This window comes from Apteryx rowi, unplaced genomic scaffold (assembly GCF_003343035.1).
Source record: "Apteryx rowi isolate R43461 unplaced genomic scaffold, aptRow1 scaffold_746, whole genome shotgun sequence".
Taxonomy (NCBI): domain Eukaryota; kingdom Metazoa; phylum Chordata; class Aves; order Apterygiformes; family Apterygidae; genus Apteryx; species Apteryx rowi.
Window position 1 is genome coordinate 136869 of NW_020451034.1, and position 72089 is coordinate 208957.

Here is a 72089-nt window from a genome sequence, read left to right on the forward strand (position 1 = left end):
CTGAAAAACATGCAAAAACGAATAGTTTGTCCTATCCTGTAAATGCAGCTCTGCCGTCCAAATTGCAGAACAGGATGAAATTAAAATGTTAGGGCTGGATCAGGTGACAAGGAGATGATCATTGGATCTGTGAAACAGAAGAGAGTCACAGAATGTATAATACAGTGTCCAAAAGCTACTATTACCCTTCTGAGAAGGTCAGAAAGGATAGGAACCAAGAGTGTCAATGTTGCCTATCCTGTCGTCAGGCTGTAAAAGTATTTCTGAATTTCTGTATCTCTCTCTAGTTTTATGTTTTTATTTTTTTCTAGAAAAGTGAACGCCAGTTATCTGAGTGATGAGGAAGAGAGGAATCTAATCAGGATGTCTCAATGGCATTTGAAGGTAACTGAATGACTTCTGGATGAGTGAAACTGTGAGTTGTACCAACACCAAATCCCTTGGTATATTGTCAGTAAATTATAAGTTGCAGCATCTTTGCAGCTGTGACAAAGAACGTGTGGCAGTTTTAAAGTAAATATCAAAAATAATAAAAAAATCTTTGAACAAACTGAACTCTAAATAATTAAAACTATAAGAAGGTATGAGAATTGAAGCAGATATAATTGTTGGCACTAATATTTAACAGCTGTGAAATTCCTGAGGTTGTGCATGTGTCGTTTTTTGAGACACCAGATTTCATATGAAAGGAAGTTGTCATCCCCAAACTGACATTTTTTGAGGTGGTCAGTATCTAATCAGTTAGTGATAGTTCTTAACAATTACAAATCTTATTCCTGAAAATCAAATAAATATGAGCGCTCCTCCTGTTGCCAGTAATGTGACTGCCATTTGGCAGGTAGTTTGTACAAGGTAGGATGAACATGCAGAGCATGCAAAGGGTGCTGAGCGCTCTGCTGAGACACATGAGGAGACTGTGCGTTGTTGCTCGCTGCCCAGGGAGGCTCAGCAATTGCCTGGTTTACCCACTGTGATAAATTTTTGATTGTACCATGAGTGTGTTTATTGCTTTCAACCCAGCCAGCAAAAATGCTGAGTGCTGATATGGAGAGGTCATTTGGAATGTGCAGAAATCCAAAGTGTGAGTGGTATCTCGTATTTTAAGCTAGAGTCACAACAGCCATTTTCTTCTATAAATATTGCTACTAGTCTCCTGTTGCAACACTGCTTTATATTTATTTGTTCTTTGGAAGGCCCTAAAAATTTTGAAAATACTCCAAAAATTGGAGAAAGCATTGGGTTAAGGTGATGATGAAGCCAAGAGTGCATGTATTAGGGACTTGTGGAGAAATGAGGAACAGCAGCAGATCTCTGTGATAGGAGAAATAAAAGCACAAGGAGGGAACTTCAGTGCAGTTTATATCTACCCAGAAATAACTAAAATCAGTGGCTGCTGCCTGTGGAATAAAAAAGGCACAGAGTTGCACAGGGCACAGCTTTGGAAGAAAAGCTTGGGAAATTGTGTTGCATTTGTGAGGGAAGGAGAGGTGGGGAAACAGGAGATGAAGTTTCTGAGCGTAGAGATTCTTCTGTGATTTGTCTGATATGAGCTGGTCACTGATGAGGCAAAATGAATTCAGTAGCAGTTTATTCAAAAAAGAGAAAATGGAGCAAGGAGACATTTGAAAAAAAGAACAATGAAGAGCTAGTAATTTTCTGGGTTTCACTACTTGGTGATCAGCCATGTTCAGTGATTAACTTCCAGCTGGTCAGAGCAGAGAAATGTGAGCATGCACAGCATATCAGCAGCTCCAGAGGTTTGCAAAGTCGGGAGTCTTTGGTGCGGGGAAGAAAGAGGCCTGAGGGCACAGTCCCAGGAGCACCCAAAAGGGGCAACCATCCTGGACCACTGAGCTCCCTTTCTCCAATCTCCCACCATGCCCTGCCTCAATCCTTACTCCCACCCCTGTACCTCCTCTGTCTCTGGTCCACAAATTAATTCAATTCACTAACTCTTGAGGAAGTTGGAGGGGTTGTTTTTTGAGGTTTTTTTTTTTTCTTCTTGCTGGGTCATTTTCTGTCAAGTTAGTGAGTTTAATCAGCTAATTGCAGTAGGTGGCCTTACTGCTGCAGTGCGTGAGGCCCATTTGGTGGAAACGGGGTAATGGTTGGTGCCAGCAGAACGAGCCAATATGGGAGAAGATATCAAAAATGTTTGTGAGCTATAGGAAGGGGAACAGTAAGATGGGCCCTACTGGCATCCTGGTTCCCCGGCCATAGCTCCCACTCTGAACAAGCATGTTTGCACACTTCCCCTCTCCACCTGACGCTCTGTGCTCCCACCCGAAAGTAAAGAGAGAGCCAACAGAGAAATGGATRTGCAGTATTTACCATGATTTTGGTCACTGCTCTGATATCTGCCTGTTCGTGTTCTTGTTAATCCATGTACTCCAGCCTGTTGAGTTAAATATGTTTTTGTGACATTTGGAGAATAATGGGACATGCTGACCCAGAAGGAGCATCTGAATGGCTGTCTGATACGATATGCATAAATCAGAGCCTGTTCACTGTTCCATATGAACCCTTGCTTGCATTGGTGTGGCTTTGGTAGCAAAAAATAGAGATAAGGAGAAAAAGCTGTTCAAAGAGAAGACTCCTTGTACATGTTATGACATCTATTTCAGTCAGGAGGGGGATTAATCCTGGCAGTGGTTTCCTAGTATTTGTTAAAGTGGATGATACACAGTGACAGTGGCAGCTGCTTCTTTCCATGGCCCTGCTGAAAAAATGCTGCCTATAGTAGCAAAAGCCCTCACTGGGAAGGAACACGTTTGTGCTGTTCTCAGGGAGACTGTGGCACTCTTACAGGCTTTACATTTTTCCAGGAGAGGCTTGTGAAAAGTGTGCAGTAATAAGGCATTTTGCCTATATATGGTGCCACAGAAACATTCATTACCTGTAGGTTTAATCATACCTGTGAGTTAGAGATTACGAATTTCATGTCTCTGAATCCCTAAAGGAGAATGCTTAAGATTAGGGGCTCAGGCCAAGGGACAGAAGAAAAGGATTTAGGCCATCAGTGCCATATATTAGACTGCGTAACTGGTGGTGCTTCCTTCGTAGTGGAATCAAGAACCTGATGTTCAACAGTCAGTTTGGCCTGACACATAATATATAGGGAGGCTCAGGCCCTAGGAAGGGAATTTGGGCCACAAGTTTAAAAAAACAAACAAAAAAAGAAATGGCGCAGGGAGGACCATTCTGTCCATATGATGTTTACAGATCAGAACCCTTTCCTGAATTAAATGTCTAGGCCCTTTATACTTCTTTTTCAAAATCTGCAGAGAAAAGGTGAGGCTTTCCCCCTGCTTCCCTGAATTTATTGCTTGTATATTGCTTATCTAAGGTAAGAGAGAGTTCCCACCATTCAGAAGAGTACTCTAACCAGCAGGCTACGTAGCAAGAGCCATTTCTCAATCTCTTCTTCTGAATCTGCTATGTTTTACATAGAAGTATTAAACACGAGTGGAATTAGGGGGAGGGAATAAACACATTTGATTTCTCAAGACTTGCGATGAATGGTGGTGCTGATGGGAAGTCTTGGCTAATTGTACCTATGAAGAGAAGGTGAATGTTTCTTATCCAGTTATCCAGTAATTGAACAAGCTGGTAAAAGAGCCCTTGGATTAAATATTGAACAAAAGTGTCACAGCTAATGCACCAGAGAGTTGTGCTGTTTTTTGCTCRTGTGTTGTCTCACTACTTCTGGTGGTTAGGGAACACTTGAAAGATGTAGCTTTGATTCTCCTCCTTGGCAAACACTGCAGCCCCTGAGCAATGGGAGGAATGATGGAGAGGCTTTTCTGCCTGCAAATCAAGCCAGTAACCCTTTCTAGATTGTATAGATCCACTCTAGAAGTGAGCGAAGCTGTTTTGTTATCTCTGTAGAGTGGATACCCAGGGAATACGCAGTGGGAGTACAGTATTCACTAATTAAAAATCACTTACCATCAACAAAGAGGAACAAACAAGAGAGAAACAGAAATATAATTATGATGTAGTTTAAAAAAGCAGTCATGCTATGAAGGAAGAAGGCGTTAAAAATGTGCAAAATGTGTGAGCCGATGTAGAGGGAGCTGTAGTGATTCCATGCAGAATTCAGGTCCATAAACTGATAAGCAAAAAGGCAAGGTATTTTCTGTGGAAACCATGTAGAAGTTAAAAACAAAATGTAATCAGATTCAGCTGATGAAAACTGTACGCTAATAAATATTTTAACATCATTCACAAAACAACTAAAAGAAGGTGAATAACACTATCAGTTCCCCTCATTGACGTCAATGTCCAAGTGCTTTGCTGAAGCAAAACGTTAATAAGGAAGTTGGAAACTGGACCTTTAGAGGTTTAATATGTAATGAATTTTCCCCCCAATTTTATYAGAAGCAATCATATCCTCAGTGACTGCAGAATGTAAAGTGTCTGAGTGGTGCTAACCTAGCCGGAGGACAGTTGCAATGCTGCAGACACAGGCTGTGTTGCTTCAGCTATTGCCAGGAGAAGGTATTTGGCTTGTCAGAGCAGTTTGTATGTAAATTGAGTGAGGATATTTGTTTTTCAGTGTTACTTAAAAATTAAACAGCCCTTTTAAAAGGAATTTTTAGTAAAACCAACACATACATTCCACCCTTCCTCCCAGTGGGAAAGTAATTAGAAAAGCAAGGGAAGCATTCCCAAACAGCATTGTTTAACAGGCAGTTTTATAGTATTTGCTTTCTTTTATCTAGTAATAATATTGACTTGATGTCTCTTTTGTCTTAGGGTTTAACTCCCTAGTGGTTTGAGCATAGACGATCGTGTATGAATCTTGTTCTATTTTGCAACAGAGAGTGTTTTTATTATTGTTATTCTTTCCTCTTGTGTAGTGGGGAAAACATGCAGAACATAATGTGTTCACCTGTTTATATCTTACATATTCTAAAGAGCTCAATTTAAAAAAATCCAGAAATACAAGTCAGATTTTAAACATACTTACTTAACTAGAATTTTTCAAGCTAATTTTCTAATTGTTGATAGGCAGTCCAATCTGATTATACCTCCAAGGTGAAGAGTTGAGAAGGTGGTAGTTATAATATCAAAAATGTTGAATTTTGTTAGTTCAATCAGATCGTGTTCTGTATGGATACAGGAAAGACTGGGTGAAATTCTGTGGCTCATGTTATATATGAGGGCAGAAGAGCAGAGCTGTTCTTGAGATGATTTTGAGGTTCTGTCAATCAGACTTTRGGATATCGAGTCAGGCTCCCAGAGGATGAGAAACACACAAATAGTGGCCTTTTGTGGGTTTTTGTTTTGTTTTGTTTTTCTGAAATGTTTATTTTAGCATCACATAAGACCTCTGTGGCACAGCATGAATTGTAGTCTTCATGGCAGCTTACGATTGTCTTTCTGCAATTTCCTTTCCTGTTGATTATATAGCTTCCAGCCTCTGCTGCAGGTGAAACTGGGGTTTTATAGACAGCTCCCTTCCTCCTGACAAAATTCCCAGAACAGGACCATTGTAGCAATGAATGAGACAGATAATATTGGAAAAAACAGTATGTCATCATACAGTCAGAGACAATAGTAATGCATATGCAGAAGGTGTCTGAAAAAAGACTGTACAGACATCTGTAATTATGGTGTAGTCCAACTTTTGACAGCACAGCCTTGGTATGTTGTTTCACACAAGGTGTGAAATTTGCTGGGCCTTTGAAGAGCAAATTGAAAACCAGCTTACAGTGCTATTCATACAGAGCAGCAGCAGTGGTGGAACCAGCACATCAGGCACCTCCCTCCGTCCTCTGAGCTAATGCAATAAATGGCAGCACTAACTGGTTGTCAGCGCCGGTAATAAATGGGTGTCGAAACACTGATGCTGAGTTTTACAGACACTGCTGGCAGGAGGCAGTGTGGGTTTTGAGGTGCTCCTCCAGACCTGGGCGGGGTGTGGGCACCAAGCTCAGCTGGCTCATGGCTCTTCTGCTCATTGCACTCATGCATCGCCCCATGCCCTTGAAACCAGCTTTACTCCTGATTTTGTCTCTTTGTCTCCTCATCCTTGGTACTCTCAGCCCAGGTTTGCAAACCTTAGATTCTTTAGTCTAGTCTTAGCCTATCTCTCCAGCAAATCTCACTGCTCCAGATTTCGTGTCCCTCTCCATTTCCCTTTCCACATCTCTCCAAGTTTGGCACTTGCCGCTTGCTCTCATTACTCCATCCATGGTTGGTCCCTCTACTCCTTGCCCATTGAGCCAGTGGGCCCTCAGCTCTTCCTGCTCCAGCGCTTCCAGTCCAAATGCGCCCACATGGCTCCCGCCACCACATTTGTTGCTAATCGTGCTCCCCTGTGCGTATCCTGGCTCTTTTTCTACCATCCTCTTTCCTGCTGTTCAGTGACTGTTGGGAGGGGAACCAAATTGTCAGCCCTACAATTTGCCAGGTCGCCCTRTGTTCAAAAACTGCAAAAGCCCTACTTGACAGATAACCTTACAGACTAAAACAAAAGGAAAAGCCAAACTAGCATAGTGCTGTCATTTTGCCTGCCTTTCTTACAAACCTTTTCTTGCTCATTCTTTCCCCCAAGTCAGTGACTACATCATTCCTTTGTGCTCTGTCTTGTGCATGCTTCAGAATAATTCAGCCTATTAATTGTCTCAAAAATATAGTCATACCAGCTGTTACTTCAGTGTTTGAAATTCTTTTGCATTAGAGGTGAGCACTTTTAACTTTCAGTGGTTCTTATAAATGAAATTAACTTTTATCTGTGGTGTTTATTCCATCAAGATACTACTTGCTCAACAGAAGAAGACCTAAGAACTTACACTATATGTAAAAACAAACTGTAAGTCCAATTAGATTTTAAAAAATACTGTTTGTGCTGTTCTATGGTATGGGCTGGAAAATCGCTGAGTCAAATGAGTCGCACTGAAATTTTGGTTGAGATTTTCTGTCTATAAAAATCCTCATGTGTAGGAAACTTATCATGGAACTATCTACCATGGACATTACCCTGTCCATTATATAATCACTTTGCCATCCCCCCTTCTCTCCAGTTCCCCCCCAAAATGTCATTATGTAATTCCCTCTTCTGTTGTCACTAAATTGGTTAAGTCAATGCAGAATTCTGCAATATTGACTTTGAAATGTGTGCTTTTCAATCTAATGTCTTTTTCTTGTAGAGCCAGTCAACAGAATGGATTTCAACAAAGTCTACCTCAGTAAGTACCTTTGGCTTCGCTATTAGTAAGATGTTCTAACTTGAATAATTTCAGTTCAGTCCCTTTGTAAAAATAGATTTATTTTTCAGACCTTTTCCCCTTGAGACCACAACAATGTAAATGTGAACAGTGCTCTGCGTGTTTATGCATGTGCATGTCTCAGAGCCTACAGGCTGCATTTCCTATAAACATTTCTGAGTTTCAAACAAAAACAGGTTTTCACATTAAAAGCTCCTTTTTATGCTTGCAAGTAAGCAGAGCCTGAGCAGGACGTACTCAGGCAAGAGCGCTTCATTAGATAATTCTTCTCTCAGCTGTGTGCTTCTGAACGATTCCCATTTGACCTCGGTGAGGGATGTACATATGTGAAGTCARTGAGCTCTTGCAGTCCTAACAGTCATCCTTTTGGAAACTATAGTTACAATTACAATAACCAATATAATATTTTTAAAGCTTCTTCTTGAGGTTAACAGCTAAAAGCAGTTTGAGATCCTTGCTTCATTTTCCRTTATATCACACTTAAGTAGAGAGGTGTGGTATGTAGTCCCCACAGGGAGATATGTGCTAGCCATAATAACGCACAACTTGAGCTGGTTTTCAAGGAACTGAAAAGTCTAACTGAAAAGTACTGCTTAGGCATTCAGTATAGATAGGTTTGTTGTCATCAGAGGGGAACAGTAAACCAATAACAAAGCAACCCTTTCCTCCTCCTCTCTCCCACACCCCCCAGAAAAGAGCCCCCAACCCTTCTAGGTTACTGTGCTGCAAGCAGAGGCGCAGACATTATAGAGCTCACAAATAATGTAGCAGCAATAACTGCCAGTGCCGTGGCTCGAACGCTGCAAGAGCAGCCTGCCCATTTCAGGTTTATTCAATTGAGTAGGTTTGACTGGCTCAGTTAGCCTGCTTTATTTGGCTGTTTAAGAGAAACCTATAGCCAATTTCATTTACAAACAGTAGCTCAAATTCTGTATTCACTTAGCCTGCACAAAGTTTCCATTCTGTGCAGGATTTACATCTGCAGATATGGCCTCTGTCTATGACTTTATTTGCAGCGTAGCACTTGGAATTGCTATTGCAGTTATTGTTTCCTGGCTTCATGTCATTGGTTTTAAGCTTTCATTCTCCCTGGAATAAAAATGTTATTTTTTCTATTGGGAGCTATGTTTTAGGAGTAAATAATGAAAAGTGAAGAGATCCTGGATATGACTTTCACTGTTTTGTTCAGGCCACAAAAGAATTACACTGTTCAGCACACCAAAGACACTGGTAATTTTGTGAGCTTCCCTTCCACCCTGGAGTTTATGCGAGGTAGTCTAGGCTCTTGTTTATAGTAAATTAAAGTAACTTTCCAGAGTGAAGGAAAAAACTGCAGGTAGTTTGTGTGTAAAGATTGTTTTTCCAGTGCTGGTGGAAATAGTGTAGCTGCTGGATGGTGGCCAAGCAGTATCAGAGTGGGAGCTTTTGAATTTATATGCTGATGGCATCTTATACCAATTTACAATGCCAATGATTTGGCTTTTGTCTGTTTAAAAGATGGCTGAAGACTAATGAGCAGCCAACCCCACTGACCTTTTCAAACTGCAGGTATCTTCAGCCTGCTGAAAAACAGGTGCGCAGTTTTAATATCCAGAGCTATTTTCATCATGCAAAACAAAAAAAAGAGCATAAGAAGTCCAACCCCATATTCCTCATCTTATTATGCAGTACTTATTCTTGAACAAGTAAATGCCTACACTTTACTGCTTTGGTTGCCCCATATCTGACAACCTCTTTTGTTTATATATTATATTTGGTGTTACCATTCTTTGCTTTTTAATAATGATCTGCTCTTACTTACAAACAATTGGGCTTCAGTGGCCTGTTCAGTAGCACAGAAAGGCTGTGCTTTTTAAAGCTGAACTGTGTGAGTGCTTTTTAGAACCTTTTTTCTTAAAAACCTAATGTTCTTGAAAACTTTAGGTTGTGCGTTTGCTGTAATAAACTACATGCTGCTGCTGTATTTTTTTTAAATAGAATATTTTCCAAATAAATAGCAAAATTCCCCGTAGATACCAGGGTCTCAGAAGTAGTGCTAAACATCTGGCTTGTCTATGTAGACTGCACCACGTGACTACTGAAATATCTGGTTCAGTGCTGCACTTCTCTCCGAAATATATTCAAAACATCAGCTTTTGGAGAGCATTTAGTAAAAGCTTTCTTCATCGCTTTGAGCCAATTCCCCTGAGCCTATTACTTCTTCAGATTGATATGAAATTATTCAAATTATAGAAAAGGGAAGTTGTCAACATTTGTGTGCAGTACAAAATACTGCTTTGCGATTAGATGTGTAAGGCAAGAGGAAAATTTCAGTAGTGCATAATACGTTTTAAATCCAATCTTTTTTTCACATTTCTGTCTTCGATAGTGTATTCTCTGGACCAGAAGATCCATTTTTCTAAGAAACAGTATTTACATTGTTAAATTCAATAAGCAGTTGTTCATTACCTGTGCAGATAAATGCCTTTCATATGAGTACAAAATAAAACCAAACAAGCCAAGATCTTGATTGTTGTCTATATTTCACCAGCTTTATGCCAGCATGCTTTGGTGTAGAAAATAGGAGTGTACCAAATAAAAATCATGGTGCATGTAGTGTAAATAGCAGGCTGAACCAAAAAAATTAACTTTTTGTAGAAATGTATTTATTGCATAAAGTTATAATGAAGTATTTCTCAGTTAATCCTTCCTTATAAGAAAATATGTTCGAGCATATAAAATGTACACAGTAATTAGGAGGTCGATAGTGTATGTCCTGTTTAATGGCTAGAGTTTGCTTAAATTTTTATTTTTTAAATACTTATATCTTATGATTCTTTAACTATCCATCCCTTTTTTAGAATTTATTTTATTTAGGAAATATCAAAGTTAAAAGTCAGCTGAGCTCCTCTGGAAGATTTAAGGCTCCATTCCGTCTCATCTAACCAGATGGTCCTTGCTGGGGGTGACTCTCACTTTCTCACCTTCAAGGCTACAGATCTTCTAATTAGGTGTTTAAAGAACTGTGTAAGGAAAAAAATGTTTCTTTTTTCTTGCTAAGTTTGTTAATTTTGGTCTTATGTTCTAAGGTTAAAATGGTCCTGAGTACATTCCTAAGACAATTGCCTTCTGTTGATCATTTCAGTCTTTCTGGATATTTGTGCCCTTCTCCGGAGGTAGAGACCATTCTGTGATGACCAGGTATGTCATTTCTACATCTAATGGAATGCAGTCGGATGTGCTACTGGAGCTTGGAGGGTTTCTGAGATAAACCTTTAGATTGCACAAGTTCCTCTGTACCATGGGTACTTCTGTGTCATGCTGTGCCCTGTGTTCCAGTCTATATCATCATCAGCTGGGTAATGGTGACCCATCCAGTATCGTTAATCCATGATGCTTTTTTGCTGTATCAGATCAATTGCATGACAAGGCACATGTATTAAACTGCAGTTGATTCTGACACTGTTAACAGGTGCCAACGATGTCTTTTTTAATCTGCAGTTAGAGAGAAGCTCACTTGGCATTTTATAAATGACATGTATCCTTTCATTGTATACTTTATTGCTGTTTCATTTATAATTATCTGCGACAATGGGATCTTTCAAAGTCTTGTGAAAGAGACTCACTGAATTACAAACTCTTTGAAGCTGAATAGTCTTCTGATTCAATCACACAGAATAGTATGACCCATTGCTCTTACTTCTGTCAATTATTTTGCATTATACTTATGTCATGATTAGGATTTGTGATTGAAAAGGGAATTGTACTACCACAGTATGGCAGTGAAAAAACATACTTGTGAGATGTACCATGAACGTTATTATAGTGTAATAGCCATGATAATAGTCTTACTTTATATTTACATGTAAAAGCTATTTTAAGAGGCAATATCTTATGAAATAAAATTTAATTTTGACATTAGGATGCTGTTATAACTTCCATAACTAATAACTGTTTTAACTTGCTTCTCTGTTGTATACCTTGACTTAGAGACACAAATAGTAGGAACCTTAACTGGGGGGGGCATCGGTAGTCATTGCTTCTAGTGTTGGGATAACCCTTTGTACCTGGTGAATCAAWTTTTTCCATTTATAGGGTTTTTCACCTTTGTGTGTAATGGGGGTATTACTGCCCCTATAAATTGTGATAAGGTATATTCACCTAGATGTGTGAATAAAAGAGAGAAAAAAAAGACATATTAAGATAAAGCATCTGTCTCCTGGCAATATGGCCCAGGAGAAGGGACAGAACTGATGCAGATATTAACCCTGCATATTTACTTTAGAAAGGCACCCTTTTGCCCTTCCTTACACTCTCCTTTCTTCCAGGTTTCCTTTCACCCATTTTTTCTTAGACTCTTCCTTCCTTTCTTCCACACGTCCATCTGTCCATCCATCCAACGAATCCTCCTGAAACCTTTTACTGCTCTGATTCTGGTCGATATGGAAACAGAAGAACTTAAGAAAGATGAGTGATCTTTTGTGTGAAATTTCTTCCTAGGGAATAACTGCAAATTGCTGTAATTATTAATACTAGTAATCCAAGTCTAACCAGGGAAAAGTAAGAACAAACATTTACTTTATATCCTGCAATTTATATTAGGGCTAGAAAACAAGAATTCTTTTTCATATGTGGTTGACACTTATTTTTATTTTCTTGATTTTCTTGTTTGTTTTAAGGGAACGATGGAAAAAGGGAGATTCCCRTCTTGGGAAGGAGAAAAGTTGACATGTCACCTGGGATACGGAGACCCAAATATGAAGTCCAGGCTGAAAAATGGGCAGAGTAGGGGCTCCCATATCTGAGATGGGTGCCTCTACAACAGGATGTATGTAGGGTTGGCCTTTGCTTCTCTTGGATTTTAGTGAGGAATTTCCAGTTGTGGGTATAGCTTTACTCCTACTGCTGATGATTCTGGATGCTCAGTGTCACATTGGTCAGCAGTACTATGCTCAATCTGCAACATTAATGTGTGCCTTCTGTTTGTTTGGATCTTGCGTTATGCCAGTAGATGAGAAAAGTAGGAGAAAGTGAATATATAGATGTACAGTTTTCCATCTTTCATATCCAAAATATTTTGGGGCAGATGTGTTGAATGCTTTCATTTAACGGCCAATTACACATTGCAGATGAGAAAAAAATTGGTGAAAGAACAATTTCTAATAAGTTTCTCCTTAATCTGGAACACAAATGAAACACATACTGTTATTCATGTTGAATGTTACCTTACTATGTCAGCACCTTACTACACCATAAGATGTTATTTAAGGTGACAGCATCGTGCTCTGGTCCGGTACTGATTGACATGTTTTGTTTGAAAATAATATGGAGAAAACCAACATGTTGATCATATCATGAAACAGTTAATTACCTTGTAATAGTCAATATATTCCCTCTGTTTCTTTCAGTAGAGTAGATGTATTTTTAAACAGCATTCATCTGTAGCTTCTCTTTTGCTAATTGTTACTGTCTTCTTAATTTTCATATACTATTCCCATTGTCTGCCCAAGATTACCAGAGGAGATATGTAGCAAGCTTACCTTCCAACCCTGCTTTATTTTTACTTTTCTTTAACAATTTTTACTTTATAAACACAGTCAGTCTGTTATTATAATGGGTGACAAGCTGTAATTCTGATAAGCTGCAGCAAGGACTCACCATGCTAGACTTTGTCTTCATGACTTTTTTGGAACTAGAGCACTCAAGAAATCATAGCGAGAATTTAAAAATGCTATCCAAGAAGACAGCACTACTATCTAAAGAGACTGCTTATCTGCATTAATACAAAAAGTAATAGCATTTAGTAAATTTGAGGAAAACTAGAACCTGACAATCTCTTTTTATTGGATATACGCAATTATATATATTATTTTGATAGAATAGCTTTGACAAGCTCCTCAGATGTTTTAAAGAGAATCGTTACACGCATATCTGACTCTGTTACTGTTAAGAGACTCTTTGCATTTATTAGTTCAATATTGCCTTAAACTTGGTTTATTCTTTGGACATTTTTCTGGAGGGTTTAGTTTCACAGTCTCTTGGGCATCTCATTTTGTTGACTAGCCATCATTTTAACTTGGCCAAGAGCAGTCAGATAAGCTTTCTGCCCAAGCTTTGTAAGCTACATCTGTTCACAATAACAATTGAAAACACAGTAATCCTCCCACAAAACTCCTTCCTGGGGCATGTTATATCCTTGTTTGCCTAGCAAATTTACCCTTCAGTTAGTTGGCTTTTCAGGTCAGTCACCCACCTTGCAAGTTATTTCAGCAAAACTTTTAATGTTGTGAAATAAGTAAATATACTTAAGAATAATCACTGGAAGACGTGATTGGAGGAAAGGAGGGGACTTGGTGAACACTAGAAGGGAAAGACTGTTAAAATCGGAAGCATTTTGCAGTACTGAGAGCAGAAGCCCATTGCAGTTGCCCTGATTTCCCCATGAAGTTCAAGGTATTTGATTTTCAGCTGGTCACATTTTCCATAGAATGGCTGTGCCATCATAGAGCTCACTTCATTAACAGAGGGCATTAGATGAAACTGCAGAGATTCAGTCGCACTTTCAGTTTGCTGCTACCATGTGACTTAACATAGGGAAAAGAAGAGGATTTGGTCATAGGTAACTACAGCTTCATTATTGCTATCTTATCTGTAAATGAAATTTCAGCAAATAAAAATCAGGGGTTGGGCTTATATTTTCAACCTGACAGAAGGCTGCTTCTCTCTAGCGTTGTCTGAAATAAACTTGTGAAATTACAGCAAATGATTGTCTTTCTTCCCATACAGTCAGAGATTAGATAGATGGATTTTACGAAAGTAACTTCACCCTTTTCCCATTTCTAATCATTTTATGTAAGTTTGTCTTTTACCTAACGTGTTTGTATTTTCCCTTTCTACCTTTATTATCAAATTTCTTGGGGAGTACATGCTGGTTGAAAGCAACAAGACACAGTGGCTACCTAAATCTAGAAATCTCTTCTTGAAATCTGTGGTACAACAAGAGTACTGTTTTGTGTCCAAATGGATTTAGTGTTGGCACCACAGGAAAAACAAGAGGACAAAGAAGATGGACTTGCTAAGGGAGACATTAGATTTTATTTCACACTGGTAATAGTTTAGAGATGTGTGCGGAGCAAAACGGGATTCAGTTCTGCAGCACTCCTTTATTGCTGCTAAGTGATTTCAATATCCAGTCTAAAGTGATATTTAGTGTGTTCGACAGAACTGGGATGAAATCAAGGAGTGCTGAAGGCTCAGAGAAGGCCACAAATCTCAGGTGAACTCCTTGAATCCTTTCAGAATTGGCCCACCTGACCTTAACCTGTCTTATTTAACCTGGAGGCTGCTGGTGAGTATGTTGCAATGTAAGATATTGTTTTGTGTTAACAGGAGCCATGTAGCTAGATAATATTTTGGACATCAATTGATGTTACTGCAGTTATGGCTTTGGCCCTGAACTTACTGTTTTCAGAAACATTTATGGCTAAATTTTATTGCCCAGCTGTTGCTGCCTGGTAGACATATGACTGGGAAATGGTTTAAACCTTGTAACCTTTCAATTTATGACTACTGAAAGCAGATGAGGTTTGCTATACAAGCAAGAAGGCTTACCTGTAGTCCAAAAGGTAATGGTCACAAGTATTATTGTTTTGAGACACCACTTCTCAAAACAGACACTCCTTTCTGCCATGAAGTATACCCTGCTTCTGACAAACATACACCTAAAAGTGTAAGTGTTGTTCTTTGTTCTACAGATTTAACAATATCAGTTATCTTAGTATTTTCTCAGGTCCTTTAATGTTAACTCAATTGTTAATAATGTGCATTGTTTAACAGTGTACGCTGTAAGATCCTAAATTAAATTATAGCATTAGTAGCCTGACTAGGGCCCAGTGAAAGTACTGAGAATCTCTCCTTTAGCTTCTGCAGGTTTTGGATAAGAACTGAGGAAGGCTGAAGTGAGGGCAGTACAGAAAACACATCAGATGAAGGTAGGTGCTCTGTAGGTCCATATACTAGTGACAGTTTCACATTTCTGTTTTTTCCTTTCAGGGTAACAGTGAGAAATGTTTTCTTCATGAAAGGCTCAGTAGCTACACTGTATTGTCCCCACTACTGCTGAACAGTTTACATTTTTGGATGTCACTTCACTTTCTCTAACAAAATACTGAGTTGTTGATGAAATATCATGAAATTACTTAAAAAAAAAAAAAGTTTGAGAGGATTTTAAACACATGGTGCTCTCAGTTAAACAACCTTGGTGGGGTTGGTTTTTTTTTTTTTTTTTTGGAACCAAATAGCTACTAACTTGTGTAAACATAAAATACTTTGTTCTGTTTGTATTTTAAATTCTGTGAGCAGACCTTCTGCTCTTAGTCTTCTCTTGTATCTAATTGCGTACATTTTTGGCTAAAAATTATTGGAGTATACAATGCACAAAAGCACTGTGGGTTCTTAATATGGCTTTATTTAGTACATGTACTGTATTTCCATTCTAATGCATAAATTGTGTTGTCACTTGACTCAATATGCAAGGACATACAAAAAAAAAAGGTGATCTCAGCACTTCCTCTATTAAAAAAAAGCCTTCAGCAGCATAGTGTAATTTTGGCTAGACAGACATTTAGCTTTCATTTTCTAGTCTACAAGTTTGCTTTTAAAAATCTTGACAGAAGGCACTGACAACAGAGGCAGGCATGCACTCATGCCTGTTTATGGCTCATGTCTGAAAGACACATCACAGGCTGGCAGGAAAGCAGGGCAGAGAGCCTGGCATGACTGCTTATCATGTCTTCACAATCAAACATAGTTCCCGGGTACAGAGAAGTTTAAGCCATTAATATTGGTTTCCCCAGTAGGCATTTATGTAAACTGACAGTTTTGGCAGCAGACATGACTTCTGCATGCTCATCAACAATTAGTTCTAAAATTTCATTAAAAGTATAAAACACACTAACATTGGCATACTTAGATTTGGAGTGGCACAGTTTCATTTTTTTTAATCATTTTTTAAAATCTACTTTGTGCTGAGATACTTCTCATACAGTCTGCGCAATGGTTTATTGGCCTCTGTAGTATCCAGAGACCTTATTTTAAAAGCAGCAGAATGTTTTTGTAAAATATATGTTGCCTGTATTATTATTATTATTATTATTATTATTATTACTTGTAATTTGCTCTTGGCAAATTACAATTTTCTTCTCTGCTGCAGAGAATAATGAAATGAGATGGGTTTGCTGGATTATAGTTTATTTTAAAAAATCACAATGGCAATTTACATATGTTTCACCCTTGCATCAAGATTTTGAATATTCACCATRACTGGATTAGATTCTATTTATATGAACTGACTGCAAAATAAACTCGCGTCCTGATTTGCATTCATTCTGCATCAGTGGTTCTCCTGTCAAATTTGCTCCATGTGGAAGATTTGGCCAAGAGCTGGGACTGTGTATTACCTGTTACTCCAGGCAAATGCCTGGAGTATGTGTTGGCCTGAATCCCTGATGTATCTAAGGGGTGATATATTGCTGTACAGAGAAAAGAATATTGGAGTTAAAGTACAGTTAGTGTTTGGTCAAGAATAGGGGAGTTTTGTACCTAGATAGCCAGGATCCCTCCTTTATATTACATGAAAATAGCTGTTGAATGGAAGGTGATCTCGGTCTGTATTTTCCAGGTGACTTCCTTATATTAGTCCTGCCCTATGAGGCAGAGATATCTGTTTTAAAGGTATATGAACTGTTTGTGCTTTGTGACTACATTGTCACTAGACCAGTCAGCAAAAGAGCTTTCTGTTAACAGTATGCAGATACACTAAAATCTTTCCTTCCAACTGAAGGTCTGTGATTTTGGGAGCAGAAACTTTGCTTTATATTTTTTTCTCTATATTCTTTTTCCTCCTTATGATTTTTGTTAATAGATTTATTTAACCATGGGCAACAGGACTCACTGAAAGTTTAAAAAAAAAAAAAGGTGCTTGTAAAATATGCATTATTACTCAGTTCTGTATGCTCAGAAAAGGTAGTTTTTCTGTGCTTATTTTCCCAATTTCATGGAAAAACCTTTCCTCGTGTCCAATGCCAGACCACTAGTTTAGGGTACCTTTTATTCTTCATTGGTTCAAATACAAAATTCTCCTTAAGTAGAGCTCAGTGTTCAATATGGGACACAATATGTTTTTCTCATGTACTTTAGAACATGTTCTTCCAAGAAGATCTGTTTAAAGAGTGAAGAATTTGTTTCACTAGCTCTTATTGCACCCTGGCATTAGACAAATCAGTAGTATAGCAAGCACTTGAAACTGCCCCTTATTCTCTTGGTCGCTATCCTGTTGTTGCCTTCTAAGAGCTGTCTCAATAACATTCGTAGAAAACCTATGTGCTTATATATAGGCCAACATTATAACCTTACCAATAGATTTGTGTTTTTATTATTGCAGATACATATTTATAATTTGCCATTCTTCCTCTCTTCATCCTATAGAGAGGAAAGGCCTTAGAGGTGGATTTAGGATAAACATTTCAGCATGTACACTGCTTGAGCCAGATAAATTTGTTAAAAGGAAGAACTAATTAACTTGGGTATAAAATCAGGCTAGCACAATATACTGTTTTCAGGACCTGTACTAGACCTGTGCTATGTGGATGCGCATTAGGATTCCTGAAGCTTGGCCTCCCTAGACTGAAACGGAGAGATTTGGAAAGGCTGTCACTGACATACTCTGCTGTAGCAGATCCTGACAATAGCCTGATGTGGTGAACTTGTTAGTAGTGAGTTTTGTCATTTCTGAAATGGTGTGTTGATGAGATGTCTCGGTAAAATCCATGAGACACCAAACACTGTGAAGTAGACTGTGTTCTCTTCCCTCAGAAAACATAATGTAAAGAAGGGAGGCCTGAATTGTCTCTGCCCACATGCACTATGTATTTCAAGAGCAGACAGACACATATACTGTCCTCATTCTTTGTCTTTTGTGATAAGGTAAATATAAAAGCAACATAATCTGGGCTCAGCTAAAATAGCAGATACAGGAGGGTTTGCTTACACACAGATTTATGCAAAGGATAACATAGCCCTAAAAATAGAAATAACAGAGAAGCTAGCTAGACATTTAGAGAGGATTTGAGTGTCCCTTGTGGCTTTAGAGGAAACTGAAGCACTACATTTATATTTCAAAGTATAAATAAACTTGCCTACTGAATTGCTCTTCCAGCTACTTCTTATAAAGGCTGCAGCAGGCCTCTGTGCCGTAAGTGCTTTGTATCATCACGGTTGCTGATTCAAGGAACGATGGTCTGACACATCCTTCTGTGTCGGTATCTGATGAAAGGTATTTTTCACAGGTTCTGGAATGCATCTTGCAGGACTGGCACCCATGCAAATTTTTAAGTGACTGGAGGATAATAGTTGCCATATTGTAAGGTGTGCATAATTCTCTAGGTCTTCAACTGACTTACTATAAAAAATATCTTTACTTCTGCATTATTCTCTGGGTTTGAGTTGCTTTACAAGTGACTTCAGAGATTAAGGTAAGGAAAAAGGTGTGAGAAGTTCATAGTATTTATTTCACACAATTTGGGATGGAAGTGTTTGATAGATTCAAGCTATCATGCTTTGGGGAAAAGGTTTAGAAGCAGAAAAGTTCAGAAATATTGGCAAGGAAGTAAACAGGAAAGCAAAAAGGCTTTAGAAAATGAGGAAGGCAGAAGAGGCTATTTGGAATAACAGCACTTTCATCCATGCATTAACAATCAAAATTAACAATCAAATATCTATCTCATATTGAAAGTCCATCATCCTTACTCCTTTTACACCAGTGAAGTTTAGAAAACCTCACACCAAAGTAACAGCTCTGTCTTGAATCTGTGGTCTCGTGCCTGGCCTGTTTGCATCTGCAGATTGGTTTGTGATACTGTCACATTCCCTAAGGAAAACTATAGTTTTGGTATTCTCAGTTATAGCTTTGATATAACTCTTTCTATATCATTCACTCTGATGTATGTGTTTATATCAGAATAAAAATGAAGTTAGGAAATGAAAGAACAAAATTGCTCTGTTCTAGTACTCCAACAGCTTGTCAGTGGTTAACATGGTGGTGACCCTTTTATTTTAATTGTACTTACAATGTACAATTAGGAGTACAATTTGCCCATAAAAAAAGTTGCTTCCTAACCCCAGGGAGTTACCGGTTGCCTTATGGGCTAAAGAAAAAACTGCCTTTAGCTAGCTGTGGACCACATCTCAGTAATAGCAGTGGGCAAGGTACATTGGTCTGCATCCAGTTACTGCTAAGTAGTAAACTATGCTGTAAATGTCTGCCGTGCAGTAACCAGACATGGCACTGGGTGCTAGTCAGCACATACTTAAGCGTCGCTCTGGCAAAGTACAGTTCTGGATTCAATATATAAGGGATTTTTTATCAGACTTTACTGGCAATATGTTTATTTTCTGAATCAGTTTCATTAAAGGTACCAACAGTTTATATTTAATGACTTAGCAAGTTGTGCTCAGAATCTCATTTTCTTTATTAAAGTATGCATTTTTACTTCCAGATTTTCGTGTGCTGGAGGATTGCAATCGTATTAGTTATGTTTATTGAATTTGTTTTTTGAACTCTTATCAGAGGTATTATTAGGTCCTGACACTTCAGTGAATTCAAAGGGGAAACAAATTCTGCGCAACAGAAATGTAATGAAATGTGCAAAGCACCAAGTCTGGGCACTGGCTCATGCATGTATGGTTTCTGGAAGAACTTGGGTGTTCATTAGGAGTCTGGATCGCTGAGTTTTCTATTTGTACTTGGCTCAAGGAATGGCATTCCAAATACCTGCACTATTGTTCTACATTTTGAGGTGACGGTTTTTCTTTTAAAAAAACTTTCACTACATAATATGTTATGCTAAGTGTCACTGATTCTATTGTGAAAATGCACAAGTTCACGATTTTGTGGCTGTATCACCATTGTCACAAGATTACAGTAGACCGCACAAAATGGGGCAAGGTTGTGAAAGCATACATGAAAAAGTGTTTCTGATTCATAAAAAATTGTTTGTTAGTACAAAACAAACATGAACATATAGAAATTAGATATTTACTACCACATAACAACCCATAGTATATGAAATGATTTGGTATATTCTTTTCAGTTCTTGATGGACAACTATTGTGTCATGTTTCTAACAGTAATGAGACCAACAACGATGAAGGGATTACAAGAGCAAAAAATATCATTACTCTTATCTGAGACAAAATTAGCATCAGAATCTGCAAGTTTTCCATGGATACTACGCTTATCTTATTAGTACCAACATGTCATTGTCAATTAGGAACTCGTTTTTTAAACTCTTTTTTTAAAAGAAAAACTGTCACCTTAAAATGTAGAACAATAATAGTGCGGGTATTTGGAATGCCATAGGCCTTCTTCCTGTATACCTGACCACCTGAATTCAAAGCTCACATTTCCCAGCCTGTGAATGTGTCTTATACATAGCAATTTAGAAGAAAGATACATAGAAAAAAGACAAAATAAAAGGGAAGATTTCAAGGAGCAGACAGGCAGAAAAATATGTTTAAAATTAAAACTGGAGGTCTAAGCAGAAGGGGAATAATACTTAGGTGAGGGACAAGGAACAGGTGAATTGTAGCAAGAGGAAAGAAAAGGAACAGAGATAGTGGAGAGAGTGAGAGGACAACCAGGTAAAAGCAGATGAGAATAAATGAAGGGGGTTGTCTTGGAAAAGAGAATAGAAAATGCCATGTGCGAAATAGGAGGAACTGCTGAAGAGAGAAGGAAATTATTTTATAGACGGAGGGAAAGCAGGATGAAAACAAGGGAGAATCCAGGCATAAATCCATGTAATAGACTTGCATTCTGGTCCGTCCTCTGGCTTTCCCCATCATATTCAGGTCTCGCACGAAACCTTCCTCAAAGGAACATTTTTAAGTCTGTCCCTTTTGTGCCCACAGTAAAACGGGTATTTTAAGAGCAGCCTGAACAGAAAGGCTAGGGATACAATGACTAGCTGAAAGCTTTTCTTCCTGGCAAGGTTTTTTYAAATGACCTCTTTCAAAAGAGTACAATATTGGCTACTGCTAGCAGAGAAGATGGATCAAAAGTAATTTGTAGGTTCCTTTAATAACAGTCCCCTAATGTGTTTGGGTAATCCTTCCAGAACACAGTTTTGTTCCTGAGAAATAATAAAGGGAGTTAAAAAGAGGGAGTGATTTCTTGATAGGGAAATTGCCACTTTAGAAAGAAACTATAATCATGGGAGCTTTATAGTTGCAGCTCTCCCTGCTGTTAGCAGAGAAATGTAATGACAGCAGCACTAGTGGGATGAAGAAGTAAACCCCACTGAGTCCTAATCCTGCATCCTCTTACGCATACATTACAGGGTGCTTTCAGAGACAGGACACAAAAGTACTGGGAAGTCAGGGCTGATTCAAAATAATGATTTTTGTTAGTGCCTAATATGTGTAGAGCTTTCGCAAGCGTTAAGGACAGCAAGGCACTCATTAAACTCTAGATGATGTCCAGGTTTTCAGCTGTACAGACGTATCTACCTTGTATTCAGTAGACTAGATTGAACATTTGTGAAATTAGTCATTCAGAAAGATCTTTCATCAAGAGGCCAAAAAAAGAAGAAAATTTACCAAAAATGTTTGTTAAAATACCCTCCCCCAAAGAGAATGCAATTTTCTAAACATCTTCTACACATTAACTATGATTGAAGCTGTACAGTTTTGATCTCTTTTTCTCTGCTCCTGCCAAACTGTTAAGATAAGCATGAATAATTAGCATACTCCTTTATCATAAATTTACAATACCAAAGAAAGATGCAACTTCAGTAGATATTTTTGGAGCATGCCCAGCCAGATTTTCAGGCTGGGCCCCGTATTTCAGAGGTATATCTGCAACTTTATTTTAAAAGTCAACTTCTTATGTTTCAATTACTAATAAGCTGCAAATCGAACTATTGTCAGTGAGCTGTTGTACATGTATTTTTAAAGTGTTGTTTAATAGTCATTTAGGTAGGAGTTCTTAGTGAACTCCATGCAGACAGCAAAAAGAGTACATACGTGTAGTTTTATAGTTAATTACATAGGCAATACATAGGCAACTTACAATAGCACTAACAATACAAAGGAAAATTTTATATTCATGAATGTCTAGAAGGCTCAATAGCTGAGCAATAGGTAAAAGCTAAGAAAATACTCACTTCTAGTTCTCTAGTTAAAATCTGATAAATGGTATGGTAGTGATATTTGAATAGTAATTGTCTGATGGTCAAGTAATGACTTGAGGAGCTGAAGATCTATGAGTTCCTAATTGACAATGACATGTTGCTACTAATAAGATAAGCGTAGTATCCGTGGAAAATAATTCACATTGTTCACATTCCTGTGACCTGTCTTAACTGTAGGATAGTTAAGAAAATGGTAGAAGCTTTCTAAGCCTTTCCCATTATAAAATTTACTGTTAAATACTTGACATACACAGATTTACCTTTACATAGTTTGATCTGGTATCAGGGTTTTAATGTTGCTCCTTTGAGGTGGCCTGCATACCTTTATCATGCTAATGATATTTTAATGCAATACCCTGTGCTTGAGCAAAATTTTACTTCTTAGTCATAATGATCCTACTAATGGCCCCAATTCAGCAGAATATTACAAACAAAATYTAAAAATCACTAATTTCACTAGACTGTTCCTTTGCTTGAGGCTAGGTACTGGGATGTTATCTTGCTGAATCAGTTCCATTACCAAGAGGTAACTGGGATATGAATCTACCAAATAAAAGCTGTTACTAAGATCTGTTAATGTTCTAGAAGTCTTGTCAGATTTTCTGTAGAGGCAACATAATTGCRTATTGTTTTAATTATGTTTCAGTTACATGTACAAATCAGTCCTTCAAAATTAAAATGACTGTAGGTTTTGATTCATCATGTAGTTGCATATTTTAATTCTCCAAGAAGGTTAATAACTTCATGCATTCATTGTTTAAGTAATTCCTTAAATCCTGAATGCTGACATGAGCAACTTTATCGGCTTATATTTTCTTTTATTGAAATGTATTACAGAAAATACCTTAGAGCCTACTTCATTTCATTTTAAAAGGCTGTATGCATCAGAAAGAAAGAATACTAGTCTATAATACTTGTTTTTAAAGAGAGACCTTAATTTTTTACCTGAAAAATTGCATTCAGTTTCTCTCAACTTCATTAAAAACGCACATACTTCTATTCTGCTGCTGCTGAAGTCATTGAAAAGATTTGCCTTCCTCAAGGATCAGTGTGATACCAGGACTAAATTAAAGTTAATTAAGAAAATGTTGATCCATCTGTATTTCCACCTCTAGATGAGATAATGTAGATGGTTGGATGTTTGCTATGGGAGCATATACACAGAAATATTTTGAAACCACAGCCTTTTCCAAAGCTCTGAGAACCTCCAGCAGCTCCCATTCATTGTAAATGCCTTAGAGTTTGTTCTTAGGATTATCAAACATCACTCAGAAACCTGAATTTCTGAGAATTAGATTTTTATTTTGAATATACAAAGAACTGTAAAAAGATAAAACCAAGATCCAGATGTGGCTCTGTGGAATTGCATAGCTATTCATAAAATGCCGTGTAGTTTAAAAGCAGTCCTATGGGTCAGTAATGGATATAATTACTTTATGGTTGGTCTTTATTCTTCTGGCACGGTTTGATTAGTAGTATTCTTCTCAGAGGTGCCCAGTACTGCTGCTGGACGGTCTACCTCAGTGAGAAAGTACTGATGTTCTGCAAGTCCATTTTAGGAATTGTTCTTACACTCTGTATTTGCATATATTTACTTATAATTTCATTTCTCTCCCTCTAACCTATAGCTTGTTTTGGTGAAATAGCTTAGGGAGCCATATAAAGTTGTCAAAAGGTTCAAAAAAGATCTCTGAGAGACATGAAAGAAAATGGCAGCCCGAAAAGAAATCGTCTCTCTGTCCCCATCTCTTCTTGACTGTTTGGTTCCCCACACCAAGCACAGGCTTCTGACATCTCCAAGCATTCAGAAAGGCTCTACAGAAGTAATAACCTCCTTATATCCACTCCTGATGCCCAGACTTTTTTGTCTCTGGAAAAAATTTGCTGATGGTAGAGTTTCCGAGCCGCCAGAGCGAGGTGTTCACAAGCCCTCTTCTGCACAGCAGCCAAGCAGTCGGGCCATCTCCAGGAGGGTCAGAGCCAGGAACCGAATCCTGAAGAGAGAGGTTTTGTTTAAAACGGTGACATCTTTTTTCTTCATTTAGAGGTAAGAAGAAGATTGGACCCTGGCACTTCTACCTCCAGCTGTGTTTCGAAAGATAATGGAGTGTCTCTGGAGACACAGACCTCGATCTTCGTTGCTCCATTTAAATAGTGGTTATTCCTGTAGAATAGGTTAAATGTTTTTTTGACAGCAAGGAAGGAATTAAGTTTTTAAAAAGTTACATTTTCATTAGGATTTGTGTCAGCTTGCTGTCTACACACTGCTGACACTTCACCTAAGTGTCTGTTGACTTCATATACGAGGCCTCGCTCCATTAAATTATTGAGCCCAGTGGGTCAAATGGTGCGTATTCAGGAGATTTAAAGTAATTTTCATAACTAGAAAAATGATTCTTAAAACAGCTAAGCCTGCAGAAATTCCTAAAGCATAAAAAAAAAATAAAATTGCTGCTTGCTATGCTTTATCTGCAGTTGAAGGGAACTTTAAGGTACACAAAGTGAGCTCTTGGCAGGGCTCCTCCCAGAGAACTGTAATTCAAAAAACAGCTATACAGCAAATGCTAGTTGTGCACAGTGCTACAGAGGTTACTGCCTTTTCAGAGAAGGTTGTGATAACGTGTGGGGAAAATAAACATGGGAGTTTCTAACACACAGACTGCCTTGCAAAGGCAGACCCAAAGCTTTTATCTTCCAGTGAGGAAGAGGAAGGAAGACAGTATTTCTAAAGCATTCTACTCCACCAGTTTCGTCTGTTTGTATGTTGTTTTAACTTAAAATGGGTTGGAAATGTGGACTTTCCTGGCTGCGGGTGAAATGGGGTGAGAGTGGTCAGACAGATATTAGAAATGATAAAGGTTATAATGCAAGGATAAAACGATTCTCGTGTTTCCACCCAAAAAGTTCTGCCACCCACCTACACTTCTATTGCTTGTCACGGCTGAAAAACTGACTTTTTTGTCACAGAAATTCAGGAAACTCGCTCTCTGAATGGGAAATAGAGGAGTGAACAGAAGCTCCTACCTTCTGCATGGGCAACCCAGCGAGGAAAAGAAAACCAAGGGCAATTGAAAGCAATAGCAGGACAAGAACACCACTTTGTCCCAATCCGGCAGCAGAAGTGGCAATACGGATAACTGTCTTAGAGAATTTAGGACTGCTTACTTGCTAGACCCAAAATTAAACTGAGCCTGAAGGCTCAGTTCTGGTTTTATAGCGAAAGTCCAGAAGATAGCAAGCATGCTATTCATTGTTCTTTACATCTCAYGGAGGAGGAAAAGAGCAAGTTAAGAAAGATATAAGTTTTTGATTCCTGTTTCATTGACCGAGATAATATTGAAAGGGCCAAATTTAATGTTTCAAGAAGAAGGCAACATAGTAGAAGCTTTTATTACTACAGTTCACTGTCTTCTGAAAATTCTAGTATGGATTGAGAAAATAATTAGTGAGATAAAATACTTGCTGAGCTTAGAGAGACAATTTGAGTTAGACAGAAGTCTCACATAAACTGAATTCTGGCAAGATAGTCTTATTGCAAGAATGCAAAGAGTCAGCGATGTGATTATATATGTGAGTAATAAAACTGTACTAGGAAATACTGACAAAGGAAAGGGGCACCCGAGGAAAGAAAAATAGCATAGTTCATAGTGTAAAAGCATATATTATAAAAGCAGTGCACAGGTAGGTTAAAGATTTATAAGGAAAAGAAGGAATAGAAAAGCTGTGGGAGACACAGCGAAACATTCAGCCAAAGCTGTTACCAGTGTCTGGGGAATGAGGCAGAATAAAGTGATTATCTCCATAGTCTTTCTATGAACGAGACATTGTTTCTGCCAGGAGCTGCACAAGGCAGATGCCTTTGCTTGGGGCTTCACCAAAATAAGGGTCCTGCTGCCTGTGTGCATCTCCGTGGAGGCAGGGCAGAGCACACACCTCTGCCCGTTCAGAAAGTGGGTCGGCACATCCCTGCTACAATAGAAGCAAGGGCTGTATGCAGGATACAGATATTCAGGGGTGTGGAAACGATTCGCCATCATGGGCAGCATCATGAGGTGGGATTTGACATCGGTGGGTGCTGACCACAAAGGTCCTTCAATCCACCCTGGGGAATTCATCATCCTGTGAATGACTGCTACATTCATTTAATTATTTCCCATTTATTATTATTTTCCATTTTTATGAGGAAATATTTCCTTCTAATCCAGGTGCCAAGAGCTCTGTGTTATTTTCACTGTCACTCTGTGAATGATGCCAAAAATACTTCAATATTTGGGCAGTTATGTCTGAATGCAATGTTCTGGGTACAGTCTCTGTAGCTGTACACTGGTGATTTAACATCTCTTAGGCTTGTGTTTCTATTAAATGGAGTTGATCAGGAATTTTCTATGAATAGGCTTTCAGTTAGCTCTGCTTTTTTCAGAGGAAAATATATATTCTGTCAAATTTAAATCTTCAGAGAGGATTGTTTAATTTTTCAAATGTGATTTCAATTTCTGTTAAAACTTCCACTTGAAAATATTTTACTCTAAATTCAACATTAGCATCTTTCTCTTCCTAAGGCACCGCAGTTCCTCATCTCCATCTTCTGCTTCTTTAGACACCTTTTCAGAGCAACTACATTCTGTAAGTGTGAAGGGCAGCCATTTGAGCAAATATGCTAATTTGGGGGGGGCAATATTACATTGCCAAAAAGTACTTCTAAGTTTTTGCTAAGATACTGTATGTTTTCCCCTATAAAATTAGGTGAGGAAAGAGAAAGAGTATAGAAAAACAAATACCTCATTTTAATTTCTGAAACATGTTTTTGTTTATGTTAACCTCAGCTCCCCCCCCCCCCCATCTTTAAGAGTGGTTTATTTTAACTGGAGAAAAAAAAAGAGAGAAAAAAAAGGAAATGGTATAATCTTACTTTTTATTATTTCCTCAATTTTTTGTGTCTTGGGCAACGCTAGGTGTGTGAGGATCATTATTTGCAAAAATCAGCTTCTTACACAGATAGACCTGAGCATCTGGTGATTCCTCATGCCAACACAGTCAAAAACAGTGATTCTCCATAAGAAGATGGGGGCCAAATAGGCACCCAGAATTACAATTCTCATGAGGCATCTTTGTTCAACAAATGAAAAGACTCAAAATTAAATGGTTTGTTTCAAGCCAGTGAGGAGTTTCAGATATCTTTTCTCCCTATTTGGAACGAAAACAAATTAAGAAATACTCAAATTTTTCATTTTACAGAAGTCCTGTTTCTCAGTCACCTCTGTTACTGAATCTGTCTGACTCCATACAGCTTCTGCATAGCTACAATAATTATGGTAAGGCATATTTAGCATTTTTGTGGTTTATTAATAATTGTCATAAAGGAGTCTCTTTGGACAGCTACATAAATTAGCCATATTATTGCATAAGATCTGCAGTTGGTGCTGTAGAAAATATTGTGCTTAGTCAAAGATAAGATAATTATTTTCCTTCTTGTTTTTAAGTGATGATTTCAGTACCATTAGCAGAGAATATCCTTAAAACTTTCAGAGATGCTTCCAAGTTTCTTTTGGAGAATAGCTATTTTAAGAACTGTTTAGCTGCTGTATTGGATGCTGCATTATCAGGATTAAATGTACATCCAAAATCTATATCAGAGAGTGTTGAAGAGAAGACCTACCACAGTTTTTAGTCTTTATGACAACACTACTGAAAAATCATCATTTTTACAGTAAGTTTGGCCTGCTGTCATTTAACAGAGCTAGCTGGATACAAAAGGATTGATTCTCATTCACATTCGGTAGCAGTAGCGTCAACAGTGCTGGCACTCATTTATTTGGAAACCTTTATGTATATAGGCTTCAGGTTACACAAATATTTAAGGAGGTTTTTCACCTGTGTAAATATGTGGGCGGTAAAAAATATTCATTAATCCTTGTTTTACATTTACTAGTATTTTGATTTAAATATTTTTCCTGTGAACTCCGGAGCAGAAGAAGCATTATCTGATGTGGAGGAGTAATCTCACACAACACTGCTTTCAGCAAGGAACAAAATTCAGTGTATGCTTAATTTCAGGTGTTGGTATAGTTTCTTAGGTTTCAATAGGATTCACTGGCTGCATATCATAAAGCACATCAGTTASTTTTCTGGATTTATTTGTATCATATAATACAGTGTAACAGTAATACATCCTTCCACAGATGAGGAGAAAATTCTGGAAACAGGAGAAATAATTGAGGGGTTTCAGAATAAGCGCTTTAATGGTCCTATGTTGCTTGTCTAGATTATTTTGTGATCATTTATGAAGGAAATATCAGAATATCATAAATTGTGTTTAAACAGAAAAGCAAATCTATTCTCCACAGAGAGATTTCTTAAAATAAATCCTCTTACAAGCCTTTAGTCCTGGATGGTTGGTTTTGTATATTTTTCTCTTCTTATGCTTTAAGAACTCAAGGTTCATTATTGGCTTTAAGTAAAAGGAGTGATTATTACAATTAATATTGTCTTAGTGGAATAGCAGAATAAAGCTTTTGCTGTTTATTTTTTCTAATTGTTAATAAGATACATTAAAATTAGTTTAAGGTCAACACAACAGCTTATTGTACTGATTGGAAATAGCATATCAGAGAAATAATGTTGTATACATACAAAGACATACAGCCATTTGAAAGAGCACATCAACAGGGAATCTTGGAGCATCTGAAAGAAATGTTGAGAGATGCAAAGTTTTTCAAATCAGAAATATTTTCTGAAAGGTGATATGAAAATGCAAGTGTGTTTTTTTCCTGACATGAGGTAATGCCACTTGCTTCCAAACATCTTTTTCTTCCTCAGTCTCTGATTACTGAATTGGTTTATTACAGCGACCTTTCCAGAGGACCAAATTATACCAGACAGGGCACTTCCAAAACAGATAAATGATGTCGTCCCGCTAGGACAAAAGTCACTCATGATGGACAGTGGTTGTTCCTCAACCTCCTTCTGCTGCTCATTTCATAAACGTTTTGTAAGTGCGCCGTGACCAGATATTGCCACCGGCTCAGTGGGGCTTATCATGCCGTTATTCCCAGTGAGGTCCTTTTGCAAATGTGTAGTTTGGGTAAAGGACTATTTTTGGTCTCTCATTAAATGTTATTCCCCTCTGTTCTTGGAGAAAAGTAGATCTTCAAACGTTGGTCTGTTATGACTGTATTGGCAGGGCTTCTCTTCGGAGCAGAGCTCCTTCTGCATTAATTCAACGGTAGGAGATTTCACTGAAATTGTCAGTGAGGGCAGAGTCTTACACAAAGGTCCTAGTTTATGACAGATTTCCAGTCTGGTAGTCTAGGTAAGTAAAAGTGATGGCTGTGCCTGGCTTGCAACATTTTCTATAAGATATTCTTGAAACAAAGTTACTGATAGCTCATTAAGACCCCAGGCTGACCAGTCAGCAAAGCCGTCTAACCCAGGCAGTCACCGTTCCAAGATCCATTTCCAGGAGATGTGGCACACAAGAAACGCTCTAGTGTCCATTTAGGGAGCAGTGTCTATGTAAGGGTTTGTCCGACTGCTCCGTTTCGTGGGACAATGGCTTGTCCCTCCACCCCTATCTTAGAGCCACCTTGCCTATAGTACACCACTGGTAAGTTAAGTTTGTTCCAACAGATGAGAAAAAGAAACACTTTTTTCCCCCCATTAACATATGTCAGTGTGTTTTGCTAATGATCAATTTACAGTAATGTAAAGATAATTAATGGCTCATGAATGCAAGAGGGTAGTTAAAGAACATATAAATGTCATAGTCCATAAAGAAGCAGCCTGAATTTATCAAGTATACCTATTCACTATGGATAATTTCATACATTAAACATAAATTAATATATGAATTTATACACCTGGTGTGCTTTTAACAGCTGTGCTTTCTTTCAAATGAAAAAATAATGACATACAAAAAGAAGTCATATGAATTGCACTGTTCATCAGAAGGCTTCATGTGCTTTCCTAAGCTGCAATAAGCAAGTATAGCGTAAGTGACCAAACCACAAACAAAAAGTTGTGCAATAAAAAATAGGATGATGGTTTCACCTGTTACTATTCCCAGGGGTGTGGGAATCCCGTGCTCTTGCTGCCTTTATACGGGCATTCCTTCAGGGCATCCCAGCTCCTCCAGACAAAATCAAGCAAAAACTGCATTTGTTCTGACAGGGGAAAATGTTACAAGAAGCATTTGTTTCCTTACCTGTGTGTGCATGTGTATGTGCGTGCTTTTGTATATATATGTGTGTATATATGTGTGTGCGAGAGGGGAAGAAACAGAAAGAGAAAGGCAATGGGCAAAACACATTTTCCATTTTCGACATCACTCCAGCTTTCCTTTCTTTTTTTTTGTTAAAAAAAAGGAGATTAATTTACAGCCTTGACATGTTTGAATAACTGAAGATAGTGTATTCTCTACCATTTTTTTTACTATCAGTATGCTTGCCCTGTTGTTCCCCCTTAACTCCAATCCAATATCATACAGTACTGCTAATGGATACAGACTTCTGGAAAAGAGTTAACTTCAGAGCTTGTAGGGAATTTTGTGTGTTTTTTGTCCTTTTGCTATTTTGATAACAAAATTATAGTTTTTCTTTCAAAAATGGGGAAAAAAATCAAAAATATGTCTTTCTGAGCTCCATGTGAAGATGCTCCCATTTTATCAGTTATAGGTGCAGAGCATTTGCTCTCTGTGCCTGACAAAACACGTTGGCAACTGGATGCATTTTAACCAATAAAATGGCTACAAAGAGCCGTCTCTCTAGTATTATCACATATGATCATAAAATTAAGAATTCTTTACTTTCTGGAGAGGAAGGGAGTAGGAGGCTGGGTTAAGATCTGCTCCTAGAATTGCCATAAGCAAATATCCACTTAGTTGCCAACTTACAGTGTTGTTGTTGTTATTGTTATTATTATTATTAAAATTATTTTATTAATTTGTGTGGTGAATAGTATGCCAGACAGGGGTGCTTGCCTAGAATTTCAGGAAGACAGTTTGTTTTCTTTATATTTGTACTTATTTTTATGAGCAAGTCCTACACAAGCTTTTGAAAATGTTAGCTCCTGAACTTTCAAATTGGTGAATCCTGATTTATGATGATGTGAGGACAGGATTTTGATTCCCTATCTGCTCTTGATAATGTTACAGGATTATTGTAAGGGAGGACCCAAGCCTAGGAGCCCGTCAGCCTGGCGGGGAATAAGAAAGCCCAGTGTACCAGGAGCAGCTGGCAAAGAAGTTCCTTGAAAGCCCAGTGAAATACTGGAGTTTTCCTGCATGGCTGGGCACTGAGAGCAAAGGAATGACCCAGCCGGCACGGGGTGGGCCCTGCGTGGCATCTGCCGCGTGCTCTAGGCACCAGCTGAGTGGCTTCAGGAGACCAGCTGGAAACTCTGTGCTTCCCCTGTAAGGGTAGAGACAGTAGAAAGCAGCCTTATTCTTTAAAAGGGCTCAGTAAGGGATTTGAGAGTGTGATGCAGGAAATCTGCATTATACAGGATGTGTGACAACAACTTCTGCTGGGCTGCTTGCTTACCTAATGTGTATTTTTCCTTTGACTGCAATGGACACTGTGCAATATTTAAAAAAAGCAAAAATAGTAATATGTCCCTCAGTACTGCCTGAGTGGAGAAAAAGGTCCCAAAGAATAGCAGTGATGCTGATTGTATGAAAGGTAATTAAAGCAATTACTAATGTGCTTTTTACTTAATGAATTTTTTAATGCAGATATCTATCACTGACTCTCCCAAACATGGGCAATCAGAAATACCCTTAAACCATATGATAGGCACTGGTGAGTGCCTTTGTTGTGAAGTTTAATTTAATGGATCTCATTATTTATTTCACTTTTGAGAATTTGCTTTATTTTTTACAGCTTAGAGAAAATGAAGAGTGTAATAAAATCAGGGGGCGGGGGGGGGGTGAATGGCAGAAACTCTCTCTGCTGGAGAAAGAGCTATTAAGACTGGAAATTAGGCAAACCTTCGTAACAATGAGGGCCGGTAGATCAATTTAAAAAAGGCCAGCAGTGAGCACTCCATCTCTTTAAACCTTAGAAGCTGGGTCTAGATACCTTAGCTGAATATATATTCGACTTCAGCCATAAAGTTTTTGGGTTTGATGTGAGAATTACTGGATGATATTTTATGGCCTTTGTTATATGGAAGGTCAAATCTGCTGATCACGCTGATCCCTTTGGGTCTTAAGATCTTTAAATCTATTGCAAAGAAGCTAGCTGCCAATTAACTTTTGTGCTTGGAGTACAGATCTTCTGCTCAAGCTTCACATGCCCATGCTAACTTACCTTGAATTCCTGGAAGAAGTATTGAGAATGATGTTTAGTTGCTTCCTAATCTCACAGTATTATTTTTCATTTAACTTGTATTTTTGCATTACATTTTTGGGGTCCATAGTTTTTGCCTGAATTTTTTGCTGGAAGAATTTATTTTAGTTCTGCATCCTTTCAATTCACAGGCTAATGAGCAGGCGTGTGGACATTCATGCTCACTTTGTCACTAAGTATTAGGATTAAAAGCATACATAGTTATTTTTTTTAATTTGCCATTTTTTTATCCTGCTTTGGGTACTACTATTAGTACTATTTTGGGGGTTGTTGTTTTTTTTTTTCCTGTTGTCTTTAATATATCACTTCATTTTGTTGAGCCCCTTCTTGCCCATTAACAGTAGTGCAGCTCCCTGATGAATTGGACCAGCTAGGTGCTTCAGCTGACATGCGGGAGAAGGAGAGGATACGTTTGGCAGCAGCCTGGAGTTATGTTGGCTTACGATGAGCATGACCTAACGTTTGTCATGTGTTGTTTATTCCCTTGTCCTCTGCTGAAAGGGGAGATCTTGCTGTGGTAGGATTGTTCAATTTGAGTTTTTAATGTTTGTGTCGCTGTGTATTTATGGAGTTGTTTTGCACCTGGTAGGGAAGGTAGTGAGGTTTATGTGATGATCCTTGGAGATGTTCTGTCTGGGGCAAGGAGAAGCTTTTCATGCAGAGAGCCAAGAGGTGACGGTGTTTATTGCAGGCTTCACGCCGGAGCTCTCGGTACCTGTTGTGCCCTCAGACTGTGGAACAGTTTCCAGACAAGGGTCAAGTGCGTATGCTATGAAACTCCATGGGAAGTCAGTGTGGAGAGAGGAGAAAGCATCTCAAGTGTTCAAAAAGAGCTTGATAGCAGAGAAAAACTACTGCATTTAGAATATATGTAAGTGCCTAGGTAACCTTTATTCTCTGGAACAGTAGAGGATATATTCATGGTCCTGAGACCAAACTCATGTCTGATTAAAAATGTGGTGATGCTGTTTTACTTATTATATGTAGTAGTATATAGCAAATCATTACAGGCCTGTAAATCACTTATACATGCATCCTTGTGAATACCTCTATATTTTAACTAAGGATGAAGCTTGTATTGCATAGGTGTGTTGTGAGAAATATGTTAGTCTGCAATATCAAATTGACAAAAAAAAAACTTCAGATCATAACCTAAGAGTGAAACCATTCTCCTGAAGAAACAGCAGGAATCTTTTTGGTCAAAAGTACAAAATAAGATAAATACCATGTTACCTTTTGCGTCAGCTGCCTGTGTAGACTTCTGTCAGGACTGTTTCTAACGTTTATGCATACTGCACAATTTATGATCATAGAGCTGGGTTTTCTTTTTTCCCTTTTTTTTTTTTTTTAACCATGCAGTTCAAGATAAACTATAGAGAAGTGGGATAGCATTTTGATTGCTGTAATCATACCTACCCCACTTAAACATTCTGTAGTGTTCTTCACCTCCTAATTTTTGGCTATCAGTAGCATTTATGATCCACTTTGCTCACTCTTGAAATCATAGCTTCTGAAACAGAGCACTATAAGAGGTTGCCAGCAGCCTTTTAAACTGTGAACTCCTGTTTTTCAGCTTCTAAACATTTTTTCCTCTTCCTTTGGGGGAGGAGAAGGAGGGAAGAGTGGAGAGGAGAGGAAGCCTCATTGTATCATGACTGTGCTCCTGTCCTTCCTTGACTATACTTATTAAAAGATGTGCTAAAATTTTAAGGATAACATTAAAAAAAATCTAGAAAATTATTAAACTGATTCCCTCTCTAGTTCAATGGGCACTAGCTATTAATTGTATTTGAAAAACCTAATCTAAACTATTAAATGTTTTTTTCTCTCTTCCTTTATTTGTCGAGCACCTTATTGATCAATTTAATTAAACTGACCACAAAAGAACCCAGAAATAGGACTTTAAAAGATTTTTGATTTTCTCACGGATACCAATGTGATAATTAGCTGCTTAAAATGAGCTGCTTAAAAATTAAGTATTTAGTATACATTTGTATTTCTTTTTATTAAAACTGAAGAAACAGAAAAATACCAAATGTCAAAGAATGGATAATAGTGCTTACAGCATACTGAAAGGATAATTATAAATCTTACTTATTTGCTGTTTTTTTAAAAAAGAAAACAGAGAAATATAGTGCTGAAATTTTAATGACAGTCTGCATTATTGAATCTCCCTCTAGTTGTGGGAACAAGGCAATTTAAACTATTTTCTAGAGCTATTTAAAATGCATTTCTTTTATGTCCTATGGTTTTGTGCTAGCATTTTATTAAGTTCTGTTTTTCTGGGTCTGATTTCTACCTGTTTTTTATTTGAGTGCTGAAGATCATCTGAGTCAGAACCATTAACTTTCACATGGTTTTCAATCAAGTCCTCTGTGAAATGGCCAATTTCACAATGGCTTTAATGGAAAATATAGATTGCCTCCATTTTGATTTAGACCTTGTCTATGCCTGTTTTGTTTTTCTCCCCTCAGGTTATAAAGCTTTGCATGATTTTTCTCAGTCTTTTCTTAATATGAGTGTGTGACTCTGACAATTGGTCTGCCTTTAATTATCTTTAAACTGCTTTGAAATTCATTAATGTATTTCTAGTGATGTATTTGCAGTTGATACCCTGAAAATTGAAATACTTGGTGAGAAATCCTAGCTCCACTGGAGTTAAGGAAAAATTTCCATTGAGTCAGCATTTTTACTAGGTATCTAGGCATGCAGATCTAAATATAACCAAACGTTAGACCCTGATTTGTTTCCTGCTCATCTTTAATAGAAATATTGATTGTAGCTGCTACAGCTGATATTTTACAAACTGCTAGCTGATTTTTTCCAAAGAGATTTTCCTGCATGAGTTTTTTTCCTGAGTCAGTCCAAGTGAAGTGAAAGCGACAGTCCTGTTTGGTGATCTTATTTAAAGAATTGGGATGCCAAGTCCTCTTTCACTGATGTCAGTGCCAATTTCTGCTAAGGCAGAAATGGGACCTGAACCAGGAGAGTTTTACAGGGCCTGGATTCCCTAAAAAACATTTCTTTGTGTCATTGCTATCCTTTATTACTGCGTAATGTTTTTAAAATACATTTTTCTTTAGTATCCAGATGCTTTCAAATTGCAATATTTACCTAACTATTAAACTAACTATATGAGAAAGTGACACTATGGTTTTGATGGATGAGATGAGACTTCACTGCAGAAAGGTAATTTCTGCTTGCTTCACTTACAGGTGTTGTCACTGCCTGAGAGGAAGAATATACAGAATAAAAATGCAGTGAAGAGACTGTATAGCTATTATTTTACTTCAGAAACAATTTTGTTGTTGTTCTGGGCTTCAGCTGGAGGGAAGTGTTGATCTTTTCAAATACATTATCTAAAAGCACCTGGGAAAGTGAAGGTAACAGATTCAAGAAAGTTTTTTCGGACATTCTTACTGGATATGACAAATATTTTTGACCATAGCATTGTGTTCTTATGTAAAAGGGGACACCCCATTTAATTTGTGTCACAGCTTTGCTCTCAGAGCACTATTCCCAAGGAGTCCTAACACAGTAATGGGCAGTACTGGTGACGGGAGTGATCTGTTTGACCTTTTATGAGTTTTTTGAATGTAGCATTTCTGAGTAAATTATAAAAGCATTGTTTTTTCTCACTAGAGGTATGCCTCCCAGCTTCAACAGATCTATCAGACAATTGCACTTTCCAGTCTACTCACGCCCAAACATAGAGGTTGCCTGTCACATAGACTCAAAAGAAGGGGAATAGAAATTAGTATCCCTAMAGAGAATTTGAAATGATCTGGGGGTCCTTCTTATGTTACATAGAGCACCTTATGTAGGCTCGTGTCATGAGTCTTTATATTGAAATAATTTTCCCAGTATCTGAGAGAACTCTTAGTTTATGTGAAAATTAGATAACTTTTACCAAAAATTAGTTCATGCAAAACCAATAATAAGGTAGGCAGGCAATGCTGCTCTAACGCACAAAGTTATCAGAGAATATCCCCCTCTTTAAACATGTGCTTCATGTTGACTTTGTGTGATTATTAGTCCCCTTCCAAATTTTGGCCTGAGAAAAGTCCTCAAGAGGAAGGGCTAAAGGCAGATTTATTAAAACCAGACTAAGAAGAATGATAACTGGAGACAGTATAAACTCACAGTCTCAGTACAAAAGTCCTCTTTCACATATTTGCCAGTCTATATTACATGTCTTAAGAACAGGATAATTTTTTTTTTCTTTCCTAAGTGTTTTAAAAAGATTGCCAGCTTGGATTCTTGCGTTTTCAGGAACACGGGTTGTTGAATTTTTTTTGTTTCCCCTGTGAAAACCAGATGTCACAAATATATTTACCCTGTACACAAACCTTTAGAGAAATGAGCAGATTTATGTTTGTTTGAAAATCATCACCATGTTACCTTCAGCAGCGTGGAAAATGTTACGGCAGAAAATTATTCAATCCTCATGTGTCCTGACTGCAAAATTAATTTGTAGAAATACAGAGCATAATAAGTAAATAGAATCACTAGACAGCATTTTTAGCTTTCTGCTGTTTTATTTAATTATTTCATTTAATCCTTTTTCAAAGACAGAATTCTCTCCTGCTTCTCAAAGTGAGCATATGGACAAGACATGGATATCACAACTAGTTTATCATATCCAACTGCTATTCATGTATAAATCAGGGATGGCTGACTGGCTGGCTGGCTGGAATAAGAAATTCAATGAGCCTTGTGCTTACCTAAAAATATTTCTAAATACTTTTAATCAATCGCTATCTAACTGGGATATTTGCTGATCCTCACCATATATCATTGATAAATCAGGATGGCAGATAGTAAGTAGTTTGAATTAATGGAAGTATGGAAACTGTCTGGAGGGGAAAAAGGAAGCTCACGTCATCTTCTCTACCTTTTTAGATTGAGAATTGGTTGGATTAGGGTAATAAAGTGTCAGTGTGGGTTTAGCATCCTCAAAAATGCCAGAGGCCAAGCAATTAGATGACTGATACAGACTGCAGATGGGGTGTTTCATCACTGCCCTCAGTGAATAAAGTTCTCTTCCTTGTATATTCAAATCTAACATAAACTTTTTGATTTCACCATAGATGGTTTTACCTCTAAGCTAAGAAGCGGTCTGAGTGGTAAGGTATGTATAATTGGCACAATTCATTCAAGTCCCATTAAAAGGCAATGTATTACGCATGCAAAATTTTTAAGACACAATTATAAAGAAACATCTTCAAAAACATCTTTTTGTAGTGAATAAAACAGAATGATTTCTTCATGCTGCTGTGAAAAGTGGGTGGCTACAAAGCATGTGCATAGATTTCTAGAGATACAATACAAAGGGGAGGATAATAATAACCTTTTTCTGTCGCCAAAGAGTCTGCACAAAGATTCCATCAGCATTTTGCACAGTATGATAAAAATGCATTAAATCCGCAACATCAATGGAGATTCAAAGTGAAACAGAATCAAGCAGAATAAGGTACCCATAAAGAAAAGAAATAGCTAAATGATATTAAAGAAGCCAAGATAACTCCAAAATTAACACCACAATAGCTTATAGAGTCTGCCTCTGCTAACAAAAGAAAACCTTTAGCACCTAGCATCTCAGTTCAGTCCTAGAAAGAAAAGGTAATTACATTTTGGAATGAACAAAATAGTGATGCACAGTTTTACRACGATAATTTAAAAATTAAAGTTAAGATACTTAAACTTTGATCTCTCCATAGACAGAGAGACTTCCTGTCTCTTTTGACCCTGATGTGGAATGATCTCTAAGGCAGTCTCAAGTCCAAAATAGGTGCCTGACTACATTATTTGATGAATCGTTCTCCTCACATCAATGAATTTACTGGTATTCTTGGGGGAGAAATCTGAGGACTGTTTTGACACTGGCAGTGCCCTTGGGGGCACGCTTGCCTGCAGTATGGACTGGGCCATGACTCCTGAGAGCTGTCGAGATACAGCTCCTGTACGTCTTTGCAATGGCACTGCCAGGCAGAAAAGAAATGGAGTGCTCTTCCTGGAAAGTGGCACCCTTCCTAGAAAGAGCCTCATGTCTCTTGCCGAAAATAGAAGATGTCACTTGTAGGTGTCCTCAGCTCTGCTGAAGCTGCCTGGAAGGACTGGTGTGAGAAGGACACCAGGCGGCACTCTGAAATTCAGAGGGTTTCTGGAAGTGCAGAACATAACCACAAGGTGGACACAACCTCTCGGACCCAGGAACAGTCAGAAAGGTTTTTGTGGTCAGATGGTGCGTGTGCAGTGTGTGCAGGTTTCTCCCAGGGAGCAGGAGCTGGTTGCAGGTTTCCATGTGTAAGCTGAAGCCAGACAAATCTCTGCAGACTGTGCTGTCAGCTCTTAAGTCATGAAAAATAATCATCCTGGGAGGAAGGTGGTGAAGTGCAGGAAACGCATGACTCCTTTTGACAGGGCAGTCAGTTAGCTTGCGCAAAGGTCTCCTGAAGCGAGAAGCGGGAGCCCTCCACCAGCATGAAACTAGGCAGGATAAGGCACAGCAGGAGAAATTCTGCATTAGCAAGGGTGGACTAGCAGCCCTGATAGATCTTCTCCTTCACAGAAACCCCTTGTACCAGATTYGTATCTGACCTAAGCAAGCTATTGAGTAAAGGTCTGTGAATGCACCTACGGAGGAGTTAGCTGCAATTAGACTGTTATTGCTAAGAAACCCTTCTCCGTAAGGGACAACAGTCAAGAGCTTGAAGACACATACACGTTATAGGCTACTTGGGCTAAAACAGGATAGTGGCTCCATTTAGCTTAAAATGTTCATGAGCCCCTAAAGTCCAAACCCAAAGGCTTCATGATCAGCCGCCATTTCTCAGTGGAAGTGTATTTTGGAGACTTTTCCCATGGAATTCTCCTACTTCATGCTTCTGATTGAAGCAAAGCTGAAACAGAATTTTTGTTTTATTTTGTTATTTTGCCATTTACAGCTCCAGATCTGCCTTCAAAAGCAAAGGTCAGAGGCTTGTCTTAATTAGAAATACTTCAAAAACATGTACCTCAGAGCTCTTCAGAAGGCAGAATAATAAAGAACAGGTGAAGAGAACTGCAGAAAAGGAGGTAAGGGAAGATGTGAACTTTTTTTTTTTTACAGTTGTTCGTATTATCCATATCTCTTACATACAGAGAAGTTTTAAATCAATTAAATTAAAGCTCAACACAGTTCATCTTTGAACACAGTGCATAGGTAGAAATAGCTCCTGAGGTCACTGTGCTACTGCAGCAGCCCAGAAACAGCCAATGTAATTTTGTTTAAATTCAAAATGTGTTCTGGCAACACATGCTCATCTGCTGACCCTCTGCCTAAGAGTCAGGTCTGCAAACGATGCAACTCCTGGCTTCTACTATGATTCCCCCCCCCCCTTTTCTTCCTTTCAGATGCCTCCAAGATCTTTTCTACTGTCTGAAATAGCTTCTCTAACAACACAAGAAAATACTTAACCAATGCAAGGGGAGAGTGAGGCAGTTTGAAAGAGAAAGAGAAGAGGCCAGTTGAAGGGGGAAGGAGGGTAGGGACAAGGAAAGCAGGATCTGAAATGTTCTGTCTAAGTATCTGGGGGAGGTGGGGGGTAGTTATTGTCAACGTTCATTTCATTGTTGAAATTTGGATGGGGGAAGGCTCTTGAGGAAAAGTATGAGAGGAGTTAGGGTGTTACTGGGTTGGGGGTTTAAAAAATATTATTATTGACCAGTTTTACCCATGCAACGTTAGATGCATATATTAAGTATTCTGATATACCTTCAAATGCTTTTGGCAGCTGTATGGTGTTTACAGCTAACATAAAAAAACAACCAACAAATACACCATGTTTTCTTGTCAATTGGTTCATAGGCCTTTCAGTAATATTGTATGCCAAAAAAGAGACCGTCTCCTTCATTTATCCTTGTTTTGCACTTATGCATTCATGTTACAACATGCTGAATTAATCATGCCTTACAATGCTACAAGTTGACCGCATCAAATTGGATGAGTGTTAAATATTATAAATTATATATAAATTATATATAATATACATTATATTATAAATTTAAATATTTAAATAGAAATTGCTGTATGTTTCAAAAAATCTTTTCCACATATGGTATATTATATGTACATCTGATCATAAGTGAAGAAGAAAATGAATTAATACATGGTTTTAAGAAGATAAATTTATATGAGAAGCAGAATAACAGTTCTGGTCAATAACTGAGAAAACAAGGGACAAATATATAGAGTCGAAAGTCAGTGTTGAAGGGAGTGGAAGTGAGAGAGCCAGGGATGAAACAGCGAAGGGCTTACATGTGTAAACATCTGTGAGTTCATATTCGGGTTCGAGTGGAAGGCCCAGTGCTTTCGTAAGTCCTTCCTCATCTACCTGTGTACGGGGAGCCAGCACAGTCATTTCCAGCTTCAGCCTAGCACTAGTGGTACCAACCAGCGACACGTTGTCAGGGCAAAGCTCAGTTCTAGATGTTAAAAATGCTGCACCGAACCTGCATGTATCTCCCTGCAGAAGGAACCACCTGTCTTGCAGGCTGGGGTGTAAATGCGCTTTATTAGGGGCCTGAGCTGAGCTCAGTGAAATTCTGTCAGCTGCACCAGCACCTACGGAAACTAGGAACAGATTTTGGTGGTTGGGGGGGTTGGAAAGATTAGGGTTTTGAGCTGAAACTCCAAATATAACTGTGGGAATTTAAAGAGGAAATTTGGCCTTACATGGACAGTCCTAGGTGAGAAGTGTGCCCTTAATGTTCGGATTAAGGGCTGGGCAGTAAGAACTGCTGGGTGGGAAAGTAGGTTGAGCTGCACGCTGTGAGAATGAGATACACAACGTAACTTAGGTTTTTCAACTGCAAATTGCACCCATAAAGCAAATCCGCCTTTTTAAGCATTTGGGAAGCTTTGGGAAATTAAGAAGGTATTTTAAAATTATTTGATGAAGTGTAATACAGAGAAGCAAGGAGGATGATGAGACTTTACATTGTAGCTTAAATCGTTTTAAAAATGAAGCACCAAATATAGAAAATATGAAGGTGGGGGAAGTTGTTTATAATATTTTTGTTTGTTTTCAAAAGGACTTTTTTCTTCAGTTTGGACTACAGATGAGTCTCATGGGATTTACATTCAAACATAAGGGAGATATTCAGGCTTTCAGATTTCATTACCACTTTCTTCAATATTGTGCCTTGAGGAGCTATAAATAACACATGGCTAATTTGTGAATATGGCACATTTCAAGGGACGTGTGTATTTTAATCAGGGCACCTTCTGACATTTGGTAATTGGTTTACAGATCTGTTATATAATTTCATGATTATTAACTTGCTAGGAGGAAAAAAAATCTAAATTTATGTGATCTAAAATCTGCCCTCATTGGACCTTTACTCACAGCAGTCATGTTTCCTTTAGGCCTAACTGAGGACAGATTTTAAGTCAATGAGCATATAAACTGACAATTTTCCTATTTCTGATAGTTTTAATAATAAAATTAGTAGTTATGTTCTTTCTGACATCTTTCTTCTAGTTGGAACTTTTTATTTGTGTGCAKACAGCTAAAATACTTGCTTTTAAATATATACACACACACACATACACACACTTTGTCTGGTAAGAAAGGAGTTTTTATGTTGGAAAGTGCATGTTTTTTGCTGCTTCTTGAGGGGAGCCTATTTTAAAAAATGTTGCAGGTCTTAATTTTCTTAAATTCTGAGAAAGATCCTTTGAAAATCTGGACAAAGTGACTATCTGCAACAGCTGTTTTATTTCTGGAGGAAATGTAAATTGTTTAAGCATTACATATATAATGAATCTTTTTTTATTGTCTAATCTTTTGAATGGAGATGTTTTAGTGCTAAAATGAGCTTAATTCATTCCTAGTCAGGAAGCAATACGATCAGGTGTCTCTGTAGGCTTGCTTTGCTTTGTAAGGCCATTGATTTAGGAAAGAAATGACAAAAGGTCCCCACAAGTTTTCCTCATTCTGTAAAGAGTGAAAGTGGGATCTGTGAAGACTTGTGTTATCTTGTATCGTAACATTAATAAATTCGTAGTATCAACTGAAGGAAGAAATCCGTACCCCTCTGAATTTCTCCGTAAACTTCACTAGGTGGGCTTTTTAACCCACGTGTTTTGAGGTTGACCCTTCTAAGTGGGTTTTATCCGCTGTGACAGCAGGCAGCGTGCGTTTGGGGAGGAAAGCTCCTGCGACTTCCCTCGGCTGAAGATCCGCCGTTGTGGCTTTGCCCCTCTGCCCTCACGGTCAGCGCGTTCTGGCAGCTCTGCCAAAGGGAGATCTCGGCTGTAGGCTGCCGTGCAAAGGGAGCTGTGCGACCCGAGTAAAACCACCTCTCTGTGAGCCAGCTTTGACCCCCCAAAGGCCATCGAGGCCTCGAGCAGCTCACGTCAGTGCCTGCCGCTGCCCCGGGCGCGTTCGTAGCGCCGCAGACGCCTGCTGCGCTCCCGGGCACGGGCAGGTCGCTGCGGCCTCGGGGCGCCGGCCTGGCGCATTTTGCATAGCTGTATTTGAACCAGAAAAGAGCAAATCGTTTTGAGGGGACAGAGTGAGCTTTTGCTGTGGCATCCGTGTTGAGGCCCTTGCAGTGCTTCACAGCAATAATCTGTGAGGATCCCTGCGGCTATGTGAATTGTCCTTGAGCATTCCTAGACCATTACCGAAGGGGAAGACAAGTAGTGGTAAATAAGTAAAGGAGGGGGCTGATAAGCCCCTCCACGTGAACAGCAACTTTGCACCGATCGTGTATTCGCTTTAGGCGCGTGAACAGAAAHTGTAAACCAATCMTATTAAGGCAAACGCCGCGTGCTTCATAGCAGCTAACCAATCATAGTGGCCAAGGCGCCGCGTGCCTGCGTGCCACGACTGCACAAACATATATAAGATGGGCACATTGCTGAATAAAGTTGGAGTTGAATCTGCATTCTGTGACTGCGTATGATTCTTTCCCGCTACTCCCGCGGACCACAACACATCCGCTTGTTGGACCTTTCCCAGGAAGGGTTTGGGGTCACAACCAGCAGGTGAGAGCCACTACCTGAAATTTGTTTGCTCCATCTGCCAGTGCTTGTCATCTCACCTGGCTGCCRCACAAACGTCAATGCAGAGATCACACTGACTTGCAGCCACTTGAGGATATCAATAGTAATTTCCTTTAGATGTGCGTACTGGCATTTATGTATTGACATTGTATGCCACTGGGGTATCTGYGCTTGTTCTCTGAGAGCATCAGTGAATAAATGTGCAATGGACTATCAGACAACTACTACCTTTTCCTTTCTTTTTTTCAGTATTCAAAACCAGGTTTATTTTCAAAAGTGGTTTTGAGAACTTTCTTCATATAATCCTCCTCTCCTGCAGCTGGGGAATTCAGTCCCCACAAATGGGCTGGGTAGTGATTGGGAGAATCCATCAGAAAACATGCTGCCTAAAATAATAGACCTATTGATGTGGATTAATAAGGAATATTATCTCCAAGTTTTGTAACATCCAATTCAAAAGAAAAGATAAAATGAAGATTATGATATTTTGAATGTTAGTTATCATGTATTTATTTTCTCTTTTGCACAGATTAAGAAGTATCTCCAAACCTACCTTAATTCTGTGGCTATATTCATTGCCACATAATGCTTAGGGCAGCCACTAATTAACTGATATTTTCACTACAGTTTACTATATTGTGGTTGCTCATTTATATTATTAGCCCACTGAATAAGGGCAGAATATGAAAAACAGTGGGTTCAAATGTGAACATCTAATTAGCAGCTAGCAGCAGGCAAGTTCATGCAATTAATTTATCTCTTTATCATTCATGAAACACAGACAAGCTATGATTTTTTAGTATGTTGTTTGCTATTCAGAATTGCTTTAGCAAAATCTCTGGTCATTCTGTGAGCTGCCTGGAACTGGAAATTTGAGAACTTCTATACTTACATTTTTCAACTTGTATTATCAAACACCTAAGCAATGCAATATTAGCATTTCGACACTGATGCTAGTTAAATCAAAATTCTAATAAAAAAACTCTAAAATCTTTATGAATTCTTCCTCATTTTACTCTCTTTTTTTGCAGGAAGTGGCCCATTGGCAACATGCAAACTGTGCAGTAAAAAGGTGAGATTCTGCCCAGCCAAACTTCTCTGCGTACATCTGCACCAGCTGCTCTCACGGAGCACTGTCAGCGTGGACCCTTCCTGCGCTGAGTGCACCCTTRTCCCTGCAGCTGGGTGTGGAGCATCAGGGCTGGTGCTGCTAGYGATTAGTCCTGTTAGCCAGTGCTTGCAGGCACCTGTGGCATGTTTTGACATTAAAAAAGCCAAACACTTGTGATGGATGTTAGCTGCTATCCCTGCTCCTGCAGCACAAACAGAGGCATCTCATGTTGCCCAAGGCTGGCTCAGGTGGGCAAGCTTGCAAAAGCCTCCTTTGAGGCAGGTGCTACACCTCTGGTGGTGCAGTGAAACCCCTGTGCTGGCCTCCAGGTGCTGTGGAACGTGTCTCTGCCTTCTGCAAGTTGCTGCTTTCATTTTACAGCGTATTATGGTAGCATTTTGCTCCACCGCTAAGCTGGTGAGAGTGACGTCTGAGTACGCGGCTGGCTGAGGAGAGCCACCGAACTGCCCGGGATCCTTGTGTCCCACGGCTGCCGATGACARGAAGGACAGCAGGAGCATGCTCAGGAACCAAAATGAGTTCCAGCACAGAAATGTAAGTGCCTGGCACAGCATTGCCTGGGAACAATGAGAGCTACTTTTGTGGTGYTGGTTGCAGCTCCTCAGCTGTGGCTGGAGGCTGCGGCTTGGGAACAAAGAGGAAAGGAAACCTCAGCTGGGGATACCGGGGTGGTGACTGCCTCTGCCCTGCCAGGCCTGGCACCTGGCTCGCTGCCGCAAGGGAGCACTGGAGAAAGCATTAGCAAATCGCCCTCTTTCTTTCCCTGTAGAAATGACTGCCTGGCACTCCCCATGCCCCTGCTCCTTTGGACTGCGGTCTGGGACAACCCTGCCAGCAATGCTGCTGTGAGCTTTCTGTGATGACCTTTTTTATATATATATATATATATGTGTGTGTGTGTATATTTCTGTATATATGTACATATATTTTTTGCTGTGTCTCTGTACATCAGAACGTTGTTGAAACAAATTACTTTGAGGCTTATAATCTTCCTTACAAGAATTGCTTTGCTATAAGCGTATCACAGACAACTCATTTAAGCAGCCATAATGATATCTTATTTGCAGGAAGTGTTGTGTCCTCTCTTCATAAGCAGTGTTATTTATTAGCTTGAGTCTCATCTAGACTTCTTTGATTAAACTTCACATGAYGTCATCAAGAAGAATTTTGTATGTGAGCATAACTTCAGGTAGATCTGAAGCATATACACAGGCTTGTGTTGAGACGGATCCCCAGATTTCAGTAGACTTACTCAAGCACGTGGACAGTAATTTGTCATGGTTAGCTCTGCTTACCCAAACTGAAAGCCTAGTCTCTGCCACGACTGTGCCTCTGTATTCTGCTCAAATAGCTGCTTCCTTGGACAGACATTGCCTGAGGCTGTTGGATCTCAGGGTCCTGGCAGCTGCGGGTATGCGGGCCCTGCGCGCGTTCTCCTCCTATGCCAGATGCGTGGATTTGCCCCTGCTCTGCCTCTGCAGGACGTGGCTCTTGGCTTGCGAGTGACGTTTCGAGGATGCGTCATCTGCAGTGCAGATGTGCTTTTTAGATCATGTGGTGACACAGGTGCTCAGTTAATACCCAGAGAGCTTTTCTTCTCTGAGTCCAAAGAAATTTCATTAGCAGATTGGTGTGGCTTTTGTTTGAGGAAAAAGGCAGCAATTACTTGTTAAAGTAAATGGTGCTGATCTTGCCTTTCRAATAGGTTTACCAGATTGCTGTATCTTGGAGGACTGTCCAGGGAAACACTGGTGCAATGAAATTGTGCTGGCTTAGCTATGCAGTACTATGACAAGAGAACATTTTTCGGTGACTAAYAGCAATATTGCAATGTTTTAGTGTGCATGATGTTGACCATAAAAGTAGAGGCTTTCCCATAAAGTAGAGAAAGGGAYATCTCTATTGCTTTTATTCAAAGAATATTTATTCCATAAGGTGAGCATTAACAAGACAGTAGTGACAAGTTTTCCTGACAAGGTTGCTAACTGAACATGTCATTAGAGAGAAGAGAATCAAAGCTACTTCCAGATATTCATGTGCTGTAGGTAGACATGAGGGTGTCACTGACTGAAAAGCTAAACTAGCAAACTTTGCAACAGCAGAAACTCATCCCACCTGTCTCTCTCTCCTTGGCAATTTCCTTTCACTGAATTRGAGACTTTCTGAATTTCAAAGGAAGCATGTTGGAATCTGCCTGCAAGGTTTAATACAATTCTGATGAGTGACTTAGCAATACAGTATCAGAAAAGATGTTGACTGTCCTTCATTGCTGGTGGATAATGTTGGAGTGAGGGAGGGGACCCCGGAGTAACGATGAGTCTCAATATGAGTATGGTCGTTCTCCCTTTATTAGAGCTTACACAAAGTATATATATCGACAAGCAATACGCATGCGCTAGCAATAGTTACATGATTGGTTACAGTTTCTGTCCCTACATATAAAGCGGGTACATGATTGGTGCAAGGTTGCTGACCGCGCTCCATCGACATTTATGGAACCTAGTTCCGTCCAGACTTGTTTACCAGTTTCATGAATACCTTCTTTTGTRGTGCTCAAGGCCGCTATACGGCCACGTTCAGCAGGCCTCAGCAGGTTCGCTTGCCTTGGCCTACATAAGGCCGCTTTCAGCRGGYTCGCTGGCCTTGGCCTAGATGCCTTCCTCTACCCTGAAGACGGGATTGCTCATCCCAAGCAGAGCATGCCCGCTCTCAGTTAACCATTCCTCCACAGATAAGATTCACCTACACTATCAAAGAACTAAGTATTCAACACCTATTGGCTTTCCCAGTCTCCTCAGTCTTGGGGGGGGAGGGGAGGGTTTTGTTTTTTTGTTTGTTTGTTTGTTTCTTAAGAAAAGACATTCATGTAACAGAAGACTGAAGCACTGAAGAAATGTTTCTAGCCAGTGCAGTAAAACAGAATGGAGTTATTTTGCAAAATCTTCTTAATGACACTATTCTCATCAGTTTGAATGGAAAGAGAAGCTAATCTAGTACATAAACCCATGGCTCTCCACTCCCCTGGATCTCCTGGTAGGAGATTCAGTACTTTTCTTCTAGGGATATGCAACATAAGACCTACAGCCCGAAGGCATAGAGGGCTACATTAGCTCCTGGCCACAGGGTATTCTGCAGGTAAAAAAGGCACTTACATTCATTTATAATGTCTGTTGAATGCGTTGGATTAGCATTAATTGGATTCATCTTTAAGTGCAGATCTGATCATCACATCTCAAAGACAGAAAGCCTGAGCCACGCTGAAGTTAGATGTTATCCAACAGAACTGTAAGGCGTGTAGCCAAAGCGCTTCTCAAACTTCCTGCAGGTATTCCAGCATAATTGAAGCATTTGACAGAAAAGACTAGGCAAGGGCAACAATGATTGATCCATGTTCTTAAGAAAAAATTTGAAGCCATATTTCCAYTAGGGGGTTCAGATGGACATTGATAAATTTATCACAAAACCCCCYGCAAGCACCAGCCTTTGCATCACTAAAAATGTAGCCTGTTGCAAGAATTTACAGTTATAATGCAAGATTCGTAACCCCTCTTTATTTATTGGAAAAATCTCTTGCGGCTGAGTAAAGACATAAATATAAAACTAAATCACAAAAACTGCTTTGAAGTAGTGCTAAGGATAATCCTGAAACTTGTGGAGCCAGCACAGTACAAAGTTGATGCTAAAACACAGTTGAGATACAGTTTTTTCGAACTCATCCATTATGCCAAACATCACTTTACAGCTAATATCTAAAATCACAGATTATTCTGAGCATGTTTGCTGTATAAGCACAACAGGAGGCCTCAAGGACAGCACACTAGACCAAAGATACATCCATGAATTTTTGTGGTTATGATTTATGGCTTTCCTGGCACTGTAAAATTTTTTTTGTAGTTTATTTTGCTATTGTGTAATGAGAGGAACCTTGTACTTTTTTGAAAAATAGCTTTATAAACCAGTACAGTCTGTCATGTGAGTAGTACTTAGAGTGCTTCAATACCGGTATTAATGCCCATATTAGGTTAATACAATTTGTCCTTTTAGCTCACCGCAGACATGAAGTGTTTATAATCTACAGGCAATACTGCTGCAACCRCCCCTCTGTCTTGGGGCCTGTTTGGGGCCTGTCACCCCTGCCGGACGGGTGCCACGGCGGAGGGCTTGCAAGGTAGGGCGCAGGGGGCGCGGGGCCAAACCCCTTGCGGTCACAGYGGTCGCTGCAGCAGCCCGCGTCTGAGACGGCTGGTGCCAGCCCCTGACCCCGCTGGGAGGGCACAGGGGCCAGGCCAGCCCCCTTCTGAAAATGAGGAAGCTACAAACTTCAGCCATCGTCGGAGTGAACTCCACTAAGCTAGGTTTCCGGGTTTTAAAAATAAGATTAATAGGCTTTCAGTTAATTTCTCCTTCTGCTTCAGGTTGTAAAGAAGCCAATATTGGCAACTTTACCAAATGAGGCTAGACATTAATTTGGWGACATCCAGACATCTATTGAGTGCAACTAAAAGACTGCTGTTTCCTTTATAGTTAAATTGATTTGAGTGATTAAATTTGCTCAATCAATAAACATGCAAGCATAGAAAAGGAGAGACTGAAGAGATACAGATCTGCCCTTTCCAAACAGTTATGCTGTGTTTTCTTTTTTTTCTTTTAAAGCCTTATATAGTTTAATTCTGCCTGATCCAAACACCACTGAAGTAGATGGAAATGCTCATGCTGCCTTCAGTATTCTTTGCATCAGATCCATAGTTGTCCCTCCACTGTGGACCTGGCTATAATCATCTTCATAATGTTGTCTCTTCTTAGGGGATATTTTAATATTCCTGTGATATGTTATGAACTGAAGTGGGACTTTCTACTTTCTCAGTCCTCCCACTTCTTATGCTAGACCATCTCTTAGTGATCTCAAGTATGAAACTAATGGATGGAAATATCTTTTGGCGGTAATTTATATTTTTATGGAATGCAATATCCTCTGTGGAACATGATGAGTCAGAGGGTGAACAATACATAAAATAGTTGTTGGACAGTAGATAGGCACATTTATTGGGAAGCAAAGCAGGCATGGAGAGACAAGACTCGCTCTGTGGCTAAGGGGCATGGTTATGTCTGAGTAGGAGGAAAACCGGGGAGGGAGAGGGCAAGGCTGCTGCGTGAACGGTGCTGAGAGGCTCCCCCAGGGCCAGGCTGAAGAGTGAGAGGGAGCAGAACTGTTTTCCCTCTCTAGCAGCAGGGAGTGAGGGGACAAAAGGCAAACTAGCCCCAAGAGCAGTCAGTTCTAATACGCTATTTTGGATAACGATGATCTGCAGGTCCTTTATAGTGATTTTTCATCACTAGATCTTATAGCTCCTTATCGCAATTTTACAGATTGCAGAACTGATTAATATGTTAGCAGCATCAGTATATTTAGTACTGAGTATTCTCTGGGCTTTCTCTTCTTTACAGGTTCAGAGGCAGGATGAATAAATTGCAACTAAGTCTTTATTTTTCAAATAGTGTAGTATTTTAGCATCTGAAGACTATGTTTTTGTTCATGTTATTCCACCTGAACTCACAGCAGTTAGTTTTGAATAGAAGCTTTAGAAATATTTCTGTAGGATTATACTGACTATAACTATATCAGGATTTGGCCCTTTTTATATCCTTTGACCTTGTGGAGATTCTGAACATTTTCGGAAGGGGGGGGGGGGGAAGCAGCAGCGCTACCTGTGTTCAGGTCCCACTGATTCAAGGCAACTGGTTTGATCTGTGCCAAATGCATAACAGTTATCATACAAAGTGAAGAGGGATTGTGCAGTGTAATAATTACATGGAAAAAGGAAAGACCTTTTCCTTCCGTCCTCCTAGGCTTCCTGTCAAGACCTTCCATCACAAGCATTTACTTCTTCAGGAGAAAACTGATGGCAATTACCCGAACACACCACCGGTTCCCATTTCAGGCTGTGCCTCTGATCTGCTGTCTGAGCATGCAGGACCGCAGAGCAGGTGCCTCGGTTTCCTTCTCCCTCTCCCCAGCAAAACTGACTTGCGTAGCTGTGAAGCCCAAAGATGTGTGGTTTGCCCCATCCTCCTGCAAACCTCTGCCCACCTGGCTCAGTACTGAAGAGCAGCTACTGATCCTTAATAGCAGTAAGGTTTCTAACTTGCTCATAGTAGAACCAGTTAAATTTTGGACATTCTTCAAGTGTTCTAGTTTTTAATTTTCTGTTCTGTATTTTAAAAAAGGGGAAAAAATATTGGAGGGCACTCACAAATTTTAAATTGGGAGGTGGGTTACTTACCACATTTTGACTGTTACTCACTTACTAAATCTGTGTTAACTATCCAGGTACAGGGCTTCATTGGCCAACCTGGAGAAGTCTGAATTGTCTCTAATGAAGTGTTGATTTTAGAAAAGATAATTTGTGGACACAATACGTGAATATTATACAAAATGTGAATGATACAAAATCTAAAGAAATAAGGACTATATGATACTTGCTTGCATATATGTGCTTTGTAATACCAAAGCATGATTATGATGAGATATTACACTATGATAGGAGGGAAAAAACTGGAAAAACATAGTTGCAATGGAATGATGGAAGAAAGGGAAGCAAGCAATCTTTGCTTCTTCTCAAATCTTTCAGTAAGCCTAGGATCAAGTAGTTCTTATCCTTTATCAATAGCTTTCTTCAGGTTTTTGCTTTTTCCCCTCAGATTGCTGTGCAAATACTTACTAATGATGATGAACAGTTTTTGGATTTTTTTTCTAATTTCAGTTTTCTCTATACAAAAATCTATTTCTTTTGCATACATAGCATATAAATGACCACCAAGCTCTCTGATTTGCTACTGATTGCTTTCATTAAGGGTATCCTGTTACTCATTTGCTTCTAAACTGAGTGTAATGTTTCTTTGTATTGTTTAAATGTCTTACGTTTCAAGCTGAAGTGCATCATACCRACTACTCCCGTTTCCTTTTAGGCTATAAAGGATAGATGTTCTGGCATGTTGTGTTGTCCTTACAGCCAGCTGCTTCCTCCAGCACCGAGGCACAACCAGGTGCCGACGGCCCGAGCTGGGGCAGAGCAGATGAGGAGGGGAGGGTGCAGTCCTGGTGCACCCATGCAGGGAAGGGAGTGAACCTGGGAGTCGCTGGTGCCTGAGTGCCGCCGCCAGGAGAATCCCAAACCCAGGGGCTGCTCCCAGGGCTCTAGGCAGCTTCGTGCATTTACGGTCAGCTCGTCGATGTATCCCCCTTTCAGGGTACTGCCCCCTATGTCGTCCTCTGAATCATGCGTCTTGTTCGGTTGTGCATCCCAAACGTATTTGCACTTTGTTTAAACTTGATTAGGTTATTCGTATGATTCCATCGTTAGGCATGCTTACTTTTTTCCCCCCTCCTTGTATGAAACAAAAACAAACAAACAAACAAAATACCATATGCTGTTGACTGATTATTTAAATTTCATTAATAAAATGTTGAAGTTTGGTTTCAGTGACATYATTGAGTGAAGGGTGGTGTATTAATTGTAATGGATTGTGTTTAACTGCATTCACTGCAGATCTAGCATGTATGAATTTTTATTAGAGGAGAAATACTTGCCTGGTGAACAAGTTCACAGTGAGAAGGGAAAATTAATCTTAGGTTTACAGAACCTTTATTAGAGAGAAAGAGTATGTGGCTTTCCCCCGTCTCAAGCAGTGTTCAGTGCAYGCTCACCAGAGCAGACCTTAGCTGCCCTTGGTCATTTATTCTTACTGCACGTCCTATCAACCCAAACACTCTCTGCTTCATTCCTTCCTTCTTCAAATAGTCACAGAAAATGCCCAGTCTTCTTTCAGATTAAGCTTTATCCTTCTTCATCGATATTTTCTCTTTCAAAATATCTTTTGTTTGTGTGTTTTGGTTCTTGGTTTTGGTTTTTTTTTTTTAATGGAAAAAGCCTATATTTTCCAAGTGCTCTATTTATAATCATGATCTTATGCTCTTTTCTTTCTCACTTTCCATGAGACCACAAATTCATTCTTTATTTGGTGTCACTGCAAAGAAGATTTTTCTGCTGATGGTGCCCAGTGATTATTCACTATTGTAGTCCCGATTATGAAGTTTGGTTTTCAGCCTGACCCCCTCTCATCGGGTCAGTGCAAAGAAAATAACAGCTAGATGGGAGAAGAAACAGGGAACAGTGCAACTCTACTTTTTTTCTTTTTTTTCCCCCCTCGTATTCCAAATCGAAGATGCTGCTGTACTTCAAAAGGCATAGCTGGAGTCCACGGGAGGGGGCTAAAAATGACATCATACATCATATACGCCATTAGCCTTTTAGGTCATTTTTCTAGCCTGTTTCTGAGCTTTCTGACTGCAGTGGACTTACCTGTTTAAAAAAAAAAAAAAAATTATCTTCCTCTAAGTGTCTTACCTTTTTTTTTAGTTTCATTTGTTCATATTATAAATACCATATCAGGATTGCCTACCCCAGCACTAATTCCCACAGTAGTTGGCTAGTGAAATGTAGGCAATCCCCTCCTGGCACTGGAGCTTCTACGGATTATACAGTCTTTAAAACACTGGTTATAGCAAAATAGCTCAGTGGATGGTACTGTTGTGGCTTTGCTACCCCTCTCATCTTTGCTGTAGCTTCATTTAAGGTTAAAGGTATGGATAGGCCTGCTGAAAATTCATGAATAATACCAAAGCTGTGGCCAGAATTTTTGATTCCTGGTCTGTTGCTCCCCTTTACTTTGGTAGGATCAGTCCTTATCGACTTTTCTTTCAGATTCCAGAAGTCCCTAGTTAAAATGTTTATAAAATCCTTACACTTCCATGCCCACTAGTAGATTAAGAGGCTGGAAGAAGTCAGAAGTTTGTTAAAGACACAAATGTATAGCTTGTGTTAGGGTAATTTTAGTTTTTTCCACCGTTGCTTATACTTTCTACATTAAGCTTTTAAGAGCTTTTTGTCTATAGGAGTGGGAATACCTTGCAGGATCTAGTTCATAGACTGCAGGTTACTCGCAACTGATCAAATATTTGACACTATTTTATGTAAAATGAGACTCAGAATTTTAAGGCAATGAAGAAATAAAAGAATTTTTTTTCACTTGCTCTGGATTATTATTCATAGTTTGGTGATCTATTACCTAGTTCATATTTTAACCCAGAAGTTATGATACCGAGCCTCTATTACAGATCCACGGTACCTTTACTGAGGTAGAGTTGAGCTTGTGTCTTACTTCTTTTGTTGCTTTAGGTATTTGAGCAACTAAAGAACTCCATGCAAGCTGCAAATTATCCAGCAGGTTCTGTATAATTTGCCTAAATCACACTTGTCTCATATTGTCTTCATAACTGTCTAGGTGTGAGTTAAAATTGTCTCTTCATTAAATCACACAGTAGATGTAGATGTACACAGACATTGTTGCTACCACTGTATTGATCTCCCCTGGGTGGTGGCACATAAGTAGGAACAAATTAGAAGAGAAACAGGATGTTCTTCAGCATGAATTGTGAAATGGAAACACAGGTGGAATAATTCTATAAGAAAGGTTTGGTTTTTTTTTTTTTAACATCCTTAGAATCAGGAATGCATCACTTTCTTAAAAGAAATGACCCATCTTTCTGCCTTCCAATCCTGTTGTTTTTGTATAGAGTTTTTATTAGGCATCCTATTTTCTGTAAATCGCTGTAGAATTACAGCAGGTTTTTTTTTTTTTTTTTTTACAGTCAACAAACTATCTTCTCAGCAAGAACACTTGTTAAATTAGGTATTTCCACTTGAAAAAAAGCATTTCACATTTAAGTCAAAATCAGAAGTGATATTTAAAATAGAATTTGGTATAGAAAACTGTTATTTGCATTCCTTGTTTAAGGTCTGTCCCTTGCCATACCAACCATTCATTGTAGATATATTCTTAAATATCTTTGTCAGTCGGGACTTCTAATGCTAAAGCCCATTGCAAGTGTTACTGAAGTAGTAAATATCCAAGCATCTTAAAGCAAAGATGTTCCTTGTAACTGGCAGAAGTGTGAGCAACCTTCAGGGAATATGAAGCAAACAAATCTCATCTTCTGGAAGATTCTCAGTTAATTATGTGAAAACCTCTGTGGTCTTCTGATTTGTGCCATGCTGGTGCATACCAGACTTGCAGYGCAATGCAGATATCGATGTCCTATCAATAGGCATCGATTCTTCTTGATCTCAAAAGGCATCTCTACCTTTCACTATTGGACCAAGTTTGCTCTTGGTAAGCAATGAAGACTATTCTCAATATGGAGAGGGATCGATAAGTATTGATTTCCATACATATTGCTAGGGAACAAAGTCTTTAGATATTGATCCCTATCGATAGGCATTAATAACTCTCGACCTCCACAAGGCATATATAGCTTTCGCCGTTGGACTGATTTTGCTCTCAGTCAGGCATTGGCATCTATTGACTTCCATAGCTCTCCATATCAAGAGGCATCAGTTCCTATCAATTTCCATGCCTACTGATAGGGATCAATAGCTATTGATATGCATCGTTTCCTCTCGATCTCCACAGGCATAGGTAGCTTTCAGTCTTGGACTGATTTGCTGTCAGTCAGGCATCGGCTCCTATTGACATCCATAGCTCTCCATATCAAGAGGCATTGATGCCTATCAATTTCCATGCCTATTGATAGGGATAAATATCAATAGGGATTGATAGTTATTGGTCAGTCATTAGCAACTTTCAACATTGATAGCTCTTGACACTGTGAGGCATTGATGCCTATCGATTTTCATGCTTATCAATACCTCTCAATCTCCACAGGCAGAGATAGCTTTCACACTTGGACAGATTTTGCTGTCAGTCAGGCCTTGGTACCTGTCAACATCCAGAGCTCTTGATATCAAGAGGCATCATTGCCTCTCGATTTCCATGCGTATTGATAGGGATTCATATCTGTAGGTATCGATAGCTATATATAATCATTGATACCTTTTGACCTTGTCAGACATCTATAGCTGCCAGTCTCAAAACTGGTTTTCTTATCTGCAGGTAGTCATCGATGCCTATCAATGTTTGTACATCAGTATCTGACTGGACTTTGGTATAGCTACAGACAAATTTCAGTCTTTTTCTCTGCAGACCAGGCTACAGACTGGATTTTTTTTCTTCTCATTGCTTCCTGAAGTCAAGAGCMTTCTGGATAGGGTCAAGTCAGGATGAACGCAGGATAAGACAAGGGTAGTGTTGGTCTTAACTGGGTTTCGAAGAATTGTGATACCTTCCTTTTTGTCCCATATTGGTTCTTAATGCTCTGAGTAAGCTATCCATAACTCTTTGAATGGACACGTACAGAGTATCCTTAGCCTGACTGAGGCCTTTAAAGAAGAAAATGTGATCGTATGTTGAAAATGTCTTATTTCTTCATTTAGAAGTAAGAGTGTAATGCAGCTGCTTTGCAATTCTGTATTTTTGGCTACCACTGTTTTTATATCCTGTCCTTGAATGATAGGAAAGGTATGTACATGCAGACTGAGTACTAGATTAGATTCATTTTTCTAAGTGATAACTGAAGCAGGCCCTCTCCAAAGCCAGAGATTGTCCAGGTTTAGAAAAGATGAAAATGCACAAGTAGTTCAGACAAGGGTGTACTATTAATTTATAGYGTATGTGTTAATTTATAGTGTAACTGTATAAACAGCATCAGAAGATACCTACTTGCCATCATCATAGTAATAGGACAGCTCAGAGTTATTTTGTATGCCACTGAGCAATAACATTGATGCCTGCTTTTTTTTTTTTTCTTCCTTTTTCTTACGGTATGGAAGGGAAAATGGAGAAGAGAACTGSGGAAAAACAAAGTATCTTTTGAAGACTCTTCATTCTACCAAATCCAGTAGGAAAAAAAGGAAAAAAATACCAGAACAACTGGCAGTTCTAAACACTCAAGCAATCTTTCTTCTTGAATTCAAGGACATATATAGACCTAATGTCTCTTCTTTCAGCAAAGCTGAAACTTACGACAGTGTTTTTGGAACCATTTTGTCCCAGGGAAATCTACAGTTTTCAAAGYCCTAGTCTGTGTCTGCCTGGGCCTAATGCACAATTTGTTCTCATTTTTGCAAAAGGACTAGAGAAATGCAGATGATAAGCTTGATGATGTGGTCCCTGATCTTATTCATACAGCATCAATTGCTTCAAATCTCTGAACCTGACAGAAAAAAACTGGGCAATTTTTTAAATATAAATAGGGAAAGCTGTTTTAAAAATTTTCCATTTTCTTGTCCATAAGGCACATAAAATCAACACAGCTATAGAAATGCAAATAACTTACGTGTGAGGGCAAGCTGAAATTTAGCCTTCTCAGGCAGATTATATTTATTCATTAGTATTCACCTATTGTCTTATCAACACATTTAGGCACTTCTATTTTTGAAAAGCTTCATTTATCACTTGTTGAATGTCTGAAGCCAAACTGCTTTTTCTCAGAAAAGAGAGTTCCTCACACTGACATTCCTAGGTGAATTAAAAAAAAACGCACACAAACACGTTGCTGTTTCTGCTGCTATGGAGGGAGCCACACATTTTCTGTATGAAAACTTTAAATGTATGTTGAAGATGTAGCTTTCCATTAATTGGCTTATGGACTTAGATTCACTAATAATTGTGCATTTTAATTATTTATAGGCCTTTCAGTGTCTTTATCTTTTGTCCCATATGATGACCTGCATTTAGTGTAGACAATGAAATCTGGATTTATTTTTAATACTGGATTAATCACGATCAAACTTGCAGTCCATCCTTGACTGCTGGCTTGTGCCACGAAGACCAACATGACATGGGAGGTGTTGGTCCAGCTGAATTTTACCTTATCCCTTTTCTAAATAGAGAGTTCATTGACACGTTTCAGTTGATTGCTACAGCTGGTCTTCAACGTAAAGCTGTATCCTGGTGATAGCGATTGGCACGTCCTATTCCCCCGTGGGCCGGGCCCGCGGTGCTGCAGGGCACGCAGAGGCACGCTTTGCGGGGCGCAGCCACGCTCCGCCACCCGGGCTGGCGCTGGTGTCGGGCAGAAAATCCAGATTTCACCAGCAGGTGGCTGCCTCCTCCTCCTCCTCCTCCTCCTCCTCCTGCTCCCATCTGAGAGTTGTTGCCGCTGGTGCACACATTGGTTTTTGGTTTGCTGGTTTGTTTGTTCCAAACAATTCTGCAACTGGCATGATTTTCTCTTATTAGGCAGAAACTAAGGATATGCTTTGGATTTATGAATTCATTGGGTTTTCTTTCCTTAGAGCACTAACAACTAACTGATTGTTGGTTTAACAAGATTTGCAGTTTATGCTGCAATTTCTGGAATATCTGTTACAAAACTGGGACTATAAAAAAACTTTTCTAAAATTCYATCAGGAGCAGAAGAACAAAAGTCAGTGTTTTACTGTGATCTTACAGCCAATTCTTTCAAAATCTTTCAAACCGCAAAATCATTTCTGTATTGCTGGATGATAAACCCAGCAAAAGAAAAAAGAAAGAAATTCAACTACTAGCCCATTAAACGCTGAAATATGTACTCCTAAGATATTTGTGGAAAAAAATGCATTTGTGACTCTCCAATGCTTAAATGAATTTGTAAAATATACAAAAACTTTTTTCTTCTTACAAGACTGAATAATCCTTTTGGATAAATTACCATTTCTGCTCTCAGTTTTTTTTTCTTCTCTCAGTTTTTATAGACCAGTTTCATTTGCCATAAGGGTCCTATTGTATGTAAACAGATTTTACAGGGTGCCAAAGTTTCTGAGAAGCCATGGCCTCTTCCATTGGTGCATCCAACTGAATAGTATTTGAAGTCAGTGTTTAGTTTTTGTTCTGTTCCCATATTTATGATGTGGAAAGACCTCCAAACATTTTGGATGTCTTTGAGTACTCTGTTCTGTCTGGAAATGGAGCAGAAGCAGAAGAGAATATCAATCAAAAGACTGAAACTGAAGCACTGGAGAATGAATAGAATTTCTAATCTGACTGTTTAAACTTCCATTTTATTTTCTTGTTTTTGTTGCTATTATTTGATAAACATATTCTGAATTCACATGAGATCTGCTGTTGAAAGCAAAGAACAGTCCTGGTATTTCTTAAGAAATTACATTTCTTAAGAGAAAAAAATTGTAAGAAACAACACAATTAAAGAGAAATAAGGACATAAAATGAGTTAATTAAATTTAGCTGAAAGTTAGGCACACTTCGCTATATGTGAAGAATGTAAGTATATGAAGAATTGACATTAGATATTGAGGCTGCATATGCAGTATGTTATAAATTAATACCAAATGTTTTATGTTTAGGAAACATTGGACAGCATGATAGTTATTCAATATAGGCATTTCATTTCCTGTTTGTTTTACAATTAGCTGTTTTGTACCTGAGAATAATTTCCTTTTCCTTTTTTTAGAAATTCATATTATCTCCTTTAATCAATCAACATACATATTTGTCTTACAGACAAATGTATTATGTGGTACATATTTCATCACTGAGTGGCTTCTAGAAATTAATTTCCATATCTAGTCTTCATGAATCAGCAGAACACCTTTATCAATCTTCACACCTTATAAAGCATTCTTTTAATAGAGGTATATCGTCATTTTGATGTTCTATAATCAGCTTTGTCAGAAACACTGCAGGCCTTTCTTTAAAATATCAGTTTACTAAAAATTCAAAGCACTCTTTAAAAGCAAGGGAGAAGGAATCTGCATATTACATTTAAAACCATTAAAAGATTGATGAGCGTTCATTACTGGAAAAATCCTAAGAGATGAAGAATTTCTTTGCAGCATCCTGTGTAATTAAGGGATAACATGAGTATGGGTGAAAACATTACTCCTCTCYTTCTTTTTCCAGTAACTTGAGATGGATTATAGCTTACAGAACTATATTTCCCTCTCCTGTAATGGCACAGACAGGTGGGTCTTGGTTTTTATTTGCCTCAGTCACTTACATGAAATCACAAACCAGGGGGCTAGAACAGTCAAACCAAGTACTCAGGCGAATGCGATCTGGAATTGCATTTTTCTAGCCACCTTCTGATCTAGCAGTGACTTCAGTAGCAGTAACTACACAGGGGTCCATTTCATTAGGAGGTAAATAGTGGTTTTGTACACGTGTCTACACCTCTGCACTTGTCACAGAGAGAGTGACATCTAGTAAGATTTGGGTAGATGCTTGGAAGAGGAAGGAAAATATTTTTTCAAAAGCAGTTGGAATTTCTCCTTTTGGTCATGAACCTCTTTAAGCTGCTTCTGTCAAATATATCCGACTGCTTAGCAGCAACTAATGTGAAACATTTGAATCGCAACTGCTTTATTCTGTACTGCATCTGAAAATGTAACTTGGGTCTCTTGTTGAGTTAATTATGGTCAGCATCATACCTCTGGGATTTCTCACAATGCATAACCTAAATCTCCTTTACTGTGATTTCAGCCCTTTTAACTGTGGGCTTGAGGAATACCTCTTTCCCTATTTCTGAGCTACCTTTTGTGAGTTTGCATGTCAGGGAACACACTGTCATATCCCTTTCTCAGTCTTCTCCAGTCTATATTAAATAACTTCCTTTATTTCAGTCATTCCTCATAACTCATGTTTTCTAGACCGCCAATCATTCTGTGGCTCTTAACAATTAAGACTGACTGCTTAAACATACTGAACACTGAACTTGTGGACTTAATATTGAATAGCCTAGAAAGGAGCTAAGACAGCACTAAAGTGCAGCTTAGAAAAACTAACACCTATGAGAGCAATAATTAGCTACTGATGGTCTGTGGATGGTCAGCTGGAGTAGTCTCAGCCAATTATACACATTTAATATGACAAAACTGGTCTTTGGGGCATGGGTAGAAGAAAAATGGAATCATGTAAGACAAGTAATGGCTTTCTAGATGGGAGAAGTGATATGGAAAGAACAGGCTGTTTGTGTGAGAAATATAGAAAGTAATCACAGACATTGTCACCACTGATAGAGAAAAAAGGAGCAAGAAATGACATAACTGTGTAAGATTGAGGTATGCCTAAGCTCAATTCTGTCTTAAAGGTGGGCACAACCAACTTAGTCTACTGACGAAATAGTATACTTTATATGGCCTCTAAAAACCTGGCTAAGCTATTATGATTGAAGAAGCATAAACTAATCCTAAATCTCTTACTAGATGCTTCTTTTTACAAGAATGGTTGTTCTTGTGAGAGGTGGGAATAAACTACAGGCATTAAGGTGTTTGTAATTTAGTATCGCATGTACAAGAACAACATACATGCAGTGGTCATTCCCCTCACTAAAACAGTTAGGCCAGTTTAAAAGTCATTGTTCAAACAAGCCCTACTTGTTTTTTTCAGCAAGAGATCATGGTATCTGTACAAATGTAGACATATCTTTATGTTTATTCTTGAAGTGCAGTTACTGGCATATGGAATAATAAACATTCAATGGTTTAGGGTAAGACCAGCATCCAAACTAGGCTTAGAATGACAAACAAACTGGAGTAGGCATTTATGCCCAGATGAGCCAAACCATACTTACTTTTGCCAGTAAATGCACAAAATTACATCTAACTCGGGAAGTCCCTTTGAGCTGGAAGTAATTGGAAGGTGGAATAGCACCAGGGAGAAATATCATATGCTTACTCTGTTCTTACCTTTTCTTTAGCATCTGCTTGTGCCTACTGCTGGAGGGAGACTACTGGAATATCTGACCAGGTACGAGTATTTTTATATTTCTGGATTATGTTCAAGAGAGGATATTACCTATTATCTTCCATCATTCTTCTTTTTGAGTCATTTTGATGACTATTTTAGAACTGGGTTAAATCAAATAGAAATGCTTTAACTAACCACATATCCTGGGTTCATTTAACTTCACAATCAACTGTCTATGGACTTTTTCCAAGCATGTCTAACGCTTTCCCAGCTCTATTTAGCTTGGGAAAAGTATTAGGAAAATAGCTGAGGGTCACATGGCTACTATCTACACATAGCTATCCTTTATCAGAACAGATATGAATTGCAAAGAAAATTAAAATCTGTCCTTACCTAAGGCTTGATGGTAGTCTGTCTTGAAACAGAACTGAGGGAAGTATCTACAGTGAAATGAAATCTATCTCGGCCTACTTGACTACGAATTGGTAGAAGTAGTATATGCCAATACCATTATTCAAATCAGTACAAATTTTATCAAATCTGAGATCTAGATTTGATTTGTCCTTTCAATCTAGGATCTAAGGAGATCAATGCAACTTTTCTTTGTCTAAATTTGGCACAGTCTGAGTTGTATTACAATGTACATCCCTAGATAATACAGATATTCCTGCCCCATGCTGTCCATTTTCTGTGCTGTATCTTCTGAGTGCACTGAGGTGATATACCTGGTCCTCAAATAAAATAGGTAGCACTCATTTTAGTTTGGCTCCCCATGAAATGRATATGAAGGAGATACAGTTACCTCAAAAGAAAGACCAGGTAGTTTGACTACCAAAGCTGTAAGACAGCAACAAAAGGTAGAATGGGCAAAGAATTGTCCATTATCTTTCAAAAAGACCAACCATCTTCTAAAAAGGCCCAAAGGACTATCCTGGGAACTACAGGCCAGTCAGCCTAACTTCAGGCCCTGCAAAAATCATAGAGTGAATCCTCTGGGAATGCATCTGGGCACATGAAGGAGAAGGTGACTAGGAATAGTCAGCATGGATTTAGCAAGGGTAAATCTTGCCTGACCTCGATCCTTCTATTATAAAATGACTGGATTTGTGCATGAGTGGAGAGCAGCGATGTCATTTACCTCATCTTTAGCAAAGCTAAGTGATAATGAACTGTAGTTCTAGAAGTTAAGCAAGCATTATTTAAGAAGATGATACAGTTTGAAAATCTCAGCTAAGCCAATGCGGAAAAACAAATCCAGCAATTCAGAATGGTGGTCTAGGTATCCAAAAGCAAGTACAAACCACCTCACTTCAACTAACTTAGAACATTAATGTGGCTCAAGAAATCGTCCTGTATTGTTCATGACCAGATAGAGTCCTCCTTTCATTTTGACCATTGCTACTGTAATTATATCATTTACACAAATTCAGTGGTGTTCTAGAAAATTCTTCTTAATGTGCCATTCATATATATATATTTTATATATACATACATACACATATATGTATAAGTGGCAGACATTACATTCAGTAATGAATTTTTAATACATTACAAACAGGAGGAAGTGGTACTGGCTGGGACCAAACCAGTGATGCCTTTCAATCTTTTCAACTACTGTGTAAGAAAAATATAAAGATAGTTTTCATGGATGAAATGGTTAGTGGTGACACTTAACTTGCTTTAGTAAGCCTGAAGAGTTGAAACCATGTAACTAATGAATCTTAGCATTTCTTTCGGCTTTTATGAAAGGTTTATACTAATTTTACATGCTGGTTTTGGTGGTGCCTACATACTGTGGTGATAAATACTTCAGAAGTGCTGATAGATAGATGAAGTTAGGATAAACTGATGCGTTTCATATTATGAGCAGCTGGATGAACCCTGAACACCATACCCAAGTGATTAATTTCTGAATGGTGGTGAAAAGAGGAGGGGGTGCTCAAATAAATCAATGGTGATTTTAATAAACTGGGAGCTTCTAGGTACTAAATCTGTCTGCATCTGATCTGAATTGCAATTACCTGTCAAAAATTCATCCATCATTGCAAGTTCCACACAAACTTTCTGGCATCAGATGTTTCAGGAAAGCCATCTCATATGGGAAATATATCATTTGGTGCATAGCATTCCCAAGAACAAAAAGCAAAGTAGAAAACATTTCATGAGTAATAGAAATAACTTCTATGTCATTCCTAAGCCTAGTTTATTGGTGAATATAATTTGTAAATGTGAATTTCCAACATAAATCAGTCACTGAAGTGCTACTCATAATTCAGCTGATCTCAAATAGATGTAGTAATTAATTCAATGTTTGTGTACTTGTGAAAGCAATGGTATTTCTAGTAACTTTAAATTTAACACTATTAAATTTTGTCTGTAAGACTACAACACACTGCTGCCTGCATTTCAGAAAAATATGGTGCGCTTCCATTCACTGGGCTATGGGAAGAATATTTTAAGAGATAACTTGCAAAAATATGTCACACACCCTGATATAAATTCAGTCAATATGGGGTAGCATGTGCAATCTCTCTCTGTATCATACCAAGGTAAAAACTACATGAGGATGAGATTCAGTTTGAGAGGATGCATCATTAACTCAGGGTAGAATGCATTATGTTTATTGTCCAGATATACTCCTAGGAAGTTTTTAATTAATATAAGTTAAAATATATCCACAAACATGTTTGTTATTATGCGGTAAGTCACAGATGAGGCATCTAAGCAACTTTTACTCCACCCTGTAGTAAGATCATGAAGTGTATATATGTTTGCAATTCAAACATTTCCAATCTCAGAAAAATTTGTTGATTCTTAAAGACAGCTTAGATTTTCCCCATCAGTTCTATTTTCTTTGGTGGTTTGGGATCTGTAATGCTCTCAAAGCTAGGCATATCTACAGCTTCCCTTCTAAACTGGGGTGCTCTCTCCAAACTATTCTCTCGTGATGACTGACATAATAAATGTTCAAGAAAAAACATCCAAAACCCAAAGGAAAATGGAAAAAAAAAAATTGTTTGTCTTCCACTTAATATTGATTCATGGACTTCCTGGCATAGCAGCAAAGACTGCATGTGGATTGAATGAAGGATTTACATGCAGAATACCTAAACTTTCCTTTCATTGACACCCGTTCCACCATTTGATACATGACTGGTCCCTTCTCATGTGGCAAGGCGGCAACGTAATGAACATTTCTTTGCAGCCAGTGAAATTGTCACATAACACTACTATTTCTCATCTGAACATGCACCTTGAAAATGACCTCTGAAGACAGGTTGGACATATGATCAGAAGATTGCTATCCCAGCCAAATGATACCCCAAGAGCTGTCCTACTGTCACCTCTATCAAAATCCTGTATTGTGTTTGCCAATTATAATAGCAGAATCTATCATTCCTTTCAATTTTCATTGTATCAGGAATTTACTTTGCACAATTTCTTCCTCTATGTAGTACTTTAAAATCGTAYTTCATTAAATGCTGTTTCTAACATAATTGAGAGCAATTCACTTATAAAGTAACTGCTGACAGATGGATCCATTAATATCTTATACACGATGTGCTGGTCTTCTTAGCTTGTCACCTGTGTCTGGTGTTTGAGACTTCGTCTGTTAYATTAGTATCTCAGAAAGCCTTGCTTGATGCACTATATCAAGTGTGTGAATATGAGTTCTACCCTCATGCTCCTATAAAACTGACTGCTGACAAACATTTGGAGAAAACATTTTGGTTTGTCTTTTGTTCTGCAATATGTCATTTTCAAAACTCCTCCAAGAAAATGAATGCATAAGTCTTTGTGGCCTCATCCAGTCTGTACTGAAATTAATAGAAGGACTCCTGTTGGCTCAAGAAGCTGTAAGAAAGACAGACCATGATTGCCTAAAATAGGTTAATGGCTTAATATATTGCAGAGATACTCAAACATTTTCATGCTGCAGGCCTCCTTTTGGTTAGAGACATCTTTGCAATTCCTCCACCTCCATTTGTAGCCCTGTGGTCCATATTTCATTTTGCAGTACRTATTGTCTCCAGGGTACTATTTTACGTAGAACAATGCTATTAAGGAAGTATATACATATTATATATCTGTTATTCTCCTTTATTTCATTGTTACTTATTTGCATGGCATTAGCKTGGAAGGACTATGGGTACTTTGTGCAAATCCCTTCTCAAACCTGTAACAAAAGACTGTGTCCRCTCGAAGGGGTTTACTGCCTTAGCACGAATCTCCCACTACCATCTGTGTACTCCCCTCTGCCAAAGACGCAGAGGAGAATGAAAATCAGGAGCACTAAATGGTCAGCTACATTTAACTATGTTGTATATGGGCACTCGAAACTGGCACTGTGCACTAATCAGAGGAGAAAGTCAATCTCCGGATAGTAAATGAGACGTAATAAATAGGGAGTAAATTATAATGAACCTTGAACGTGAAGACAAATCACTTTTGTTTGCAGTAGAGAAACTGGAGCCAGCAAACGGAAAATAAAGAGGGAAGTAGCATGGAAAATGATCCTGGCAGCAACCTTCAAAATGAGCAAACAGGGAAAGATAATTTACGTCAAGGTGCGGGCACAGCAAGAACCACAAGTAGAGGGTGGGAGGCTGAAACCAAGCCTTTCCTCTATGTTTATGAAAGGCTATATTTTACAAATATTAAAAAGCAAACAAACTTCCAGCCTTAAAAGGAGCTGAAGGGGCGAATCTAATTCAGGCTGAAGATGAAAGCCAGGTTACACACAGCGTGGTGTTGTCCACAGTGACACCAGGCAAAGCAGCACGAGGGATTTGGAGAGGGTCACAGATTAAGAGCTGTGTTTATCTGTGGCTTCTGATTCACGAGTAGATGTCACAACACTTTAGGAAGGACAGAGGAAACTACTCTTCCAGCTAAGCAAAATGGTATGTCCAAGGGTGGTATATGCACAAGTGAATATTATCTTGTCCTGCTGGATTATTTACCTCCTTATGCTAAAGGTCCTCCTTAGCTATCAGCTGGACCTGTGATTCTACAGGGTGTTTGATGAAATCTTGTGAGATGACATTGGGTTCATTACTTTAGAAGTTGTCAGGGCTTACCCGGGAAAAGGCAAGGTGCCAGCACCAGGCAAACAATGGTTATCTCCTTGATAAGGAGCAAAAATTGTCTGAAGCTGGAGTTCCTCCCAGTTGGTGTTTTTAATTTAATTTTCCTGTGGAAAGGTTATTGAAAAATCTGTTAAAGCTACTTTGATCATGCACTTCTGCATCTTTACAAATTAAATATAATCCTAAGTACAGACTGCATATGTTTTAGGCACATATATATCAAATATTTTAACTTTACTAAAGCACCTGTTATCTCAGCACAGCTATACCAACTCTTTAAACTGTTACTTTTTAAACAGAACAATTTAATCCAGCGTTTCTCACCTCCACAATGAAAAGACAAAAGTTTCAGTCTGCATTACATTAGCCTTCGTGTCATCTTAAAGATAAATAATCTTCCCCACAGGTTTACATTAGAGGTTAAGTGTCTTTGTTCTGAATAACTCTGTAAATAAATTCAATGAAAGGAGGCTTGGCCTTTAGTTCTTTTTTGTGTCATTTCAGACTGTGATTTCTGTATGTTTATTTCATCCATCCAGCACTAGGCACAGTAATGGTGCTTAAGTATAGCTGAAGACAAAACGTAAAATGTTTTCAGAAAACATATTTTCTGTTCTTTTTTAAGTTTTAATCTAAATGTAGACATTTTTCATAACAATATAAATTTTGAAGCAGATCTATTGCAGATGAACTTGGTTACTTTGCAGCTCAACTTGAAGTTCCCAGTTCTCCTTAGGAGATCTATCACATACTTAYATTTGCTGATGGAAGTTTTTTAAAAGGGAAATCTAATTTGCACTCATTAGTGTGTCATTTTTGCATGCAAAACTTTTAAGCAATAATTTTTATAATCATTTCCTRCGACTTTTAGAAAATACTTTCAAAGCACTATACGTGACTCATTATTATGCAAATGTACCTGATACACAGCTTAAAATTGTCTTTACTGGGTTTTGGTGCCAAATAACCTGTGGCCTTTGCAAGCTCTTCTGCATCTAGAACATCTGAACTAGATTAATTCAATTTCTGGTCTATAAGTGAGTTATAGAGGTTTATTTCTAAGCATGAGGTCAGCAAATCCATTTAAAATGTTCTCATTTTTTTCCCACACAGAGAGTGAAATAATGGCTAGGTAAAAAGACATTTATTTTTAAAACAGATAGTAGTCCAAGTTCTACTTTTAAAGTGATTGGGCCTAGCAAATCACTGCATGGTCTTTGCAAATCTCCAAGCTATCAGTACTTAATCAAAAAAAGGAAGGAAGGCATACTCTGAGGGAAGAGAATGTTTCCTTAAGTGCTGCTTAACTAGAGCCGGCAGCCTTTTTTGTTTACACATGCGACTCCCCCACCCAATCCTTGAGACTTTTCCAAAAATTATGAAAGCTAATGATTATTTCCAAATTTTACATGCAAAGTTGGTTTTGATGTCTGTCTGTTTTTTTTCCTGGCTTGCTTTGTTGTGGGGATTTTGTTTGAATTGTCACTGTTTTGCTTCCCATTTTAAGTAGTCTTTTATGTTTTGGACACTTGCCCGTTTCATAGTGAAAACAACAACAACCTCCAAGCTTTTTATCTGTTGGCTAAATAGTAACACGCGAGCACAAAATTTAAAATTAAGGAACTGTTCCATGTGACTTAAAGCATTATGCCAGCCTGCTGAAATAGTCAGATACCTCAGCTGTAGAATTTATGTGCTGATATTTATGCACCATATCAAAGATTTCAAAATTAATTGCATTTCTTCTCAGCTAGGACAGTGCAGTTTTAGGCGCTGCCTACTTCACTGAGAACTCCGCAGCTTCGGCTGTTCTTATGGGGCAAGCATTATACAGAAACATACACAGCAGCTAAAAAAATGGAGTAAAAAATAGTAACAGAAATAAATATTTTGTTTTGTTTAACATTGGGAGTTTGGCACAAAAATCTCACTGAGAGGTTTAGTTAGTCATGTCGGTATTACAGTACGTTATGGACCATGCATGCAGGAGATCTTTGCCCAGATTCACAGGTAGGTGAATGTGAATTTTATGGAACTCTGTGTCTAAGGAATCTGTTTTACAGTGTTTATTAAATGGTCTGTAAATATATCCAGAAAATTCACTTATTAAGTTCTTCAAAAAGAAAGACAGTATAGAGATTCAAATCTTAAAATATGCACACACCAGAAGTTTCTGTTTGGGCAAGATTTCCATTAAGAATTTTTATCTTTTTTTTTTTTTTTTGAGATAGCCAAAATATTAATTGAGATTTTTCAGTTTTGAGGTGGTTCTGATTTTCAAGAAATGCCACTTACAATGGGAGAGGCAGATACTTCAAAAAAAAAAAGTTAATTGAAACATGGATTTTTAAAGAGCAGAAATAAGATAGAGGCTGATGTGCCTCAGAAATTAATGTATCTTCACAGACAGTGAGTTTCATATTTTATTTCAAGGTGCCAGTAAATTACAAGTTTGGGTTGTTAATGGGCGAAACAGGGGATCTCCTTGTCACTGACTGAAAATAAATAAAGGGTGGCTCCACAGGTGACGGCCTATCTTGGGACTGGAGCTGTGTGTGGACCTCCGATCCATACTCCTAACCATGAATTGCGGATTTATATTGAAATAACTTTTAAAATGTGTACAGTGATGCACCTGCATGGAGATAAATGATTTTAAATGCACCTTAAGGCAATTCGGTAAATCTCTAAGCTAAGAACTTATTCTTATGAAATTGTGATAAAGCACTGAACACGAACTGAAATTTGAAAACTAGCTTTTGGCTGCCTTTCAAGAAAGGCATTTTATTTTCACTCTGCAGTTACTAATCCAGAATGAAAATATAAGTGAGATTGAAAGGTAACTGCTATTTGCCATGTTGCATTGATTGTCTAAGTTATTTTACATAGTTCTGAGAATGCACAAGTTGCCACAATTTTTTATGCTTTTATTTATGGAATTATTGCACAATAAAGCAGCTGTGGGTAGATACAAAGAATAATGAGTGAGATAACTGTTTACCTTGTACTTGCAAGAAAACAAGCTGAAATGGCGAAACTGTTTCACGTAAATGATGCCCTCGTGTGAGTTTACCACCTCTTTTTTCAATTCTGCCTTTATTTCCTCCTCTTTATTTTCTGATTATTGTAACTCATTTTAATTTTAAAATCTCCAGGGTGAAGTCCTTACATTTCTGCTCATCTGAAAAGCACCATGCAGACTAGAGGGATAAATACACAACATTAGTGATTAATGTTTAATTAGTTTCCTTGTATTTCTTGGCCTGAATATGAACTCTGCTGGCTTGTGCACATACCTGCCGTGAAGCTGATGTTAGAAGTTATTTGCTCTTGGACCTTGGTGTGGTGTCACACACCATTTTTACACATGTACACACTATTTTTACACATGTATGTGTAAAATAGAGACACAGGGGTATGTTTGTTATGGACTGTGAACACAGSCAGCCCGTTTATACTCTGAGTTTTCTTTCTGCAGGCTTTCATACAGAATGTCCTTTCCTCCTGCGTATAGAAACGCATATCACATAATGAATGAATGAATTCAAGAGATTCAGCTAATCCTCTGAAACCTGACTCTCTCTCCCTAAGCCCTGTGCCCTTCTTCCTCATGTTTTTCCTAGGTTCCTTTAATGACTGTGTTTGCTGTCAATTCTGAATGTGTCAAGGCTGGAAATCTTTGTTTCCTCTGCGACAGTCAGGCTGTGAGTCTTGTCTTCCCTCTTCATATATTTCTTTCCTCTTGAGTTTTTATTTCCCTTTGCTGTTCTTAATTTTTTATTCTGTACCATGACTGTGGAAATCATGTACTGAAAATGAATTTACTAATTTTAGCTTTCATTTAGTGAAGCTTATGGCCAGCCTTATTTTTTTTAATAATGAATCCTTGATATAATCCTACCTCTGCGTTCATAAATTTCATTCCTCAGTTCACAGGAATTTGTTCATGTCCGTGAGAGGGCAAGAAATGGTCATGACAGTTAAATCACAAGACAGCTAAGAGTGGTGTTCTAAAAAAACCTCTTTCTTAACCCTGCTGCCACTATTTTTATTTAAAGTAACCTTTGAATATTAGTAATACTTAAAGCCCTGATTCAGCAAAGGACTTAATGTATTTTAACATTAAGGCTGTGCCATCAGCACTGTTGATACAGCATTCACGTGTCGCACAGCTAAGCAGTTCCTTTTCCAGACTAGGACAACAGCTCCAGATGGACTTTTTCTACCTGTAGGTTTCTACCTCTGTCACCATGCCCACTCTATAGATGAGACAAGTTTTTAAGGATGCACCACTAGCCTCATTCAAAGCACGACCTTCCTTCTGAGCATCAATCATCTTGTATACTCTGAGACAGAGAGCATATCATAAAAACATAAATATAATTACACATGATAATGTCACTGAAAAAAGTATCATAAAAATCCATAACAAGCCCAAACTAAGCTTGCAAAAGTAATGACGCTTCCTAATTTTATGCACTTGACTTCCTAAGCAAAATATTGTTTAAACATTGTAGCATTGAAGATATGCAATAACCTATATTTTGCACAAGTAGATCTCCATTGACAAACAAACAGTGGTTTCTTATCACTTACTTACAAATAAAWCTTATAATCCATTATAGAAAAACATATTTGCACAAAACACATTATACAAAGTTATTTCTACAATGCACTTGAAATTCTGGATTGACTGAAAGGGAGATGAAGCAATAAAAATCTGCATTTTCTCACCCTCTTGTTATTTCCTTAAGACTGGTCAGTAATAAGACCTTTTAAGGTCTTGTGTTTGTAACTGAGGCTAAGCTCCGTGAAGCTTGCTGAGCCCTTCTGAACTGGGCATTCACACAAGGGCAAGGGATCCTTCCTGGAGGCCTCAGGACCCTGCAGCTAGACCAAACAGCAAGGTAGAGTTGAGGTGTCCGTCAGTTCTGGCTTAGGGCCAAAGATGCTCCCAGATTTGTTAGTTTATTCTGAGTCTTCCCAGCTGCCTAATGCCTTTATAGCTGATAAAAAAGATATGGCAGGAGGAAAGAGTAGCATGAAGCAAAAGGCTATTAAAAAAAAAAAAAAAAAATGGCAAAGTGGAAGGATAAGATTGCCTGAAAAAAAACAGTGCAGATGATAGATAGATAGTAAGTGTTGGGATGACTAAGAGATTCCTGTTCATCTCTACCTTTCTTGCAAGTTCTCTTCACTTTAGTAGAGACAGGATTTCCCTCTATCAGTCAATGCCACTTGCAGTGTTTTCCTAAGCTACTGTTCTTTAACAAACACATGAAACACATAAGCAATAAATGTAGCACTAAAAATGCATTTAATAGTGATTGATTATTTGTAATTATATCTTATTTCTTGTCTGAGTATC